Genomic DNA, 71,620 nt, shown 5'->3' with positions numbered 1-71,620 from the left:
CCTCCTCTTCGACCATGTGATGGTATTCTTTCAATGCACTGGGCCTCAGTGTCCCTGTCTGCAACGTGAAGGGCTGGACTGGGTGATCGGGACGCCCCCTCCCCATCTGAAAAGCTATGACCCCTATGTGGCTACTCAAGATATTTTAAGGTCCTTAACTTTGAGCATGATTTGCTATCTATAATGTGGAAATAATCATCTGCACATAAAAAGAGGATTTGCAGTGCTCCTTTGAAGCAGATTTAAAGTCTCACCAGATAAAACATCAGGAAAAGCAGCCCTGCTCTGAGGAAGATAACAGGCCAAAGAAAGCCACATTGAGAGGCGGGCAGGCCCAGCCGCACTTGATCTGCGAGCCCTGCCGTGCATGCCCTGTGCCAGGCCTCCAGGCGCCTCCAGGAACTTGCTGCCTGAAGCATACGCTCACCTACGTGAGGCTAACACTGCACACAGGCAGTCTAGGGACGAGATTAGGGTTATTTGGTAATCAGCTGGCTCCAGCAATGAAAGAAATGCAAATTAAAACTACACTGAGATCTCATCTCACTCCAGTTAGAATGGCAATTATCAAGAATACAAGCAACAATAAATGTTGGTGAGGAAGTGGGGAAAAGGTACATTTATACACCAATGGTGGGACTGCAAGTTGGTGCAACCACTCTGGAAAGCAGTGTGAAGATTCCTCAGAAAACTCGTAATGGAACCACCATTTGAGCCGGTTATCCCACTCCTCGTTTATACCCAAAGGACTTAAAATCAGTATACTACAGTGATGCAGCCACATCAATGTTCGTAGCAGCTCAATTAACAATGGCTAAGCTACTGAACCAACCTAAGAGCCCTTCAAGGGATGAATGGATTAAAAAATGTGGAACATATACACATTGAAATATTATTTGGCCTTAAAAGAAGAATGAAATTATGGCATTTGCCAGTAAATGGGTGAAACTGGAGACTACCATGCTAAGTGAAATAACCCAATCCCAAAATACCAAAGGCCAAATGTTCTCTCTGATTTGGGGATGCTAATTCACAATAAGTGTGTCGGGGCTGAATGGAAGTTGAGAATAGGAAAAACAGTAGGATGAAGTGGACATCACTTTCCTATGTTTGTATGTGAATACACGACCAGTGTAACTCCATGACATGCACAACCACAGAATAAAGAGAGGGTGTGAAGAACTCCTTTAGAGCAGATTCATAGTCTCGCCAGACAAAAAATCAGTTATACTCCAAGAAGGTATGATATGTCGAAACACACTATTGTTATATACATCTAAAGAAAACAAAAAAATAAAAGTGTTTATTATCTAAGCAATGACAACAATAATCATTTGGAAAGAAACACCACACTAAATCTAGAAGTCTCTGAGTGGCCGGGCTTGACAGAAATTGCAAAAGGAATCGATCCAGTTTGGCCTTCATCTGCACTGTGGATAGTGCTTAGGAGATTTCTGACCTTGCACAGATGTTTTAAAATAATTAAGGGCCTAACATGGAAATAAAACTTCAAAGAACCAGCCTGGAGTTGAAAACAGACTTGGGCCCAGGTCTGGTCCTGCCCTATGTGAAGACTGAGTCACTCACCCCATCTAAAGTGGGCCCCGGCCTACGTTTTACACATTGAGCAACAGTCACACGAACGGCTCAGGAAAGCCCTGGCGGCATCTAAATGTGTGCCGCCTTCTACCAGAGGCTCCTAGGGGTGGTGGCAGAGTTCACTCATGAAGGTGCGGAAGTGGGGAAGGAAGCTCTTTCCTCCATGCCTGATGGGTCCCACGTCCACTCCCCGCGCCAGCTCCAGGCTGGGTTGTATGTACTTAGTCCTGTGCCATCCGAGGGGCAGGAGCCATTTCCCTCAGCTCCCCATTTCGGGACAGACACCTGCAGCCACGGGAACAGAAAATCATAGTTCCCACTTTACTGTTCAAGGTTTGTGACAAAAACCTACAGAACTGGGCTTTCAAAGAGGAACTCGCTGCACACTTGAGGCCTGGACCTAAATTGGTTATTTTTGTGTTTCTCGGTGAGAGGGTATCTATAGAATTCAGTACCTGAGGTTCACAGTAAACACAAACACAGGTGCGAGCGTGTTTACCTCCTACAGCACCTCCAGGTGCTGTTTTTTGCCTGGAGAGGAGTGATACAGATACGTGAAAATAAACCGCAAAATAATCCTCACACGGCTGGAAAACAACTCTTGCGAGACTTTAAACTGGCATTGTAAATTGGTTTAATCTTTTTGAAAAGGAATGTGGTAACACATATCAAGAGCTACTAAAAGTTCATTCCCTTTAACTCAAGAATTTCAAGAAATCTAAAACTCAAGCATTAGAGGGCTGGGGATGTAGCTCGACTCGCTTGCTCTTCGCCCTGGCTCCATCTCCAGCACTGGGGGAAAGAATTCCTAAGTAACCACTAATAAGAGAAATGGCTGAGGAAATACCAGAAACTCAACTCAGTGGACACACCTGCAGCCATGTGAGAAGAAACTTCCACAGTCCATGCAACATGGAAAGCTGTAAGTCCTGAGGCACTTATCAGACGGGGCACTCCATCCACACAACCTGCTCTGTGCAACAAAGCCTGCTCAGGGATGAAGACTGGAGAGAGAACACGGACAAAAATGTGAAGAACACTGCTTATTCAAGTGTAAGATGTGCATTTTCTCCCTTCAAAACGTTTCTAGTTGGAATATCATAGTGACACCAAAGTCACATCCAGAACTAGTAAGGAGTTGGAACAACTCGCCCACATTCACAGCAGGACAAAGACATCAGCCTGTCTTATTTTCAGGTTGAAATGGAGGCCAGTCCCTCCCATGCCAGGCCCTGGGTGGGTTTTCCACAGCCTGAAGACCCTGTTCCAGAACCCAAGGCAAAGCAGGGTCCTCAGCCAGACCAAATGAACAAATGGGCTTCCCACCAGCTCCTGCTGGATGATCCGAAAGGTAAAATTCCACCACTTAACAGAAAGGACTTTTTTAGATTATGTAGAAGGAAATGAGAGGGGGCAGGGGTATGAAAAATGGTGGCATGAGACAGACATCATTGCCCTATGTGCGTGTATGATTACACGAATGGTACGACTCTACAGCGTGCACAGTCACAGAAATGAAATGATGTACCCCGTCTGTGTACGATGACTCAAAATGCAGTCTGTAAAAATAGATAAATAACTTAAAAATTTAAAAAAACACAATTAACAATTGATAATAAACCATGGTTTACTTTGTCTAGCTCCATTCTCTAAAGTACTCAAAAAGGCAAAATGTGCTAAAGAAAAAAAAATTAGAATCAAACATTTTCCTGACTTGCTTATGAAAATCTCTCCATTTAACTTTTGGAAAGGTACTACCTGCATTTGGTAAAACATTCTGGAAGTACAGAAGAACAGCTACAGGAAATAATTCTCTCTTCCAGTCCATATCCCTCAGGCTAAGAAATTTTTAATAAAGTATTTTAGTTCTGAAGTCGGGGATGGGTTTTAAAGTAGAAACCAAAAACCTGGATGGCAGAAAGGCACAATGAAAATTGAATCTCAGGGGTACAAGTTGTTCAGTTCTCCCTACAGATTAAAATGATTCTCAAACTACTTCTAAAACCAAGACTTTTGGACTGTAGAATTAGAGTTCAGAATTATTCTTACCTAATAAATTAATATTATAAAAGTGATGATTATTTTACTTACAGAAAATTATTCAAAAAAAGGTCCAGGAACATAACCTTGTCTTTGGATAAAATTCTGGATTATTACTCATTGCACTGTTCATACTGGGATATAAAGGCAGGGTTACAAGTGCTCTGGTGGGGCTCCTATGAAAAAGGAAACAGAAAATACATTTTGCCCAAGAATGGAATTTATAATTAATGAGTACTGCATGAGATTAAAATGCATGCATGAGATTAAAAATGAAATCCACAAGATTACTTAGGGAAAGAAGAGTTCCTCTTTTCCCTTCAAAACTTTTAAACACCAGAGGCTCAGGATGTGGAGACGGGAAGATTGCCGAGTTCAAAGCCAGCCTCAGCAACTTAACGAGGCCCGAAGCAGCTTAGGGAGACTCTGTCTCTAAAGGAAATATAAGAAGAGCTAGGGATGTGGCTCAGTGGCTAAGCAGCCCTGGGTTCAATCCCCACTACCAAACAGCAAAATGAAGAACATTTTAAACATAGACATAAAACTTGAAATTCACACAAATAATATGGCAATCTATTTTAGGAATAAGAATGCAGTGTCGTGAATTTTATTGTACACTAGATTATCTCAGTAAAAATAAGAATGCATTAATCAAAACCCAAGAAAATCGTTCCTGAGGGAAAGGAGCTGACCTTCAGCTATCAGCCAGGAGCACACAGCTCAGCTCTGCCAGGAACCTCAAGGAGTTCCAAGATCATCACTGAGTCTCCTCGGCCTGGGGTAACACTTACTCAAAAGCAACTTTTCACACCTAGAATACTGCACTTTGATGAGGCCATGCCTGGTTTTTTTACAGTTAAAACTGCATTCACGGCACCCTCTTTACCCTCCAAAATCATATTTTGTAGCTATCGACTGAATGTTGTGAAACTTACATTTTTGCTTTCACATTGTTTACACTTCACCAAAGCAATCTTTACCTTTATGTGGTTTTCACTCATCTTGCCAAACAGAAAAGCATAGAGTGGTACAGCATCCTATGCTTATGAAGGGGAGGGCGCATGAATAGCAGGAGACCCCCTAGGCCGGGGAGTAAGGAAGGAAGGGTATAAAGTATGAAGAGCCGCGTGCAGTGGTCCCTCTGTCTGCTGGACCCCTGGGGTTTTCAGCAATTCCCCAACACAAGAGCACACCGCCTAGTGGGACCTTAGGACTCAGGGCCTAGCCAGTTTCTGCATGGGTGACAGGTTGGTGGCGCTCACCGTGGGGGTGAGAGGCAGTCGGGGGCAGCTCCCCGAGGGACTGCAGCTGCCTTCAAGATCTAAGCTGGGACCTGTGAGCCCACCACTTGGAGTCTGACCCATATGTCCCCAGGAAAGCTCCCTTGCTCCCTAGAACAACTGCCTCCGACCTCTGAGGACAGGTATGTAAAACCATCTGCCTGGGAAGGCCACAGAGGAGTTTCAGGCAGGCCAACTGCAGCCAGCACACTCAGTCACCCGTGCCTAGGCACCAGAGAGCAAAGATAAGGGCAGGCAGCCAGCCAAGAGGCCAAGCTTTCAATACGACACGTCTTCACAGCCAAGAATGTCCTCCGGCTGCCTCCTACTGCAGCTTCCACCAAGCCTGGGGTTGCTGTTAAGTGGCCCGAGCTAGCCTCTCGAGTCAGTCAATTGGTTAAACAGCAGACACTTAAAACCACATAGCCTTGCACACAGAAATTTGAGGTTCTTCCCAGGGAAAGCCAGGTGGAGTTTCTGGGGCTTCTACTGCTCTGTGTCATCTAGGGCTGAGGGCCCCAAGTAGTGGCCACTGGCAACTCCATGCAAGTTCCTTTAGGTGTGTATGATCAGCTCAGCGAGATTCAGGGAACAATGGACACGCCAACAGGCATTCATGCCACACACATCAAAGCGGCAAGGAAGGCCCCCGAGTTCCAGTGTTCAGCCTGGCTTCCACACGAATCCTAAGAGCTTGCCAAAAACAGGATGAAGCACCAGCTCTGAGACCAAGACGGACAAATCTCCTGGGGGCGGGTGGCCAGCAGAGAGGCATCTCCTTGCGGCTCCTGTTCTGCCTTGGCTGAGCCTCACGCAGCCGGCGGGGGAGGCCTGAATGTGCGGGGCTGGAGCGCGCCCTGCTGGCTGCCCACGGGAGGACACCCGAGCACAGGGCTTTGCGGTTTCCAGGACAGCACTTCACAGCCCTGTGTAGGCCAGCGAGGGGGACGCTGCCCCACCGTCTGCTGCACCCCACCCCCCACGGCGTGCGTGGCCTCCTTTAAATTGCTGTCACACACGCACGTACTGTTTTTTATTTTAATATTATTGATTCCTTAGAGAATACAGGAAAACATAGGAAATTAAGAGTCACCTAAAAACAAAACCAAAGAGACAGCAGAAAGGACGACTTTCATGGCACTTGACATGCATTGTTTTACCTGTCCAGTCAGCTGTGGGACAGGCGCTGTCCACCCAAGGTCCACCTGCTTTCGGTTTCATTCCCGACCCGGGTCCCATTGGCCCTTCTAGATTTGACCAAGCAGAGGCACTGGCCAGACTGGAGAACGAAAAGAAGGCATGAGCCAGGGTATCTGACCCCCTCGTTGCCTCGGGAGGGAATTCTACAACGCAGCCACTGAGTGCCCAGTTTCTGAGCCATGGAACCCCCTCCAGCCCTGGGAGAGGAGGGCCAGGGTCCCTGCTGCTGCCCGGACTAGCGAGTGTCCTCTGCTCTCATCACCTGCGAAGAGGTTCCCGAGACAGACCCCCTTGTTGGAAACGCCTGGAGGGTCTCATTTTCCTGACTGGGTCGTGACATGCGTGATTTCGGGTTGGCGTATTCCTTGATGATCCATCACTCAGCATGACTCCAGAAAGGTTGTCCTGTATCATCCATTCTTTGCACACCTTTCCCAATGGCTGCACAACACATCACACCCGATGGGCTCATGCCATGCCACTTCCCAGCTGCTGAAATACAACTAGCATGAACGTCTGTGTGCAAACCTTTCTACCCATACGTCCAGGTGGCTTTCTAGGAGTGATCCACTTTAAGATTCTTGGGACGTACTGCCAAAACGTCTCCGGTAAGCAAAGCCAGACCCGTTTGCGATCCCACCAGCAGTCTTGATGGCGCCTCACCACACTCTGCAGCTCTGAGTGGTCTATTTATGTTACAGTAAAAAAAAAAGTGTGTGTGTGAGGGGCCCGTTGTTGCTGTCCAGTTCAGGGGTGTTTTGTTTCACTGCTAGTGAGGTGGCACATTTTTAGGGTGATTATTTTCCACATGCCTTTCCTCTTTGGCAAACTGTCCTGTGCTGTACTGGCTGGGGTGTTGCAGGATCCTGAGATACAAAACACAGAGGCTGGCACTCAGAAAACCAAGCAGGAGAGATTTATTTAAAGGATACTGTGCACCTGCAAAGTGAACTGGAAGGCTGGAAAACTGAGTTCAGAGAACAGGCAGAGTCACAGAAACTGGCAAGCTGGAAACACAGCCCAGTTCCCACCACCCAGTCTGAACCGGATGCCGCCGCTGCCACTGCCAGCCAGACCCGTCCCGGCATGGCCACACCTGCCGCTGCAATTCTAGGTGCCACCAGCGGAAAATCAAGAGACTCCCCTGCATCTCACTCCCTATAACAACCCGCAGGCCATACCGAGTCCCATCCTGGCTGGGCAGTGGTCTTCCTCAGAGGCCAGCGTGTGAGCACCGCAGCCAGACCTTGAGGAGGGCTTGCTGCTTCTGCAGGACACTCCCACTGGGGCCTGGAGGCATGGCCCCTGAAGGCCCAGGTGGAAGGCACGGTCGCCAGCCTGCAGCCTCTCTGGAACGGTGGAGCCTTCAGGAGGTGGGCCTGAGGGAGCAAGCTAGGGAACCAGGGGCCAGCCCTCGGAGGAGAGGTCGGGCCCCAGCCCTTCCTGTGAGGTGAGCCGCTCCTCCACCATGTGCTTCTGCCAAGACATCCTGCCTCACCACAGGCCCAAGGGCAACTGTGGACGAAAACCTCTGAAGCCTCTGTTATTACCTGAGGTACTTTGTCACAGTCCTGAAAAGCTAAATAGCATGACTCTGCAGAATCCAGCGAGGCTGGGTTATTTACTTTTATGTCATCAGCTATTACCACTCCCATTGCTAGCAGTGGAGTGTCAGGGAAGAAGCTCAGTTTCTCACAGTGGCACCTGCTGGTGATTCATCGTTGTTATTCTCTTGAAGTGCAGTCTCTTTTTAATTTTTGCACAAACTATATTCATGGCAAAAATTAACAGAAAGAATCCAGCGGCCAGCCATGCTGTGAGGAAGCCCAAGATGACCCACGGAGCGTGAGAGGCCCAGGCAGCCCCTAGGATCCAGCCTCGGTCACAGCTGCCCCATGTGAAGCCACACGCAAGGGAGGTGAGCCATCCCCAAGTCCTGTTCAACTTGCAGGATTGCGGGCAAGTGAGAGGTGCTGGTGCTCAAAGCCACCCAGGTTTGAGGTGGCTGGTTATCCACCAAGGGATGCCCTGGGCAGCAGCAGCCAACTGGCCAGTCTAGGTCTGTGCCCTGACTGCCAGGGGGCAGGGAGAACAGACAGGTCACCTTCAGTAGAGAGGCAGCCGTGGCCCACAGGAAGTTCCCACAGCAAGGAAGGAGGGAGGTAAGGCACTGGGGGAGACAAAAATAAAATAAGATACGATCCTCTACACTCAGAACCATCTTGTCCGCATGAGATCACATGCCTCCTGTACACGGAAGTCTCTACAAATATTGGTGACTATGTCTTCTTCCTAAGAATCACACTTCTTACTTCCACTAACTGCCTGTGTTTGTGGGGCTTCCTAAACAGCGATCACTTTAATGGAAACACTCCTCTTCTTTCAACATCTCCCCAGCCCCGTCAGCTGCCCAAGTTCCTCAGAGCTACCTGCACCTTCCAGGTCCTCACGAACCGGTCCTGTCCATTCATACCTTTCGTAGGACACTTCCTTCCACTCCACCACTGCCCATGTGCCTTGTGTGGCCTTAGGGAACAATTTCAGAGTTATAAAAAAACAAAATATTATTGAAAACAAGAGAAAGTAAAGGAGGAACAGAGGAATAACAAGACAAAACAATGAACATTTGGCCACTCAAACACTCGTGGTGATGTCCGCAGCAGCGCGGCTCCCAAGAGCCTCATGAAAGAGCAGAAGGGGCCATCTACACAGAGGACGGAAACTCAGGACTGCCTTGGGCTGGGGACGCTGACTACTGATGGGACTCTGGGGTAACAAAGGTGCTAGACTCAACTGTGGCCATGCTGTGAAGACACTAAAACCACAGAGCTGTACTTCAAACAGGTGGACCGTGTGGCATGTGGATTGTTATCTCAATACAGCTTAAACGTTTTAACTGAAGATTTTCAGAGATTCAGCTAAGCCCCAAAAGGCTTTCTCTGGCTTCTCTGGACACTGCAGGCACACGTGCACACATACAGCCCCTCGTAAATCCAGACAACACTTCACAGGGATGTGTGAAGTTACTGTAAAGAGTTCTCAGCAGACTCCAGAACAAAGTTGGCAAGAACTTTAATAAACTATTATGCATATACCAAAGCAGACCACAGTGGGCCTCCAAGTCCCTGTGGCTCAGCTCACGGTGCACCTTCCAAAATATTCAGCAAGTCATTCTGCACATTCCGATAGTCTTAATCCAAGGTCTGCAGAATTCAGGATGGGCAATCTAGAGGAGTATTTAACACTCATGAAGGCCTTCACAGGCAGTAACATTCTAAGCTCTGGGCACAATCTGGCTCATTTAATCCTCCAAACAAACCTGTAATTGAGAAAAGCCAATATTTCAAGGTATAAATAACTGGTGCAAAAGCTAGGCAGTACAAGAATGGGGTTTCAAACTTAGGTTGCGATCTTCATCATACTCACTACCTACCTTAGGAACGGAATCTCTCTCAACCATGGTAACCTGATCTAACAGAAGCTGAAGCAATGGTGTCCTCCTCCTTGCAGCTGGGTCTTGGATGAGGTCAAGGAGATCATCTACTTCTAGCTCAATCTAGGTCCTAACTGGGCAGCTCTCCATGTGATCGACTCTGGTCTCAAAGCGGATTAAGACCAGAGAACTGCAGGCTTGTCCAAGAAACCAGAGGCGCTTTAGAAAAGCCAGCGAGGACACCGCCAGCGTCCCGGACACTTGAGACCTGCGCTCTCCAGTACCACAGCCGCTCACCACGCGAGGACACTGAACACTCGGAATGTGGCTAATCCAAAATGAGACGTGAGGTGAGCTACACTGTGGTGGGACCTGGCGAGAACTCTCTCCTAGTGAGAATTCTCCAAGACACAGAGAAGTGGCTGAGAGAGGAAGACCCGGGAAGACAAGCCTGAAGGGCCAGTGGGGACAAGGACGTCTGCCACGGACCCGGGATCTGGGCTGACGTTTGCTTCCGAGTTCACTGCTCCCCTTGGCAGGCTTTCTGTCCGTGAACACCCTAGCTAGCTGTTGGTTCATCAGTCAGCTTGCAAGTCTCCTTCTCCGTTATTGGTCCCGTTAGCCCGGCCGGCGGAATTCAACTGCTTAAGGATAGCTTCCCCGCCAGCTTCTCTCTTGCTTTCTCTCTCCTCCTCGCTTTTCCACTCTCTAGCATGCGCCCTTTCTCTTTTCCTCTCATTTTCTCTCTGACCCTGCAGGGAGACACTTTGTTTGCTTAATAAACTCCCTTATGTGATTTCCCGTGTCCGGCGTGGTTTTCTTACAAAAACTGAACAGATTTTATTCAGATTCAAGCGATCTTCCCTTCACGTGTCCCAGAACGGGGGCAGGCTCTCGATCACAACCCTCCCCAACACCAGACTGTCGGCAGGTACCATAAATGGCGCCTTTCACCCAAAGTGCTGCCATCAGGGCTCCAGTGAATAGTTTTACTGAGGAATCTTCAGTCAGAATTTACCTCCAGAGCCATCTGCTATGCATGTGCCTAAGGCATGGCGGGTGTTGTTTTTAAAAGAAAAACCTCACGAGAACACTGGCGAGGCCTGCGGCAAGCCTCGGAAGCCCGTGGGAAGTTCATGTGTGGCGCGGAGCGTGCAGGCGTTCTTAGAAACCCATCCTGAATTAAATCCATGCCATGAAACCTTTGGATTATTTTGAAACGTTGCTCTAGCAAGTTTTCTCAGCTAAGGTGTAGAGCCCATTTTGTGCAAAAATTACCAACCAATTCAAAATAGTTTTAATGAGGAATAATGTGCTCCTATCAAACTTCTAACCAAGTGGGAAACGGCTGTTTTTAAGACTCAGATGAAGGCAGTGACGGTGTTCGGCAGGAAGCCGGGGCAGTCCTGCTCCCCGTTCACTCTGCAGCCTGACCTGGCAGGAATCAAGACGCGCACAAGTCTGACAGTCAGAGCTCCAGCCTCCAAAGAGGGTCAGCCGAGCGCAGGCTGCTCCAGCACCGTGGGGTCGCACCAGGGAGAGCAGGGCCTGGGGAGGACGACGGCAGAGCAGAGTCCCTCCAGGCCCATCAGGAATCGTCGCCACACTGGCTGCGGCCTTTTCCCACCTGCAAACTGGACTCTGGACAGTTCACTGCGATTAGGCAGCAGGGGCAATAACGGGAAAGCCAGCCTCTGTCCTGCTGCTCACGGCCTCTGGGACTGAGGAGGGTGTGACCAGCAGAACACCTGGACGTGCACAGCTGCTGGGCTGTGTTGCCTCCTGGAGAGATACGGAGTCACCCCTGCTGACGAGGCTGCGGAGGACACTTCCCTGATGCCAAGCTGGATCAGAAACAAAGGACGCATGAAACAAGTCTTTGGCTCAAGATTTCATGAGTGAATTCCACCCCTTATCTGATGAAAACTGGATGAGAAAATTCCTACTTGCTATAAATTCTACAGCCAAGACAATGAGTCAAAATGGCACCATAATGTTTTATTTCAATCTTCAAACAACAGAAGAGGCGACGACCTCTGACACCAAACCATGCAAGTAACAAGAAACATTAAAATATCAACAAAAAGAGAGTCACGAAAAACAAGAGCTTCACGTTTCACAGCAGTGTGTGGGGAGTGACTGGCAAGCGACTCTGGCCCAGGCTCCAACACCAGGGTCTCAGGCTACCCCGGCCCAGGCAAGTGCCCTCCCTCCTGGTGGACACACGTCACACTGCTCCACCGACAGACTGCTGTAGCCCTGATTAAAATGTCGCTAAGTACTGTGCGTGATCACCATGAAAACCACCTACAAACGAAACAGCAGCAGAGAGTAAACAGTTTCCCGTAAGGCATCAGGTCGCTGCTGGCTGGCCCTTCATCTCACCAGCAGAAAGGAAAGTTCGGATTTCACTTCTCAGCAAACCCAATACTCAGAAGCTGAACCAGCAGGCTCAAGTCAAAGGCTTCACAGGTAGCCCCGCCCATCTCTCTCTCTCTCTCTCTTTTTTTTTTTTGGTAAATGTTTCATATAAAACATGAAATCAAATTCAACTTTATTTTAAAAAATGAATTTTTAATAGTAAAAATATATATGTTTAAATTTCTCTTTTTAAAAAGACATATAATGACGACACTTAAGAAGACTGGATTTAACTGCCCCCACCTCCACGTGGCCAGCTGACCACCCTGGCACGGATACGTTAAGGCAAAGGCTCCAGGAGAGGCGGTCCCCTGCGCGGGCTGGAGACGGGTGAGCACACTTCCTGCAGCGTCAGCAGAAAGGCTTCTCCCTCATGCTCACCGAGCCGTCCTGCATCCCAAAGTAGACCCTCTCGGCCATGTTGATGAAGAGGCCCGTGTCCACCACGCCTGCAGGACAAAGGACAGAAAGAAGCCCGAGTACTGTGTGTGCTCACAACTCCCCAGTGCAGCACAGCCTCAGGGCCCTCAGGACGGGGAAGCAAAGGACGCCAGCAGCAGCAAAGGACGAGGACAGTCCTCCTCTCCAGGGAGGCAGTGAGGGCTCGCAGACCCCTCTTCCCCTGCACTGTGGCCTGCTTTCTGTCCCCAGATGTGCCCTGGGGCCTTTGCTCATGCTGCTCCTCTGCCTGGCTGGTCACTGCTGGAGCTTCCGGGGGCTGCTCCTCTGTCTTCAGACACATCAGCTGACAGGCCCTCCCCTAGAGACACCGTCTGGGACCACCTAAGCAGCCACCGCTCCCAGGTGTGTGATCAACTACCAGCACCGAAGCTCTCCTCAGAGGGGGAGGAGGCATCTGCAAGACACACTGTCAGAAGAACCATCTCAGGTTCCACTGGAAGAAAAAAGGCAGAGGCCACAAAGTGCTGACGGGCCAGGGACACGTACTGTCCCAACAGCTAGCCTCTCCAGGCCACCTCCTCACTCACTGTAAGTTCCAACAGAGGTCCGACCTTCTCCAGGACGCAGCTTCTACATGTTCAGGAGAGCAAAGACAGAGAAAATGTCCTCACAATGGGCACCTGCAAGTCTCACTGAGGTAAGCCACGGCCCGAGCGGGACAAGAGAGCCCCCTAGTGGGCACCATGAGCTCTTTCACCCGACCCCTGGTGAGTCTGCATCATCCTTGGGAATGGATTCTCCTGGTTAAGCAGTACCTCGACATCACCCCCTTCTCCTGCCTTCTTGGCTCTCAGCTCTTCCATTAAAGAGATAACACTAAGCAGAGTGAGTATAATTCAACTCATGTTTCTGACTTAAAAAATCCAGCCAAGAGAAGATGAAGACAGAGCCGAGGGGAAGCGAAGAATCCGCTTCTCTTATCACTCACATACGTTCACCCCACTACTGTTTCCGAGTGGCATGGATAACTCAGACTCTGGTGTATCATTACAGTGAAGCTGGCATTCTTTCTCCCCAAGAACTTGTCCCCCCAACAAACACCTCCTTGGGTCTCCGCCCAGCGACCCCACAGGTAGCTACTGGCATCAGTCCTTCTTACAGAGGAAGGAACTGAGCACAGGTTTTGCCAGCAGTGCCAGGTTCACCCTGCTGAAGCACAGCGGGTGTGGACCCTCGCCCACGCCCTGCTCCAGAACCCACTCTCAGCCACTACACTGCGCTAAGCTGCCCCTTACTGCCGCGTGCACCATGACGCGGAATATTCCAGTTCTTCTTGGTCTCTCAATCTCTCTCCAATCTGCCTCCTCTTTTAATCTCTCACGCACACCTCCTCTTCCTGAACTAGGGCTCCAGTCTGATAACTCATCTCTACACGGCCCACGGGCTGTCACCCAGGGCCCCACCTGGCTCCTGTCCCGGCCTGCCACAAAGCCTGGCAGCCTGGCACTCAAGCAAGTGAGGCTCAAAGGTCAGGGTCGAGAGCAGGTGATCCAGGGCTCCTATCTTGGTGCTGCAGCTCTGGGTGAACCGCTCAACTCTGGCCCCTGTCCTCTCTGTAGCTACCTCGCCAAGTGGGGACTGAGGAGACTTCTCCCACCTGGCAAGTGTTGAGGTCAACCTGGACATCAGGTGAGGCACACGAAGAACTTCCCACTCTTCCAGGAGAAGCACCTTGTGCACACTGGGCCTGCTCTTCCTCTAGCAGAACCAGCACAAGCCACCCTGGCGTGCTTCCACGGAGCTCTGCCAGGTTTACCACAGCTCCCCTGGAGGACCCCATGTCCAACAGCATCCCCCAAAGAGCCACAGCATGCTGTCTGTGAGATGCAGCTGATGAATGCAGGTAAACTGAGTCATCGCCCTGACCACATAAGAGACCATAAAGCCAGAGGCTGCAGGCAAGCTCCTGGATGGACAGGCTCCACAGAAACGAGGGTCTTGTTTCCAGGCAGCCACTGCCACCAGCTGCAAGGCTCCCCCAACCCAAGCAGCCTGCAGAATGCACACAGAGCTGCTGCACAAGCAGCCACGACTCCTGGGCGGCAGAGGTGCTCCCGCTGAAACCCACAGGGCCTGGGGAAGCCTTCCTGCCAACAGGTCTCACAGAGCCCCCACCAGCAAGCCTCCTGCAGCCAGGGGAGAGGGCAGGCAGAGGGGCGCAGGAGGCCACCGAGGGGACAGAAGGGAGGGCAGGTGGAGGGGACAGTAGGGAAGGCACAGGTGGCCACGGAGGGGACAGTAGAGAGGGCACAGGTGGTCATGGAGGGGACAGGTATGGAGGGCACAGTAGGGAGGGCACAGGTGGTCATGGAGGGGACAGGTAGGGCAGAGTGGCCTCTGTCCACATACCTGGGGTCATTTTGATAGCTGTGTTCACTTCACTCCATTTGTGCACCTGGTCAAACTTCCAGTCCAGGATAAAATTGCCGTTATCCGTCACCACAGGACCCTAGAAAGTAAGTGCCACGCTGACCACATGTGAGGACAGAAGGAATGAAGGAGAGCAAGAGAGGTGACGGCCTAAGACAAGGTGCCGTGGGCTCCAACAGGCCTGGCCCCGTGCTCTCCAGAGGCAGCGCCGGAGAGTGGGCAGCAGGAGCTCTGCCGGCGGCACTGGGTGGCATCGCAATGCCACGTGGGCGCAGGACACAGGGAGCAGCCAGGCCTAGAGCATCCTTGGTGCAAGCAGAACGCCTGGCACCTCCCAGGCACAAGCTGGCAGGCCTCAGCTGTGGTGACGGTGAGCACCAGGAGTGGCCTGAAGCAGGACCCGGCCCCAAGAACCCCAGTGAAGACGCCAGCAGAGACGGGGCCAGAGGCCAAGCCGCAGGGGTAGTCTCAGTGCATTCACCAGGAAGGCAGGAGCACGCTAGGACACATGCTGAGAGCAGGGTCACGGAGGGCAGGCGGCGGGGCTGAGGGCAGCTGTGTGCTCCTCCCAGTCTCCACTCTGACACAGCGAGAGGGCCTGGACAACCACGGCGACGAGGACAGCGGAAGACAAAATAAAAACCACTGGGGGACGGCCCCAGAGCGTCTGGGCCGCCCAGACTCGCTACGTGCTGGCCTCCCTGTCAAGAGGGAAGAAGCTCTCCACAACCACTCCAGCAGACGGGGAAGCCGCTCAACTGGAGTGCACTCCTCAGGGGCCGGGTGTCCCGAACCCAAGAAAGTCTACCTCTTGTCACACCTGTCATACAGAGAGAGGAACTCTACACCACGGAGCCTGGAAAGCAGGCTGCACCTGGGGAGGAGGTCTTCCCATAGGCCACATGCCACACGGGTCGGAGCACCTGAGGGACGTCAGACCCACGGGGCAGAGAACCACTGCCTTCCTGCAGGGGATGTGCACCGCGTGAGTTTCGTCCTCATCTGCATGAGGCAATGTAGAGACTGTTGGGGCCGACGCCCCCAAAACAAGTTGAGTGAAACTAAAGCTCCACGCCAGGCACGGAGGTGCTCGGAGGCTGGGCCAGGAGGACCTCGAGTCCAAAGCCAGCCTCAGCTCCAGTGAGGAGTTCAGCAGCTCAGTGAGACCCTGTCTCTAAATAAAACACAGAACAGAGCTGGGGATGTAGCTCCGTGGTTGAGTGCCCCTGAATTCAATCCCTGGTACCAAAAAAATAAAATAAAATAAATAAAATAAAATGAAATGAAATAAATAAAATAAAGGATGACTAAATAAATTTAAAAAGCAGGCAAGTAGGCAAGCTCCAGGCCCAAATGGAGGAGAAAAAGACCACCCGAGAGCTATAAGTGCCTCCGGAAACCTCCGGGCCACTTACCGCCTTGTTGACAGCCATCCGAAGTTCAACCTCCCCACCAAACTTCCGGGTCACAGCCCGGCTCACTGGGACGTAGGCCATTGGGATGACCTCGATAGGAATTCCCTTGTGCCACTGTTCCCCAAGGGTCTTTGAATCTTTCCTGGAAGGAAAAGCCAAAAAAAAAAAAAGCACAATAAAATAAGTAAGCTCAATGCTACAAACCCAAAATTCAGGACTAGGTGAGGGAAGGACAAAAAGCAACTGGGGACAACACACGAGGGCCCCAAAGGCATTAGTTATTCCACTGTTTTAGGAGGCATTTGAATTAAGGTGACTAGAGGCCAACGAGATATGGCTGGCGTGTCCACTCCCAGTGCAGGTGCTCACCACACAAGCTCTTCCCAGAGCTGCAGGACTTCCTGAGTGTAACACAATTCCTCTCACCAACATGCTGTACCAGGGCCTCCTGCAGACCCGCAGATGCGGCGTCTGAGAGCCTGGTCAAAGACCGCACTGCGTGACTCACGCCTGTCAACCCTGACCCAGAGGAAGAGGGGTGCTGACTCATGGCACGGGCAGGGCTCTCCCTGCTCCCTGAGGCTCCCCTGAGGATAAGCTCTGCTGCAACAGGGTGACACAGGCCTCCCTCGCCTACCAGGCACACAGGAAATGGTGCAGGAGGCCGGGCTCAGGAGTGCGTGGCAGGTCAGCAGCACCCACCTTTGCACACAGGCAGGACACATGCTCCCAGAGACAGTGCCCTACGTCCTAGAGCAGCTCAGAGGCCAGGAAGGCCCCCTTCTCCATGAACCTCCTCCTTCACAGAGGGCAGAGGCTCGCCTGGCCTCCCTCCTCAGAGGGCTCAGAACGCTGGGTGCTGTACCTGAAGTCGGCGACCACGATGAAACGACTGGCATAGCCGGCCACGATCTTCTCCTGTGTCAGGCAGCCCCTGTGGTGGCAAGGGACACACGAGTGGGGCCAGGTAGAGCACCCCGGGAAGTAAGGTCAGCACGGGAATCCCAGGTCCCCAGTCCTGGCACGTCAAGAGCAGTTCCACTTCTGACTCAGAGCCACCCTCCACCCCATCAGGCTGCTGCTAGCAACCGGACTACAGAGAGGTCAGCCTGTGCCTGGGAGAACCCAGAGTGGGCACCGCTTCCATTCAGGCCAGGCGCAACCTAGAGAACCCAGAGCAGGCACTGCTTCCATTCAGGCCAGGTGCAACCTGGAGTACCCAGAGTGGACAACGCTTCCATTCAGGCCAGGTGCAACCTGGAGAACCCAGAGTGGACAACGCTTCCATTCAGGCCAGGCGCAACCTGGAGAACCCAGAGCGGGCACTGCTTCCATTCAGGCCAGGTGCAACCTGGAGAACCCAGAGCGGGCACTGCTTCCATTCAGGCCAGGTGCAACCTGGAGAACCCAGAGCGGGCACTGCTTCCCGTGCAGGACAGGCACAACCCCACCCAGAGGCACCTGGGAGGAGGCACCGCTGCCGGGGAGATGTCCTCTGTACCTTGCTAAGAAAGGCACCTTGAACAACCTGCCCTGTGACTAGGAAACAGTCAGGAGGGCGGAGTGGAGCCCTGGACACCGACCGCACCTCCACTGCTCACCAGCTGAATTACCTCACACTGACACGCAGGGAGGTAACACAACACATGGAGAGCCGAGACAGTGAAGCATGATTCAGAACAAACACAGAGACTACAACCATCTGCCTAACTGTTAAGAACCAGCAGAACAGGTCTTTACCTGTCCCACTCACATCCCCACCCCACAAACCAGCACTTCAGAAAAACCCAACAACTGTTTTCCAAATAAAGCAAAGGCTTTCCTAGCAGCTCACAAAGTCCGCACACTGTCTGCAGACCTAACAATCTAGACCAATAATATGCTAGTTTCGCCTGACAATTTAATTAAAGTCTGAATCAGAGGAGAAGACAGATACACAGAGAACCCACTAAGATGGGGTCATGTCCCTGAAGAGGCCCAGGTTCCAGACACCAGATGGACACTGATGACCAGAAATGCCAGGCTGGCTAGAAGGTCCCATGGCAACCACGTCCTGGTAGAAAGACAGGCTTGCACACATCACAGTGACAGCTTACTCTGCACTCCATCGCGCCTTGCCAAGGATTAACTGGCAGGCAGTCTTTAGCAAAGAAGTCCCCACGACACTCACCCACCGCCCTTGATGAGGTTGAGATCGGCATCTACTTCATCAGCTCCATCGATGGCGAGGTCGATCTGTGTTGCAGGAGGGAGACACAAAAACCGCTAAGAGCTCGAGCAGAGGTGCTGCACCAAGGCCAACCTGCAACAGCAGCCCATCAGCCAGAACTGGGACCCCACGCAGCCTCTCAAGAAGCTGAGGCTCCAAGACGTCAACAAGCCACTTCACGGGCCTGGGACGCACACCTTGGTTCAGCTCTCACCCAGGACACCACACTCGCTTTCTCAAGAACAGCCTCTGTGGACAACATGGACTCACGCAGAGCATGCATTCCAGTGTGGGTAACATCACTCCCTCCAAAGAAAAATGGCTGGGCGAGGGGGCGGGTGTTAAATTTGGGCCCTTCCAAAGGCCCCAAGTGCATCAGTACATCTGCAGTACTACATTCCATGGGGGAGTCAATAATGAAAACAAGAGCTGGGAAAAGCTGGCCGGAAGTTTTACCAAGGTGGGCAAAACCAGAAACTCCCAGTGGGTGGGATCACGCGAAGGGAGCTGCGGAAGCTGAGTGACGTTCACCACGCTCCTGGACCAGAAACACCGCGGCATCCCAACAGGCACCAAGCCCAGGCCTGGCCAGCCCCCTACCCACCCACGCCTCCTGGGCCAATGGAGTCACCCTCTGCCATCACTAAAGTCAAGGAGGCAGGACTCCTGGCCTCTCCCGGCGCTCTGCATGCACACGAGGCTTCAGAGAGCGGCGTGCAAGGACAGGTTTTGTTTGTGCTGCAGCTGCTGCCGTGGTTGGCGAGGCCAGGCGCGACACCACAGTGTCCTGCGGGGCACGGTGCTCCCATCCTTGCACACCCGTCTGCAGTGGCCACCGACAGTGCCCCCACCACGCCCCAGGGCTGGGCCAGGCTGCGCTGTGGCAACTCTTCTGCCCGGGCTCTGGACCCACCTTTGAGCAAGCCCGCTCCTCACAGCTGCTCAACAGCTGGCCCTGCCTGGGCCCCGCTCTGCCTGCAGACACTCCCAGCGAGCGCTCCCCCTTCTTACCAACCGAGGCCTTGCAGACGGGACTGCCAGGCCACATCCCGAGCCCGCTCACTTCTCCTGCTATGCACCCAGGAGCTTCATTTGCTCTGTCCAAACCAACCCAGAGAGCCTGGGCATTGTCCACCTGTGCGCACACACCCGGGGCTCCTACCCACCCCTCAGGGAGGGCTGCTCTGCCCCAGCAGCACAGCATTGCAGCTCAGCTCAACCTCTCCACCCCAGAACTCTTCCAACACTGTCAACCAAGAGGCACACGCCTGTTATCCCAGAGCCTCGGGAGGCTGAGGCAGGAGGACTGTTCAAATCCAGCCTCAGCAACTAGGGAGGCCCTACGTAACTTAGTAAGACCCAGTCTTAAAATAATAAATAAAAAGGGCTGGGGATATGGCTCATTAGTTAAGCACCCCTGGGTGGTTCAATCCCTGGTAAAAAAAAAAAAATCCTGCCCCCACCACCCGCCACCAAATAAAAGCAACTCTTCTAAGTTTAACACTGTTCTAAAGCCTGAGCTTTGGCTTTGCCACTTTCTACATACCTTAAGCATACTTTAACTTCCCCTCTCTGCCTTTTCACATCCATAAAGTGGGATAATCAAGCACCCTAGCGATCTTAACATAGAAACAGCCCTTAGCACAACACCTGGCACATGTTCAGAAAATGCCAGCCAGGAAGGCGTTCGAACTGCCTACTCTCATCAACTTCGGTCTCCTTCCTACCGTCTGTGTTAGTCTTCACCACAGTCCTTCACTTAGCGAGTTTTCAAATGTCCCTGGCTGCCACAGATGATGACATCCTCACTTAAGAGTCACGGGGCACAGGCTGCTCACTCCTGCACCTCTGTGCGAGAAAGGACTTTCAGGAAGCCCTGATCCAGCCCTGGGCTCGTCCTACTGCCCTCCACTGCGTTCGTGCTGAGCCCCCAGGGTAATTACAGGGAAACTAGCCTGCACTACCCCAGTACTAGACACCAACCACCTTCTCTACTATGACCCCAGCCAGGATTGACATTCAGATCCCAGGAAAAGTCGGCATGACTGACAACCTGGAGCCCATGAACAAGCAGCCACAAAGGAAACAGACACACTCTCTTACCTCTGGGTGTCGGTCCAGGTCACTGAGGGTTAGGCCATACTGCAGGATGAGCTGCCGGGCCTGGGGAGGACAGGACAAAGCACCCAAATCATTTACTTAGAACACACAGCAGATTCTCAGAACTCTTTTGGTTTAAGTGTCAAAAAGTGAGGCCTGACCCAGGCTCCCTCTCAAACCCTGACCTCCTACCAAAAGGCAGGAGAGCTAACCCTTCGAATGGCAAGACTAAGTGCTAATGCATCCTGGAGCTGGAAAAGGGCAGAGGACACTAAAGGCTTGACTCCAGCGCAGAGCTAAGGGCTCCTTCTCACTGACGGGCTGCATGAAATTAAACCAGTCTCCTGAAACTGCTGGCAGAGCAGATCACAAACAAACCCCTACAATAAGATCCAAATCCACAAAATACTAGGAAAGTTTTCAGAACAATCCAATTTATGAAAAAAGAAGATTACGATGAGTTGACAGAGTGATCTCCAAGTCATACAAGAGCATGTCAAGTAAACCCAGGCAAAAGAGCACGCGCACTCAGAAGAGCGTGTGGGTGAGACTTCAGGAATGGCCAGCAAGGATCTCGGCAACAGCAGAGGAGCAGAGGAGGACAGCTTTGAGATGCTGTGAAGAAAGCACCATTTGCTTCAAAGGCTTACCTTCAGGTGACCTTTCAAAAGGCCAAGAAAAGGGGAGAGCAGTGGTCACTGCCACCACACAGCCTACTAAGATAAAAGTGCTGTGAAGCTTCCAACAGGCCACCAGAACCAGGTATGAGGGCTTGTGTTCACATGACTGCTGACCACACAGGGAAACCAGGGACGGACACGTTGCTCAAAGGCATCCCTTCAACGTGTTCTCTGGTAAAAGTGAAGAGCACCTACCATTCAGATGCAGAGAAGGGACCCATGCACTCTTGGGAGGAGTGAACGTTAGCACAGCGCTATCGACAGCAGTGTGCAGGCTCCTCCAGAGACCAAGAACAGGACGACGGCCCAGCCACCAGCCAGGCCTGTGCCCAGGAGGGAGCCACACACACAGCCCAGCCAGGTCTGTGCCCAGGACGGAGCCACACACACAGCCCAGCCAGGTCTGTGCCCAGGAGGGAGCCACACACACAGCCCAGCCAGGTCTGTGCCCAGGAGGGAGCCACACACACAGCCCAGCCAGGTCTGTGCCCAGGAGGGAGCCACACACACAGCCCAGCCAGGTCTGTCCCCAGGAGGGAGCCACACACACAGCCCAGCCAGGTCTGTCCCCAGGAGGGAGCCACACACGCAGCCCAGCCAGGTCTGTGCCCAGGAGGGAGCCACACAGCCCAGCCAGGTCTGTGCCCAGGAGGGAGCCACACAGCCCAGCCAGGTCTGTGCCCAGGAGGGAGCCACACACACAGCCCAGCCAGGTCTGTGCCCAGGACAGAGCCACACACACAGCCCAGCCAGGTCTGTGCCCAGGAGGGAGCCACACAGCCCAGCCAGGTCTGAGCCCAGGAGGGAGCCACACACACAACCCAGCCAGGTCTGTGCCCAGGAGGGAGCCACACAGCCCTGCAGTCCACACCCACCACAGCACTCTCACCAGAATCACGACACAGACTCCACCTGTGCGTCCGACAAGCAGGAACCGGGAAGAGAACATGGCACAGAACATCAACTGGCCATGAAGAAGGAAGGAAATTCTTCTTGCTATGGCAACACGGATGGACTGCTGGGCGCCATGTTAAGTGAAATCACCAGGCACAGAGGGACAGGGGTCTCAAGTTCTCATCAGGGGAAAGCTACAAAGCTGGCTTCAGATGGACTTAGCTAAACCTTGAAAGAACTAATGCCAACACTTCTCAAATTATTCCACGAAATAGAAAGGGATGGAAGACTTCTAAATTTGTTCTATAAGCCATATTACAGTCATACCAACCCAATAAAACACATCAAGAAAATTACAGACAAATGTCCCTGAAGAACCCAGATGCAAAAACGCTTGATATTAGCAAACTGCATTTAAACACATATTAAGATTACTACATTACAACCACGATGTTTTTATTCCAGAGAAGTAAGGATGGTTTAACACATGAAAAACAATAAATACAATTAATCAAATAAACAGGATTAAGGACAAAAATCACTTGGTCATCTCAACAAATGCAGAGAAGGCCTTGGACAAAATACAGCACCCATTGATGACCCAAAAAAATAAATAAATAAACACATAAACACACAGACACACACACACACACACACACACACACACACACACACACAGGAAGAAACCAGGGATAGAGAGACCCTATTTCAATATAATGAAGGCAACATATGAAAAGCCCAAAGTCAACCTCACAATAAAGGGGAAAACGTAAAGTTCTTTGACTTAGTGGGCGATGGTTCTAGTGAACGGTAGGAGCTCCTCCAAGTGGCCTTAAGATCCTCGTCAGGGAATCCTGACATCTGTCACATCACAACCTCGTCTGCTAACTGCCTCATGGAAGTGGAGAATTTCCTAGTTCTGGATGTGATGAGAGATTCCCAGTTGACATCTGGACACCTGGAGCCTCAGGAGAACCTGGACTTATCTAACCTTGTCAGTGTGCTTCCTCCTGCCAGGCTCTGCTCAGAGAAGTCAGGGTACCACCCTGTGCCACCAGGTAGGGACAGGAGTCCGGGTGCACAGGAGGCTGCTCTGTACTGCTGGGCAGAGGTGAACATCCAACTCCCAAGAGGCCTCTGCTGGCCACTCCTCAGTGCAGAAGGCAGGGGTGCACTGCTACTTCCTGCGGGGCTTCACTGGCACCAAGGTGGGCTGGCCTCCTGGCCAGTGGGCAGGGTCCTGACCCTCCTCCCGGCCTCCTCCACCACCACCCCTGCAGAAGGGGGCACCCTGTCAGCACAGGATGGTGGAGGTCCTGGCCGCCCACATGGTCCCTGACTCTGCAGGGCACAGGGACAGGACACAGGCCTCCTCACAGCCCAGGATACTACCCGCCGCCCCTCTGCCAGCCCACAGAGAGATTGGCTCTCTGCCACAGCCTGGGGTTCCCACCATGGGTATCCATGGGGTTGGACTGACACAGTCCCCGTCTAAAAGCTTCCCATTTTCCCAATTGCCATTCCATGTCTCTGGGCAGAGAACCACTCGTGCTGGGCTTCTGGTCTGTGCCCAGGGTGTTCCTGGGTGGCCACCTCCCCAGCACTGAGATGCCTTCGGCCCCATGGTTCCCTGTGTCCTCACTGGTCTGACCTCCCACTTCCTGGAGCCCCCGTGTTTGCTGCCTGCCTGATGCTCCACTATGGGAGGAGTGGGCAGCTACAGAAGACCAGCAAGGAGCATGGCCAGCAGGCAGAAAGTCAGTGGTCCAAGGACGCACTTCTAAGTGTGGCTAACCAGTGAGGACACCAGAGCAGCGAGGGGCTTCACACGTTCAAGTTTCTCTATTTCCATAGCAAAAGCTGATGGCACCCTATATTTACTGAGCACCCATGGGTGTCTGAGCAGAAAGCAGGACTCCCTTCCCAGGAGCTCAGCCCCCGGCCACTCGGGGGCAGAGTCCAGAAGCAGCAGCCCGGCCTGGGCCTCCTGGTGGACAGGATCCTCCTGAGGAGCCCTGGGTGGCATTGGATGACCCCAAACTGCTGTTCTTCATGCAGCATCAACTTCTTAATAATTAAATATTCTGCTGCAAGCACTGCTGTGATCCCAAAGGCTTGGTCCCTGTCTCCGCTGCCACTCCCACAGCAAGGACAAGGTTTTGAGAAAAAGACACAGGTTTTATTATTTGATAGCAAAGGAGAAACAGGTTGAGAACATGGAAGATTTGGTCACTACACCCCAGGTCCTCAGCTCAAGACTTAGAAAGCAGGAAGACTGCCCCTCAGAAAGGTGGCGACTCAGGGAAATCACTGGAACTCAAACCCGGACAGCAAACTAATCCTGAAAACACAGAAAGCCAGACACGTTGATCATAATATTAGGAATAACAGGATCCATGCCACCAGCACACTGCTGAGGGGAAGGGAACACAGGCAGACAGGGAAGCAGGTGACTAAAACTGGCTTGCAGCCAGGCATAGTGGTGCACACCTATAATCCCAGCAGCTCAGGAGGCTGAGACAGGAGGATCACAAGTTCAAGGCCAGCCTCAGCAACTTAGCAAGGCCCTAAGCAACTCAGAGAGATCCTGTCTCAAAATAAAACAAGGGCTGGGGTGTGGCTCAGTGGTTGAGTGCCCTGGGTTCAACCCCTGGTACAAAATAAATAAAGAAGTAAAACCTGGCTTGGAGGAACCTGTGGAATAGGGAGGGACCCAGAGATGGTGGTGGGAGTGGCTGAGTGAAAAGCAGTGAGAATCGCTGGCCTGGGGCAGAGTTTGCCTGGAGTCACAGTCCCGGGGTGGGGACAGCAGGGAGCAGAGGCTGGAGGCTGGGGACTCAGGAAGGAAGCTGCCACCTGGCATGGGGTCCAGAGCGTGCCTGGACCAGGGTGACTGCAAAGGAGCAGGGAGGACCGTGCCCAGGTGGTACAGGCTGGGGACGCGAGGAGAGAGCCCCTTTGGTGCTGCTGTCCCATTCGGGCTCTGGGAAGGCGCCAGGAACCCATCAGACGACTGGCCCCCACTCCAGGTCTGGTCCTGGGTGACAGGATGAGGTGGGCGATGGGAAGCCTGTCAGGTTTAGACCCCTCAGTCTAGCAGGGGTAGCTGCAGGAGGCCCTGAGGCTGGAGCGTCCAGCAAAGACTGGCCCCAGCCCCAGCCACAGGGGGTATGGGTCAGACCTCGCCCACCAACCGAGTCCCGAGCATCGGCCAGGACGGACCCCGCATGGGAACTTACAGCAGACTTGAGCACCAGTCACCTAGGGAGCTCAGCCCCAGACCAGGCTTCACCAGCCGGCGTGTGCACACCACCCAGCTGCCAGCCTCCCCATCCTGCGCTGGGAGACGGAGGCCCAGTGACCACAGCCAGCACAAATCCTGGCCACAGTGGCTGGCAGCTTGGGGAGGCACCGAAGATGCTGGACTTGGCAGCCCCAGCCCTCAACCAAGGGTCACAGGGCCCTAAGCCAAATGCACAGAATGAAATCCATCCTTGCCACTTCTGACCACCTCTGTGGAATCCAGCCCAGTTTGTGTCTCTTTGAGAACTCTTCCCCAATTCTCCTTCCTTCTGTTTTATTATGATATTTTATTTTATACTGCTTTTTAGTGCTTATATTTTTAAATTTTTATTATTTTGTTTTACTTTTGTCCATTCTGCATGATTATATATGTGTGCACATAGGTCTTTGTGTGCACATGCTCTGTGTGCATGGATTATAATATACAAATATAAATATGCACACACACACAAATATGGAATTTTTCATTTTAATTGCTCTCTTCTTCGCTCATTTATTATCTAGCCTTAGTTTGACTTTGATGGGGTGAAAATTCAGCAAAGTAGTAGGATACAAGATCAATACCAAGAAATCACTAGCCTCCTATACTCCAAGAGCGATTCTGCTGAGGAAGAAATCAGGAAAACCATCCATTTACAACAATCTCAAAAAAATAAAATACTCTGGGAATAATCTAACCAAGGAGGTGAAAAACCTATACAGTGAAAGGTACGGACTACTGAAGAAAAGAAAAAAATTGAAGAGGACTTTAGAAGATGCAAAGAACCACCCATGTTCTTGGATAGGCAGAATTAATATGGTCAAAATGGCCATATGACCAAAATGAATGTACAGATTCAATGCGATCGCATCAAAATACCAATGACATTCTTCATAAAATTAGAAAAAATGTCTCTCGAATTCTAAAACGAAGTCTCAAAAGTAAAAATAAAATACCAAGACCCTGCATTCACAAGAAATGGGCCTCATCTGGTATTTGGAGCTAAACAAACTATAAAAAATATTTTAAAGGATAAGAAAGATAATAGGAGAAATTTGAACCTTAGATTTTTATTTGATGCTATTGAAGAGTAACTGATGTTCTTAGTAGTGTTGTGATGTTTAAAAGATCCCTTTTTAGAGATACATAATGAAGAATATAAAATGAAATGATATTATACCTGAAATTTATTTCAAAGTAATTGGGTATAGAGATATGGGGTACAGGTGAAACCCGGAAGTTCATTTATTTTTCTTCATCATTTTTCAAGTCTGAAATTTTCCAAAATAAAAAGATAAAATAGAATGATGGCTATAGAAACCTTGTTTTGCTTTGTTCAATGTATAATTAAAGAGGAAGATAACAAGAATGAAGGCTACTACTGGATTATTTTTCAGTTCCTCCATGTGTCCCAAAGCCAGCCTAATGCCAGACCCCAAGCTAGTATTCGTGCCTTCGGGTAGTCCCACAGCATCTGTGTGACCAACGGCAGAAGATTGTCACTTCTAAGATTCATTTATGAACAACGCGGCAGGGCAGGGTAGCAATGGAGGTGGCACGCACACATACATTGTATTTTAAACCTGATCATTAACACACGCATCACATTATATATACATTTATGTACAAATACCATGTGTCAATCATAAAAACTGAAACAGTAAAAGCCACAACAAATTTAAAAGTCTTAAATAGCTTCATTTGCGATTCTAGAAATCAAGCAACACTTCATTCCATCAAATATGAGTGTTTCAATGAGTTGAGCAGAGGAGGTTGGTTTCTGCAGATGGGTAAAGACTAAAGAAAGCAGAAACGAAGAACAAAAGGCAGACTGGTCACTTCAAGGTTCCTTTCCTTGTGAGTTAGCAGAAGAGAAAATGACAGGAGGAAGAGCTGCTTGGCTTCAAGCTAGGGGTTTGTCTAAGCAAAACAAGCTTCGTCTCACACCTCATCTTCACACCTGCTGAGGAACCTGGCTGTTACCTGTCCTGCTCACTTCTTGGAAGCTCAGCTAACTCAGCTTCAGTTTGGGGATGTGGAATATCAGTGTTAGTGACTTCATTCTGATTCTCGGCCTGATCTACTGGGGCACTGTGAGGAGTTTGTTAGGGTCTCCTGTAATTTTTATCTAACAACTGAAACCTGGCCCTGTACTGTGGCTTCAAGATCCCACTGGGCCAGGACACTTCAGTCCTGCTCTCAGCCGCAGGTCCCTCTACCCTCTACTCTACCTTCTCCCAACCTTTGACAGCTGAGCTGCCAAGACCACGAGTGACACAGCCTCACTTTTCCCGAGGATGACAGCTGAACTGTGTTCCCTCCAAAAAAGATTGGCTGGACCCTAACCCCTGGGCCCTTAGAAGGTGACCTTTCACAGGGAAGGATCTCACAGAGGCTATCGAGCTAAAACAAGGTCAGGAGAGGGAGCCCTCGTCCCGAAAGGGGAGACTGACAGAAACAGACACGCAGGGAGACCGGCACATGGGCACAAAGGCAGAGATCAACGTGAGGCACCTACAGGCCCAGGAACACAAACCACAGCCAGCGAACCTCCACAACGCTGAGAAAAGGCACAGGAACCCTCTCCTTCATGGCCTCAGAAGGGAACCCTGCCAACAACACCTTGACCGTGGACTTCAGGCCTCCAGGACCACAAGAAATCTCTGATTTTTAAGCCACTCAGTTTGCAGCAGCTGGTAACAGCAACCTCAGCAAACATCACCAAGTTCAACGTGACACACCAGCTCTGGGAGTACTGACCCATCACTGGCTCAGCTGGCATGCACAGCCTTGGGTACCCAACTGACAGCAGCACCTGCTGGTCACTGGACACTCCAGCTGGCAAGCCGAGGGTCTCCTGAAGGTGAGCAGAACATGCCCTGCCTCCTCCAGCTGGAGCTCAGAAGGCATGGAGCAGGAAGGCTAAGGATCAGCTGATGCTTCTGCAGAGAAGAGGAAGCGACGACGACTTTCACTGCAATCCCACAGCCACTGCCCCAAATACCTGTCGTCAGGGGCAGTGACACGAGCAGGCTAGTGCTTCTCTATTTTTTCATAAATTTCACAATAAAACCTGAAAACACTACATTTCCCTTTCTGCGACCTGAGGCAGGACTGAAGGCAGAGTGAATAATGAATGCTGGTCTGGGCTTGGGTCAGCTCTGGGTTGCAAAACCTTTATTTTCCTCTTCCAAAAGCCCTTAACTTTAAGAGAAAAACCTAACAAAATCATTTAAATCCCTTCACTTGTTTAAAAAAACATGGCATGAATGTCATGCTTTCCTTTCAACCATTTTGGGAGATTACTTTTGACTAAACACAATATAAGTTTGGGCTGGATGGGAGAAAGTAACTGAACAAGTGAATTTTTAACAGCCCTGTGAATGGTGAAAGACTCCTGTGCCACTATGTTCCAGCCTGGATAGACTGTTACCAATTATAACCACAGAACAGGTGAGTTAGGAAGACGTTATGCTAAAAAGAGGTACAAACTTTTAAAGACGGCAATCTGCATGTCTCTAGTTAGTTCAGCATCTTTCCAAAATTTCTTTGTAACTGCAAAAAAGAAATTTTTCTTAAATGCTTATATCTCACAGAAGAGGAAAAAACAATCTTTCAAAAGTTAGGTCACTGTGATGGTTGATTTTGACTGTCAACCTGACTTGTTCGAGGACAACCAAGAAATCTGGTAAATCACAGATGGGTGTGTCTGTGAGGGTGTTTCCAGAGATGGCTGGCATGTAGGTTTGTGAGCCGCGTGGGGAAGAGCTGCCTGGACAAGCCGATAGGCTGGGGGCCAGAAAGTGGCGGAACGGAAAGCTCAGGCTCACGTGCACTATCGACCCCTCTGGAGGTGTGTTTTCAGGCTACTGGTGTCACCTGTTGACAGCTCCTGGAATGTGGACTCGCACCTGTGGCTCACCAGGAGACTTCAGGCCTTTGTCCTGGGCCTGGGCCTGCACCACTGGCCTCTCTCCTTCAGAGGCTCCAGCTGACTGGACGGACCAGCTACTGCACTCCCTGGTTCTCCAGGCTACAGACAGCGGTGGTGGGAATATTCAGCCTCTGCCTGTGTAAGTAATCTAATAAATCCCTCTTAAAATTACATACTGTCTGTAGTTCTGTTCCTCAGAGAACCCTAATGCAGCCACTGATGGACAATGGCAAATGACAGAGGTAAAAAGAAATCCTAGGTCAGTACTGGAGAAGGCGCCAAGGCAATAAATCAAGATGGACGACCTCCACAGACTCAGAAAGCACTGTAACCAGGAACAAGAAGGTGGATGCAATGGCTGGGTGAAAAGGGAAGGCTGGCCAAAAGCTGGTCAAGAGCCTGCTGCAGCATAACCTCGCCCTACTCCCAAGCAGCATGCCAATTCTCAGGAGGAGGAAAATGGCTGGTCTGAGGACTGGGCACAGCCAAGGACAAGGGTGCTTCGTCAGCAAGCCTGCTGTAAACTCAACTCGTCACCCCTCTGGGGTCTGACTGGGTTGGCCCCTATGAGCCACCCTCCCTGTGACCTCGCATCCCCAGGAGCCTAGTCTTGGCTATTTCATGTGGTGGCTGAATGTTTCCAACAGAAAGAGGGGCCAAGCCCCAGTCCAAAGACTTTGGAACCTGCCGCTCACGAATCATGTACCATTAGCAAGCAAGTCACATGATCACTCCGGGTTCCAGGAGATACTGCACGATGTTACGGACACTTTGTCCCACCTACCACAGGTGCTACACCAAAAACAAGACGATCAAAAACATGGTTACATCCAGAATATTGCCAGGTATCTTCTAGTCTGCATCGCCTACCTGGCTGCCAGGACACCGGCAGACAAGCACATCCCTCCCAAAACGGCACTGGGTCACCTTCTCGGGGAAATCAGTCAGCCAGAGGAAAGATGGACAATCTTCCTGGTGGCTGGATAGGCCTAGAGCAAAGACCACCCTCACCCCAAGGGCCTAATCAGCTTCTGAGTCTACTGCTCTTTAAGATGAGCAGAAAACTAAGAAACACCAGGATAATTTTAAAAGACCAGAATAATCCAACAATATTTTGGTTGTGTTCATTGTTAAAAGACTATGTGTCAAACTCAGAACTATTACACACTATAAAGGGTGAATTTTACTGTACATAAATTTTACCTTCCACAAACTGGGAAAAATAACTAAGGAAAATATTCCTTACAAGAAGGAATATTTTAAAAATATATATCATTAACATCTTCAGAGAAATTGGGAAAAAAAAGACAACTTAAAGAAAACAAGAGTCCTCGGAAATTAAATATGAGAACTTCCTGAAAGACTAATAAAGGGTTTGGAAAAGACAAGGCTAAAAGTAGAGTTCCAGAAGGAAACCGGAAGCCAGTCCACAAACCCTGAGGCACAGAAAGGGCCCAGAAGCAGAGGCTAGAAAAACAGGAAAGAGAAACTAAGAACAGGGAGGAACCCCGAACCTGAAGTGCGCATCTGCAGAGGCCTGCTCCCCCGAGTGCTGCGCAGCAGGACCTCGGGGTCCTCAGAGCTCTAGGGAGAGGAAACATCCACGCGGCTCATGGATCTGAGAGGACGAAAAGGGCGTTTCAGACGAAGGTTCACACATTCAAATGGCGGGGAGCTTCTCAAACCAAACTAAAAAATGAAAGAAATGCTTCAAGATCCTAAGGAATCACGGAACAGACTTCTCTGTGGAGCTTCAAGATCCTAAGGAATCACGGAACAGACTTCTCTGTGGAGCTTCAAGATCCTAAGGAATCACGGAACAGACTTCTCTGTGGAGCTTCAAGATCCTAAGGAATCACGGAACAGACTTCTGTGGAGCTGGCTGTGCGGCTGTGAGGTGCCCCTCTCCCCGCCACCGTCCCAAGTCTGCTCTGCCCTTATCTTTCCGTGTATGCAACCTGCTGCACTGCCTTCCTCCTCCAGCTCCCACTGTTTGATGAAGAAAGCACCTTCAATGTGGAATCAAAATACTGTACTTGCATTACTAACACCCTGCTTGATTCCTTTCAGACTGTTTTTCTCATGCATAAATGGGCGTAAGACTCTTTGAAAACAGAGCTCTCCAGATACCTCATGGTGCCTGACGCAAGGCACACTGAAACATGTTTAGGGCAAATGAATGCATCCAAAACCACCCCGCCAGAGAGCAACCCTGGCTCAACCAACTCCTCTCCTGCCCCTGCAGAGCCACCCTAATGGGCGACAGAGCCACAGGTCCCCATCTCAGGGAATCAGAAGATGGAGCAGCAGCTGCCCAGATGGCAAGAGAAAAGCAGGACATACCTGGAATGAAGTAGGAATACAGACGAGGCTCAAATTCTCCTGTTTCACTCTTTCAGCTGTGGAGACAAAAGCTATATTGGGGTTTTCCACTCTCCTCCCCTTTATTTTTCTGGCTACACGTGCATTTGCTCAAATCCCACAGAAAGCAAAAGGCCTCTCTGCCACTGAGAACTGCCCTCTATTCTGTGTCCCTGGCCCTGGTTAGGATGCTGGTGGCTCTCACCTCATGCATCAGAAGACAGGGAGGTGAGTGCTAAGCACAGGAGTGATGTCTCGCTTGCTGTTCTTATGAACCTAGCAATACACTAAGAACTCTGCATAACAAGCTCTACAATTCCTACAGCCCAAAAGGTGAGTTACAATTGTTATCCTACTTTACAGATGAGGAAAGTGAGGCATGCAGAGGCAAAGCAACTTGATAGCTACACCACTCCCCAGTAGATGGGTCACAACCCCAGGCAGGCTAGTTCCAATCTTAACAACTGCCTTTTCCAGGGAAAAGTCAGAACTTCACTTTGCATTTAATAAAAAATAGAATTAACTGAAGGCCCCATTTATTTTATTCATGTTTATTTATTCATTTTAAATTTTCAGGAAGTTTTTATAAAAGTCTTAAGAAAAACTGTCTTAATATCACAAGCATATTTAATCAAGTCCCTGATTCTTATGCCCTAAAATTCTCACAGGCTTGGCTAAGGTAGAAGGGCACACAGCACTCCACTTCCTGCTTGACAGGTAAGAAGGCCCTAAGAAGACACCACACTAATACCACAGCCACTTCTTAATGACAAAGTGAACTGGATTTTGCCTCCCCGGCCCTGCCCCTTGGCATCTAAGAGTCAGCCTTCAGGCACCTCCTGGGTTTTGTTCTCCAAACAGAGAGCAGAGCCACAGAACCTGCTGAGCAATCAGAGGCTTATCATTCCTGAGCCTTTCCTAAGTATGGACACAACCCCTCAGAGTGAAGTCAGCACTCACAGAAATTCCCTACCATCTGTAGGAGCCTCAGGTCCACTCCTGGGTCATGGACAGGGCAAAAGCACTCTGACCGCCACATGTTTGCCTGAGGGACTCCCGGGCTTCCGAGGAAGGCTCTACAGGGCTCCTGATGACAGTGCACCATCAAGCTGACTAAACCTTGGTTGGAACCTCTCCTAAGTCAGTTCCTCCCCTCCAGCTGAGCACAGTAAGTACGGCTAAGAGACCCCCAAAGATGCTGCAGAGGTCCTACAATCCCTCTCTCCAGAATAGACCAGAAACACTCAGGTGACCTCAAGCAAGCAGTGCCCTCTCCCCAGTTCTGCACTGCTAGAGTCAAGATGGGCAAGAGCCCAACCTGTCCAACCTGCCCAGCTCCCTTCCCTCCTCCAGCTCCCATCCATCACCACACACAGAGCATCAACAGAGAGTGTGAGCACATACCTATTCGCTGCACAGCATGGACAATTGTAGAGCCACTTCCAATTCCCAGCACTTGGTTATTCTGTCAAGAACAGGAAGATAAAACAAAATACATTAATACCATACTTTACTTCCTCTTCAGTCCACTTCCTATAGGTACAAAATTATAATGACCAATGATTTACCAACACAGGTGGCAAGGCAGGTACTCCACTGAACCGCAAAGTTACACTTGAGCCCAGAACCCGGTGTCCAGGGGCAATTATCAACAGAAGCCTCCTTTCATTGCTGACCCTACCAACATCACCACTCCTTCCCTACATTCTTTCCAGACAAAACAACTGCTCCTTATGCCGTACAGCAACTTTAGAGCAACTGAGGTTGGCCTCACTGAAATGGCCAACAGATAAACAGAAAGATTCTTGGCCAACCCCAGGGAGATAATCAGAAAGAAAAGGCCTGAGGCAGGGACAGGGGGTGCATAGCTGGCTTTTGTGGCTTCTCCCACAAGCTTAACGTCTGGAAGGAAAGGGACTAACCCCAGGCATTTTCAAGGTGGCAGCAGGAAACCTCAAAGACAACAGGCCCACCATTCAGCATGCTCTCAAAGAGAGCAAACAGTAAATCCAGGGGCCCCCATTCTGCATGAGTCTGCCTCAGAAAAATGGGAAGAGAACATGAGAAACTTCTCCATCTGCAACAGGAAGGAGGCGTAACAGATAGAGTACTTCCAAGAGCAAAAAATGACAAGGAACAGGCCTCCCGATACTGAGCCTGCCACCTTCAGAAAGGGCAAAGGTGAGCAGACCAGTCAGACCACAAAGAACAAAACAAGGCCAGGAACTAGAACAGTCAGGAACTCATATGCAGGTCGGTTCTTAAGCAACTTCCTGGGATCAACCTCCTGCCAGGTTACAGAAAAACAACCAACACCAAAGTGGGCTACCACTTAGGAGGTATCTACCAAGAAGACACAGCTGTTAACAGAGGTCGAACCCCAGCCATCCTATGACCACCTCAGAGAATATTTCAACACTGTAAGGAAAACACTGAAGACTCTGAAGTCAGCAATAGCTTACTACATAGCCTTTCAATGGAATGCTGGAATCCGCAATTATCTGACTAGGTGTGTGCCACGTGACAGTTCTGTGCAAACACTGTTAAGGAAAGTTAATAATCCTTGTCCACAGAAATGTGAATTAACTGCTCTGTGAGATGCAACCGTTTACATCCTACAGCTGCAATTCAATCAATTCTTTGCAATTTCATGTTACCATTTCTTGACTGCACATGTTTGCTCCAAGTTGGGCCTGCCTTATCCACAGAAGACTTCATCCCTCAAATTCTATGTAGTGATAGAAACCACCTTTATGCTCACAGACCAGAAGTCACCAAATGCTCTAAGGGGCTTGGGCCATCAGAGTTGGCTTGCAGACCCACCTGTGATGGTGCCTCAAGAAGACAATGCAGCCAATAAATCACTCAGCACCTGGGCAAAACCCAAAGGCAAGACAAGTAAATGAACATCACAGCAGTCCCGCAAGACGTCATACATAAAAACATTCAAAATGGCTAAAGATCCAACCTAGATGTCCTTCAATTGATGAATGGATAAAGAAACTGTGGTATATATATACAATGGAATATTACTCGGCCATAAAGAATAATAAAATTATGGCATTTGCAGGCAAATGGATGAAATTTGAGAATATCATGCTAAGTGAGATAAGCCAATCTCAAAAATCCAAAGGACGAATGATCTCGCTGATAAGCGGATGATGACATATAATGGGGGGGTGGGAGGGGGCAAGAATGGAGGAAGGAAGGACTGTGTAGAGGGAAAAGAGGGGTGGGGGGGAGGGAAAAATAATAGAATGAATCAGACATCATTACCCTATGTAAATGTATGACTACAAAAAAGGTATGCTGTTACTCCATGTACAAACAGAAACAACATGTATCCCATTTGTTTATATAAAAATAAATTAAAATTTAAAAAAAAATGGCTAAAGATCAACACATAGAAATCTTCAGTAATAAGAAAATGTCCTGACTTCCCAGCATCTAGGCAGGTCTAACCAGACCTTCACACTTGACCTATAGGCACAAACTCCAACTACACAGTAATTCAACTGCTAGATTCCTCATCACCAAGCTCAGTCCTACACTCACAGGTTTCCAACAGGCAGAGGCCCTAGGAGGAACTTGGGTCTATCAGACAAGCTCTGTACACGGCATTAGGAAGAGGACAGGAATTGCATGGCTCTGCCAAACTCAAAAGCTCTTAAACCACGTGTTCCTGCTACCTTGGACTCAAATAACTGGACCAGGAACCAGAGCCCTAGCCAAAGTCAGCCAGAGGCAGCACAACAGCAGAAGGTCCTTCTAATGATCAACACTACACCACAGGTCACATGAACAACTTCAGAACTCCACTCACCGCATCCAACGGGATGAGCCCAGAAATGCTGCTTTTGACCAACAGGAACCACACTGCCCATCAGCGTCTTCAAGCTAAACTAATCAAAAAACAAAGCCCAGGCTGCACAGAAAAGAAAGGGATGATGCTACAGACCTCTAGGAGAGCACAGTCCCATCCTGGGTTCTCCCAGAGACAGGCTTCAGCTAAGAATTCTCCGTGTTCTCCATCTACCCAGAAGTGAACAGTTACCACACTGGAATACTAATAGGCTAAGGGGACTAAAAGCCACCAATAACCCCACAACCTACATATTTGTGTGCACACTCAACCCAATTCACTAACATTTGCTGGCAGGCCTCACGGTGGCCAAGGCTGAATACTGATAAGATAACTCTTCTCTAGGAGCTTCCCCTTTAGGGGGTTGGGAGGGACAATCACAGAGATGACTAGAACATAAGCTGCCACCAACTTAAAGCACCTACGAGATAAAAAGAACACAGCAGAGAATGCTTCCTCTCCTTAGAAAGCTAACACAACATGATTCTAACAGGTGCTTCCAAAAGGCCCAGGGAGAGCTCCCCAGGCCTGCCCATTAACTTTATTAAATGATGTGGCTGGAATCCATGGCTTGGGGGCTCTAACCTAATAATGAGGGCTTGCAGATTTTTATTAGCCAAATAATGTAACCATAAAACAAAAGTCAGGGAGACATGTGTAACCAAATATTAATGTAAATACATTAACAGATAACAAGACAATAGGGCTTGTCCAACTGTACGGGTTTCATTTCCCCATTGACAATTCACTTTATGTGGGTATTTTGAAATTTCAGCATAATATCCCAATTTTACAGCTGTGGCATTGTATCCTTTGAGCCAAATTACAGAGTTCACATTCTCTCACTCCCTGTAGAAATGCTACTGCTAACCGGACTTGCAATAAGCTACAGCAAGACAGGGCAGCCTGGGACCCGCTGAAGGGCCCGGGAACAGGAGTGACTTGGTTTGGCCATTTGTTCTACAGAACAGGCCAAACCACGGGCTGTCATACTGCCCCTCCCACCTAACCAGGCTGTAGTGAAGCTCAAAAGACTTTGCACAGAAAAGCATCCAAAAGCATAAAGAAGGCCCACCTGCGGAGCAAAGGAATCTGAGCGCCCTTCCTAAGAAGTGGGAAGCAGACGGCGAGCCAACAAGCCAGGAAGACTGCACCTGGCTCCAGCACAGCACCTAATTAAGGTAACTACCTTGACTGGGGACAGCAAGCCTGCGGAAATCGAGAGGCTGCACGGGCAGCTGCACACCTGTCACGAACGAACAGGGGTCACGACCTCGCCGAGGCGCCCGGCCGAACTCCGCGCAGCCCGCCCTGAGAGCAGCGTCCCGCAGAGCTCCGCGGCCGCCCGCCGGCTCGCCGTCCTCCCGCGAGCGCGCGCCGCTCCGGACGCCCGAGTCGGCGAGGGCGGAAGCCCCCGCGCCAGCCCGCGGCTCACCGTCGCCCCGCTGTAGATAAGCCGCAGCCTCCAACCTCCACCCCTCTATCAGGCGCCACCAGGCGCCACTCTGCAACCTGTTCCCGCGGGGCGAGTCTGGAGAGACCGACGGTCCGCACTCGCCCGCCGCCCGCGTCCGCGCGGCCCTCGGGAGCCGGGAGGGGTCCGGACGCGCCCTCGCCCGGTCCGCGCCACCAGCCCTCCCGCCGGAGCCGCTCACCCTCACGTGGTTCTCCACCGCCGCTCGGCCCGCCAGCCTCTTGGCCTCCTCGGCCTTGGACATGGTGGAGGCGGCGAGGCAGACGCCGTCGGAGTCCCGGCCGTTGGCGCCGCGGGCCCCGGGCAGTGCGCGCCCCGGCGGCCGCACGTGGGAGCCCGGGAGGGCCCAGCTGCTCCCGCCCCCGCCGGAGGCCGCGCCCCCGGCCCGCCCGGGCAGCGGGGCCAGGACCCGCCCGTAGAGGGTGCTGAAGGGCCCGGGGCGCTGCATCCCGACCGCGCTCCAGCCTCTGCCGCGGCCCCGCCCCCGGCTCCCCCGGAAGTCCGGTCGCTGCTGCGCACGGCCCGCGAGGCTGCGCGGGGCCTGCTGGGAAATGTGGTTCTGCGGCTTCCGGCCGCTGGCGCCCCGCCAGGTCCGCGGCCCACAACGCCCCGCGACTCGGGCGCGGTCGCGGGCGACGACTTCCTGCCGGGGCGGTGCCGTCACGCCGCCGCCGGAGGAACCCCGGGGCCTTCGGGAGCAGGAGCGCGGTGGCGGGCGCGCGCGCAGCGAGGGGGCGCAGCGAGGGGGCGCAGCCCTCCCGACCCGCGGTCCTCCGGCGCTGGCTCTGCCCCCGCGTCTGCCGCCGAACTGGGGCGCCCCGGGCGCGCGGGCCCTGGCCTGCTGCCCGCGCCGCGCGTCGCCTCGTCGTGCTCGTTGTTCGACGACTGTCCCCTGGGGCTGTCCCGGCCTCCTCCCGCCTGGAGAAGGACGTGTTTGAGGTCACACTTGAATCCTCGTGTTAGACCCAGTTCAGGTTCTGGCCAAGGTGCAGGACAGACTGACTACCTGGACTCTTGGTGATAGTGGCCTACAGAGTCGGAGGCCACCCGAAGTGAATTTGTGACCTTTTCTGTGTTTCCTTGGGCAGGGCTTTCCTTGTTCAGGCTTCTGAGCGTCCACTGGACGACGGTCATGGAGCCTGTGTTGGCCAATCTCTGCTTTACACTCACGGGAACACGCCTGAGGGCCTTTGAACCCCCTTAGCTGCTCCGCCAGCTGCATCTTATCAGCTGGGTGCCGCTCCTGAGGAGTCTGACGGTCCTACCTAAACTGGTTTTCCCACCCGTCTTTTATCACTTTACCCATGGTTTGTTTCCATCACAGAACTTTCCTTAGTCGTTTGTTTACTTGGTTTTGTGATTATGGTGTATTCTGTTGGAAATATTTCTGAGGACTTCGGGTTTTTTCCCTACGAAATTCATCATTCTTAAAATAGTACCTGACGTATAGATGGTCTCTAATAAAACATAACTGAGCCTCAACCCCACAATCTGATACCCCCGTTTCCCGGTGACAAGTTCTGTTCCCTCTAATGTTGAAGTCTGAACACTAGAGAAGCACGCGAAGGCAAGCATATTATGCAGGTTTTATTTAAAGGTAATAATGCAGACTTCTCCCAGGAGGAAGAAGGAAGCCATGGCTGATGTTCTAAAGCCCCCAGAAGTGAGCTCACCCTACATCTTTTATAGGTTAAGGTCTCTTTTGTTCTCCAGTTCTCCCCCCCCACCCCCAACCTTATCTCTCCTTCCAGCCTACCTGACTAGGCCTGGTTTTGCATAAAGTGAGAAGTGATGGGCAGGGAGAGGGCCAAGGTGATTCAGGCAGGTAATTAATTCAGGGGGCATTAATTAGCATCTCCTTGCTTGCATTCTTGATAAAGACAGGTAAATTTGGTAATCAATGGACTCCGGAGATCAACATTCCATTCTCCCTGGGGCAATCTCCAACTTCCAGAGGCAGATGTCTTTCATGGCCTTCGTTTCCTTGATTTTACCCAATCCCCTATTTCTACACTAACTGCCTGTCCTTAATTCTGGCTTCAACTCCACCATCAGCCATACAGAATTTAGGTCCCATCACACACTTTTAGCTCTGTGGTTTTGCATACATTGTGTCCTTGGAACTCTTCAGATGTTCTTGTTGCTTTGCAACCTGAGCCCTGCTCCTGGCTGGTTGGCTGCTCCTCTGTGCTCCCAGTCACCTGTACCTCTGTGTTGTAGTCCACACCCAAAAGACTAAAAGCCCCTTGGTGGCAGAGACTACCCTAGAATGCAAAATACCTGGCTCAGTATTTGGGAGTGAAAAGTATTCCATAAAGGTCCACCTCTCTGTGGTTCTTTTTTTCTCTCCATCTTGTGTTCATTTCTCCAATCCTACCCCACATTTAGTCCTTCATCTTCCTTCTGCCAGCGATGCCCAGTGATTCTAAGGATGGTTCTGAAATCCCACAAGTGGGTTTTGGGGCTAAAAACTTTGCTAATCCTTGGAAAAGTTTGCAAATTATGTTCCTGTTGCCAGTAGCTCAGTCCTTGTCCCCGATACCAATCCAATGAGGACATGGTTTTGAGAAAAAAGAAAAAGCAGATTTATTGCTTTACTAGCAAAGGAGAAACATGGGACTCCTGTCCTAAAGACTGTGAATCTCTGCCCATCAGCAGAAACGGGGGGCTTTTAAAGAGATGCTTCAAAGACTAGATTTGTAATTCACTTGTTAATTTGGGAGATAGTCATTTCTGAAATCTTCTGGTACCATCTCCAAAGTCTGGATTACTCCATTCCTATGGTGGGTGTGTACTCAGACATAGATAACTCTGCCCAGGATGGGGAAGAAAGGTAATCCTATTTCCCCTGAGATTAGGAAGGAGCAGGGAGAGGGGAAGAAAAACATGCCCATTTTTAAAAGTTTGCAGTGGCAGAGCAGCAAGGGCTACATTCAAAGCATAAAGTGGACACTGTTATTCCATTCCATCATGTCAAGTCCACGAAGTGGGTATTGTTATCCTCACTGTACAGATGGGACACAAAGGGACTCCTCACCCAAGATGACACTGTGAGCAAACCTTTAATTACTCTAGAACGAAACCTTGATGAATAGAATCATTCAATGGGGATTTATTGTTCAACCCCACCCCAACAATAGCCCTGACCTTTGTATAAGCCACTTAAGATCATGCCTTTTCTCTGTGTCACAAGCAATAGCAATGAGTCTGAAGACAACACGGTTAAGGGAAATAAAGAGAAAACCTCAAAGGAGGGAGTGTCTGCAGGAAAGGAGGGGCACAGGTCTGGATGCTGGACCACTTTCAGGGCCTCTCAATGGTGAAGTCAAACCTATTTCATGATCTTAGTATCCTCTGAAAGGACCCCCCTCCACCAACCTAAGGAAGAACCATACGGGCTCATTCTTCCTAATGAGAAAGTCTTCAGGACCAGAATGCAGGCTCCTGGGAACCAGGCCCACTGTCCTGCACTGCCACTGCCCGTGAAGGGGCCCTAGACCTGCAAGGGCTTTCAGCATCCGGCCCCGAGAGCTCCACTGTGGACAGTGGGAGAAACAAAGGCAACGGAGTGCCCTGGCACTTCCCTTAAAGCTGGGATGCAGGCTCTCTAAGGAAACAGCCACCATTGTGCACCCCTCAGCTTTAGTGAGGCAGGAAAAACTCTCCCGCCCCACTTTCCCACTTTTGCCCCTTCTTCCCTCTGTGTTTTATTTTCTCCAAAGTGTGATCAGTTTGAAGATGATTCCCAGGAAAGACTGTACAGAGCTACAGACCGGATCCTGCCACAGAGGGGAGGGATGGGGGCTGGGATATGCCTCAGGTCTGGGTTTGGATCATCCATTTTGTTGTGCATTAGCCCCGTGTGGAAACAGCTACTCAACCTCCTCCACTCTCACACCCTGAGGATGGTCCTATGGAGCTTCAACTGCAGCCTTTTCACAAAGGCGAATGCTCTGTCACCCAGTAGTGGGTGCCAGAGATGCCACTAAACATCCTACAGAGCACAGCCAGTCATACACACAGAATTTCCCATCCCATTGTCAATAGTGCTAAGAATGAGAAGCTTTGCCTTAAAGAATCCTCAGGTGGGAACTGCTGGACAGTCCTGCCCCCCGCAACTTGTTTCTCCTGGTTCACCCACACCCAGGGCATCATGCTCTCCAGATCTGTGCTCCTGCCAGGGAGCTCCCCACCTCCCAGTGCCACCACCTGCACTGGTTGTTCCTCATTGCTGCTGCGCCTGTAGTAACCTGTTTCTATCAGGTTGTCCTCCAGTTCCAGCTATGGTTCCCCCTCTGGATGGACTTGGAAGAAGCTTCTGATCCATGTACACAGAGGAGGAGGGAAATGAAGCCTTCTCAATCTGGAAGGGGTAGAAGAAGGTCAGTCCCTTCCACATTATCAGAAGGATCAACTCTTGCCACAACACCTGCACTTTTACCCAGGGAACCTGTCTGTTCAGCCTTGAGCAACATCAACCTGAGTTGCCAGGTTATCCTGAAAAGGGAGGGATGTATGTCCCATCTCGAGAAGGAATTGAGAGGAAGTAAATAACCTGTTCTGCCATTTTGGTAGGTAAGTGAATTTCCCCAAGAAATCAAGAAATTTTCTAAAACTGGATCGCACATTTTAACCATGGACCTTCCCAAGACTGGCTGCATGCCTCATTCTGGTCTCTACCTGCCAGAGGTCACTGCTGATTTATTAATAATGTGCCCCTAATATCCCCAATCCTCAGGTCTAACCTCCCCGTCACTCTCCCCTCCCATTAGACCATCCTATTGCACTATCATCTTTTTCTCTCTTGCCTATACTTTCTCTTCTAAAGTATGAGCAGAAAACTCAGCATTCCTGGTCATTTCTGGATCCCTGAGATTGCAGAACATATCCAGGGCACCAGCCATTAGCTCCTCCTTTCTCTCATCCTTTACCTCCCACATTCACCCTCACTGTACCTTGATCAAGGTAAGAGTGTCCTTCCTCTAATGAGAGCTCACATACAGCTTAAGCATTTAATAATTTTACCAAGAAACTGATTTTTTAAAACAATGAATCCAGATAACTTCGTTCCAAATGTTTCTCTTGCAGCTCTGGAGTGGTTTGCTGTGTATGAAGCGCACACGTCATAGACTCTATTGGATGCTCTGTACATGTTCCTTGTGTCTTCCAGTAGCTAGTGTCTTGCTGTCTCCCTGACAGCAGACACTGCCAGAGCTTAGAGGGATGGGGCTCAGGTACCGGAGGCCACAGAGTCACCCATGGGTGCAGTTTGAGCAGGAGAGGAACAGATCTGAGGTCAGCCACCTTGTCCTCTCCACTAGAAAAGCACACTGCTTACGTACGGCCTGACATAAAGGACTGTTAATGAAAAGCATGCTTCAGGAAATGAGCCTTGTTTTTATTATTACAGGAGGATAAAGGCAAAGCAAATTGCTGGCTTTTCAGGATGCTCTTACGTCATTTAGGAAATGCAGGCCCTCACAGGCCAGTTTTGATGTCCACCCCTTCTGCATGTCACTGACTCCCAGACTCACACATTACTGCTCCCTCATCCTCCCTTTCAAAAGCCCACATCACTTCTGCACAAGTGGAGCTCAGGTCTTTACCATGAGTAGTTACTGAATAAAATCTCTTCTTACCAGTTTGATGCCTGGCTATTTATCTTTGACACCACTGTAGAGAAAAATGGAGTCTTGTTTAAGAGTGCTTTCAAAAAGTGAAATCAGGGCAAGGAGTAAACAACTTGCATGAGAGGCTCAGTGGTCTGGCAGTGCCCCTGTTCAAGGACAGATAAGCTCTCTGTCTGAGAACATTAAAGACTTTAAGACATCTGGTTTCTGCTCTCAAGGCCTGGCTCCTGGCCAGATCCAGGTCTGGAGATCAAACGTACTGATGGCACTGAGCCCAGTGGCTCCAGACAATAACTTTACACGTTTACTCCAGTGTATTTAAGAGAGATGGGAAGAACTCAAAGGTGACAAGACTGCTTTCTTTGCTTATGTATGCTGCAAAATGCCGGTGATGTCTCTCCGATGCTGAGTTGGTATGCTACCTGGGATGGTTTTCCTTTTGTATACACTTTATATGTCTTAATAAATACTATCTTTTCCTATATGGCTTGTGGTGGTACATTCAGCATATCAACCCATATAAATTATAAGTCTTGCACAGTCACGGGAAATACATTCCTGGACAATCACTCAAAGCGGAAATCAGAAGAGGAGAAAAGGAGTGAATTCAGGAGAGGACAAAAAGTGAGTTGGGGTCCTACTCAAGGCCCCTGCCCTGCACTTGAACATGCCAAGCACTGCTGTAGTCCGGGGACCAGGAGCAGCAGAGGCACAAAGTGCCAGGTCCTGGCTGGCCACTTGCGGCTGCGCAGACACTTGACGGGGCTCCCATGTGCCCTTGGGCCAAAGGCCCAGAACAGAAGCCACCCAGAAGCCTCTGGGCAGTATAGTCTTTAGACAGAATGACAGCCAGGGACTGGCCCAGGTTCAAGACTAGAGTTTTTAAGAAAAGTTGAATGCCGGACTATGGTGGCCAGTCAAGGTGTGGGGGAACCTGCAGCTCAGAAGCAAATCCTCCAACAACCTCTGGGAGCTGCAGAGGCCCACCCCCACTTTCACCCTAAGAGACTGCAGATAATTCAGTCTGTCCTGCCTGACCAGCTCTCACCACAGAGGCCTCTGGGAGTTCCAGACCCTTGAGGATCTTGGGTAGTACAACCCATCCTTCCTGTGCAGACCTCACCCAGGGGCTTGTGGGAGCTGCAGGCCACACGCTCAACAGGCACCCTGAGGACTCGGGGTGGCCCAGCTCTTCACTGCCCATGCAGCCATCACCACCGTGGCCGCTGGGCCTTGCCAGATGACCCACCCCACTGAGTGAAGACTCACCCAGCAAACCCCCTCCACAGCTGGTTTTGAAGCCAGAATTAAGGACAGGTAGTTAGTGTAGAAATAGGGAATCGGGTCAATTCAAGGAAATAAAGCCATGAAGTCATCTGCCTCTGGAAGTTGGAGACAGCCCCTGGGAGAATGGAATGTCAAGGATCTCCGGAGCCCATTGATGACCAAATTTACCTGCCTTTATCAAGGACTGCAAGCAAGAAGCTGCTAATTAATGCCCCTGGGCCCTTGCCTGCCTGAATCACCTTGGCCCTCCCCCTGCCCATGGCTTCTCACTTAATGCAAAACTAGGCCTAGTCACGTAGGCAGGAAAGAGAGAGAGATAAGGGGGGAGAAAACTGGAGAACAAAAGAGACTTTAACCTATAAAAGATGTAGGGTGCACTCACTTCTGGGGACTTTAGAACATCAGCCATGGCCCCCTTCTTCCTCCTGGGAGAAGTCTGTATTATTACCTTTAAATAAAACCTGCTTAATATGCTTGCCTTGGCGTGCTTCTCCAGTGTTCAGACTTCAACATTAGAAGGAGCAGAACTCGTCACCGGTAAACGTCACCGGTAAAAAGGAATTCTTCCTTTAAAAAATTCTAGTCACATAAGGGGAAGAACTTTTGAATATGACCACAATGTCATCACACTGAAAATGGGCAAGAATAATTCCTTAATGTCAAAGATCCAAGCATCATGCAGACTTCTCCAGTCAGTTCAAGTCAGGCTCCAGCTGGGAGCACACCCCGTGCATCTGGAGGTACAGCTGAAGTCCTCCTCCCTCTTCTTGTTGCCTACTTACTGACAAAAGTAGGTGATTCATACTGTGACTTTCCCAGTCTGTTTTAGTTTTATTTGTTCTGTTTCTTCTTGCTGTGCCTGGGATCAAACCCAGGTCCTCACATGCTGGACACCACTCTACCACCAAGCTGTACCCCCGGACTTCCTCTTCTGCCAGACAGAAATGCCATATCTATACCTGAGTCATCAAGTTCTCAATACTCCTCAAGCACTTTAACACCGAAAGAAATTGAGCCATTAAAACATAAATAAAAGCAATGATGAGGTGGCATTCACCCAACCCCTGGGGTCCTGCGTAGCCCCAGGACCCCCAGGCTTCCCAGCACCATCCTCACATCCTGGGGGTGTGTCTCAGTTTCTCCTGTGCCCTGGATTTCTACCTGGACACACACCTAATCTGCAAAAAGTGCCTCAGCATGCGGTGGTGATAGGCGGCAGAGCCTCAACAGTAATCCCTGTGAAAACAGTACCTGAGTCAGTCAAAAAAGTGACCAGCTTCTCATCAGCCATGGGCAGTTTAGAGACCTTTCTCCTCCATCTTCCTTCCTTTTGCTTCAGGTTGGCCTCAGTCCTAAGCCACCGCAGCATCCACAGAGATGGAGCCAAGTAAAAGTTCTCTCTCGGAACCTTCGGAGTGGGGTTATTGTTCTGATGCAGACCGGGTTTCCCCGCACATCATAACTGTACACATAAGCTTCTCCAGGGGACTCCCAAGGGCCACCACCACCACAATGAGGCTTAGTATCAGCAAGATTTTACTCACAGTACCAACAGGATTTCACAGAAGTTCTGCAGAGAGCTGAATGGGGTTTGAAGCTTCCTCTTTCTTGTAAATGCCAGATTTGCATACAAAAGGGGTGATAGATTGTCTCAAGCTTGTTGCTTGCAAAAAGTTACTAACCCTGCCTTTCTTGGTGAAAACTTGTGAATCCTCTGTCTAACCTAAGAATATGAGACGATGAGTAACTGTTTTGTACCCACCCACTGAGTATAAATCTAAAAGAATTTCCAGACCCAGGGTCCAGAGATTTTTGTCCATTAGACTCTCTGAACCGCTACAGCTTAAATCAACCTGCTTTGTGAAAATGCCTTGGGTGTCCAGCTTCATCTATCCTACACCAGCTCAGTGGTGTGGTGGTGCATAGTGTCATCCGCCCCAACCCTAGACCCTAGCCCTAATCCTAACACTGCCCCTGCCCACTCCCATAGCCCAACCACCCCAACACCGACAGTAAACTAACCCAGCTGGCAAACCCTGCAACCCTAACCCTAACCCTACCCCAATCCCTCCCTGTGGGTCCCTTGCACTGGGGTGGAGATCCTTGGACTCCAGGCTCCCCTCAAGCCTCTGCCGGTTCTGGTCATAATGTCCAGGGAGGGGACAGCAGGCCACAGGCCCTTATGTCATGGGTCCTCCACACCCAGGCTGAGATCCCCCTCTGGATGGCGCTGCCTGCCAAGTGCCAGGCCCCTCTGCTGGGCGGCGGGGTCCCACCTTGCCTGCAGCTGTCTGCCAGGTCCCTGAGTTCCAGGCCCCCTGGGCTCCTGCTGCATCTGGGTGAAGGGCAGCCCTGTCCCCTGGTAAGCCCTGCCCTGTCTGCCCTGTTCTCCCTGTGACCTTGCCTCAGGTGCTCTACCACCTCCAACTGTGGCAGGGCAGGGCACTGCACCACCTGGCCCCCAGGCCTGCAGACGGGGTTGTTTAAATCAATCCACTGTCACTCACCTGGTTGCTCTCTTAGGAGATAATAGAGGAGCTGCTTCTACAACCTTTCTGTCCATCTGTGCTTTCGGGACATTAATTCAGGAGAAATATATGAAACCAACCCTGTAGCTATATGTTCCGTGATCCTGGAAGAAACAAACCCACCTAATGTGGCTCTCGGATGGGAGTTCCAGGGAGACTGAGTGGGAGGCGCAGGGCAGGACTGGTTGAAAGGGCCTGGTAAAGGCCCTCACCCTGGACCTGCCAAGTCCGGCTGCGCGGTGAGGCCCGGGCTGAGCACAGCACCCACTTGCCTCGTTTTCCAGGAGGACAGAAGGGAATAGTCACACGCTTTTCTGCAACTCTTTACCACAGCACACCAGGCACCAAGGCTCCCCCAGCCTCGAACCTCAGAGTGCAGATTCTGCCCAGCCAATAAGCTCACCCAAAGAAGCTCAGCACTGCATGCAGAGAACTGAGCAATGTTTTATAGGTTTCAAATATTATCAACTTAGATATCAACCTTATAACAAGCACATTTAATAACATTTCATTTTTACTGTTAGTAGAAAAATTGGAAAACACTTCTGGTTCTCTTTGGCACTATATGATATCACACAAGCAATGACCATATACACCCACTTCTAACCTATTTTACTATGTTAACATGGCTGCTACTGTTACAGAAAATGTGGAAAAATATGGGAAACTATGGCAATGGAGACAAATGGCACTTGGAGATGCAGAAGAGAAGGCTTATTCACCACGCGTGCAGGCTCAGCAGAGGTTTCTCAAAAGGTTGAGCTGTTCTCAGTGTCTTTTATACAGTGCAGACTTCCAGGTTTCAAGACTTTCCCATGAAAGTAGCCTGGATGTCTCCCCTTTATCCAGGCGGCCCTGGTTCCTGCTACAGCTGCTGATTACAGAAGCAGAAACTAGCAGGCTGCAGCGATTAGGAGACAAAAAGAAACATCTTAGGGAGGGGTCGCAGCTTCACTACCAGGATTGTGAAGTTTTCAGCTGGGCAGTTCCAGTCTTGGCCACCAGTCGTGACGCTGACTCCGTGAGCTGGAACTTTGCAACTGGTTCCAGAAAACATGAGCAAAAACTGTGGACGTGGAGAGACTCCCAGGTCCCCCTTATCTTTCTTTCCTTTGCCATCTATTTGGATGTGACAATCTGAGCTGAACTATTGAACTTTTTACATCTTTCCCCTTTGTTTAGAAATTGGGTAATCTAACGCCAAGCGGTTTTGATAGATAGCTGCTTGCATCTGAATCTGTTGTGCAGCTAGGAGGTCAAGCCTGTGGCAGTCTGATTAGTAATAACTTCTAGTACAGCTCGTAAGTGAATAATCCTGTTAAGCAGGTAAATAGGAGTTTTTTAGCCCCAAATGCCATCTTGGGCCCAGGTAGCAGGTCCATAAATGGCAATAATCCTCTGAGGTGGCCAGTCATCTTCCCCCCAAGTTTGTTGGCCTCTAGGTTGTCCCGACCCGCGGGGCATCAACGCGGACGGCAAACCTAAGAGAGAAGGAATGAAGGGACAAGAGACACAGGGAGAGACAGCAAGACAGGAATTCTGATCAAGCTGCAAATTTTTATTGTTCACACAGGGGTATTTATATGCTCAGGGAATGAGGGGTATGACGAGGTGCAGCCTGGTTGGCTGTGTTCTTCTATTGGGCTCCTGATAGGCTGCAAGTTCGCACCGGCGGGAAGGTGAGGTTCGCAACGGCGGGAAGGTGAAGTCCCGGAAGAGAAGCAGGGACGGCACCATAGGCGCCATACTGTCAGAATTATCAGCCAGGAGGGGGGAGGGGCGCTGCTGCTTATTGTAAAGGTCAGAATGTTCTCAGAATGAGAACTTCTTGGTCCCTGACACTAGGTCAAGTCCTTTCCCAAGGGACCTCTTTTTCCTCAGTCCTAGATCCTCATACTAGGGGATCCCTAGGTCTTTTCCAGTTGCATTGGGAAGTAGGAAAAATTCAGGTTTAATAGTACCATTAGTACAGGTTCCCCTCCAACTTGTTGGCAGGTGGGTATAGTCGTTCTTCCACAAATCCAAATAGTCCATTAGGTGCTTTCCAGTTAGATGGGGCTGTATTGCTATAAAACTGGATGCCCCGAAAAGAACTGATTTGATAAGTGTCTGAACTGGTACAGTTAAAAAGAACTATTTTCTTACGGGGCATTTTGCATGTTAGACCATTAATCCCCAGTCAGCATGGGTTATGTGCCCAAAACTAAATAGGTTTCTTTGGCCACCAGGTGGCATTACAAAACAATATCCTATTACATGGGATTTCATGGATCTATTGGGTGTGGTGGGGTCCAAATCCACCAACACATCCTTTACCAAATACTTCTGAAGTGAGGACCCAGCCTTGGGGCCTTTCAATTTTTAGTTCCACATGGGTCTTATACCACAGTAGTAGGAAATAAGCATCTCGACTTATTCTTGCCAGGATAAGAATACTGCTCCTCCATAGACCCAACAGTTTTTAACCACAAGGTTTTTAGCTATTCTTTCCACTAGGTCCAGGAAGAGATTTTTTTTCCCCAAAAAGTAAGGTTGAGATTTTGGCTTAACCTCTCATATAGTTTAGCAGCAGGGCTAGGGCTTATGGTAGGTCATGGGACAATCGATCTTAAATCACTTTGTGTAAAATTTTCCCATGTCAGTGGCTGTGAGTACAGTAGCCAGCAATACCAAATTCCACTGATAGGGAAGCAATTCCCTGGGCAAGTTATATCCCCCTTATATTAGGATTCAATTCAAGTCATGTAGACTGGTTTTCCTTTTCAGAGACAAGTCATGTAGACTTGTTTTCCTTTTTCTTTTCCACCTGTACCATCTCTCTGGTGGGACAGCCCTAAATATATGATTTCTGTCACATCTTGATTATAATATATTGACTTGACACATGGTTCACATGATGTCCACTGATGGGGCAGGAATACAGCAGAGGCCCCTAAGATTTTCAAAGGGAACCAAACTAAGTGATAGACCAACGTTTCGTTTAGCATAGGTTAAGCAGTGTAAGTTAACAAAGCCAAACTAATAACACCCTAGAAAACCTCTATAAGCAAGGTAAAAAAGTATAAGTGAAATTTTGTTACAAGAGCCCAGTCAGTAGGAGTTACTGTTATCTGACCTGCAGCAAAAACCAAACAGAGAACCACATACGTGGCCAGGAGGAAGGGTGGCAGTGCGTCACGGAATCAGGACTATCTCACAGGCTGAGAGAGTCCGTTTGTCCTTGGGGTGAGTTTCTCTTCTGCTGGGTGTTGATCGCCAGCCCCCGAGTGGCTGTGGTCCTTTTCATTCTCAAGCTCCTCTGGTGCTTCCTTCCTCTGCGTGGTCAGCTTAGGGGTGCAGCAGGGTCCGGAGCGCACTCCCAGTCCACAGCTGCAGGCTTGCGCCCGGGACTCAGTGAATCCAGGGATCTAACCTGCGACTTTCACTGCAGTTGGGGTGGATAAAATAACAGTGAAAGGACCCTTCCAAAGATGTTTCGGGGGTGGAATATTCCATTCTCTGAATCAGACTGAATCTTCACGCTGAAGGAGTATGCATCTGTGGTCAAAAGTACAAACCTACTGGCAACTTTTCCTTGTCCACAGTTGAGAGTCTGTATGATTTTCCCTAAAGCCCGAAGCCTATGCCTCGATGTTCATTTTCCTATTTCTCTTAAATCTCCCTGTGCTCCCCTGAGTAGTGCAGAGGCCTCCACACGCTAGCTCATCGGGAGAGAATCCTGTCCTCTCAGTGGCAGTGCAATAAGGGAGGAGTTTATCCCTATGCAGGTAAATTTCCTGACACAGTTTACCCACTTGAGTCTTGAAAGTCCTATTTACCCTTTCTGCTTTACCAGGACCCTGTGGACTGCAGGCAGTATGTAATTTTCATCTACTATTTAAACTCTTGGCCAATAATTGTATCACCTTTGGCATAAGAGTTGGCCTGTGGTCTAGCCAATGATTATTGGGATGACAAATCTGGGAATAATTTCCAGGAGGAGCATCCTGACTGCCTCTTGAGCCTCGTCAGTGTGTGTTGGAAAGGCTTCCAACCAGCCGAACTAAGAGCACAAAAAACCCAAAAGGTATTCATAGCTCCATGAGCAGGGTAGCTCAGTAAGGTCCACTTCCAAGTCCCCAAAGGTGCTCCTGCTGCAGTTCCGGTTCCCCCTGGAAACCCGGCCCCCTGGCAGGGGTTGTTGTAGGCACAAGCTGTACACTGTTCACAGATCGCCCGGGAAATGCTCACGAGCCGGGGATGTAGGAAGACTGACTCAGAACAGTCTCAAGTGCCATTTGGCCTGCGTGTGCTCCCCAGCAGCTGTCTGAGGAGGGCAGGGCTGGAGTCTCAGGGACGGCTACGCGGCCACCAGAAAATCTCTGTCACCTACCTGGGAGATACCTTTCTCTCTTTTAATATTTCTTTAGTTGTAGATGGACACAATACCTTTATTTTATTTATTTATTTGTATGTGGTGCTGAGAGTCAAACCCAGTGCCTCACAGGTGCTAGGCAAGTGCTCTACCACTGAGCCCCAGCCCCGGCCTCAGGGAGATGCCTTTCTTTTTCAGTCTTAAACCAGTTACTTTCATGTTGGGACGATTTTGGCTCCCATTCTGTTAGAGGGTCCAGCAGGAGGACAGCATTTAAGCCTGGGAGTGAATTTCCTCCTGTTTCTTGCAGGCTGCTAATTTTGCTTCTCTGTCTTTTCTCTGGTTGCCCTGAGCAACCACAATGTTCCCCTTTTTGGTGGCCCTGGCAATGTATAACCACAACTTTTTTTTGAGTGCCCATAACACATTTAGAATAGTAAGAATTTTTTTGTCTATATTTTATGCCCTTTTTTCTGAGTTAATTAGCCCTTTTTTTAAAATATAAGACTCCATGAACATGAAGGGTGGTGAAAGCATACTCTGAGTCTGTGTAGATATTTGCATAGATTTTTGCTGCCAATTGGAATTGAGGTCAGAGCAGTAAGTTCTTCTGTGCTGAAGTTCCCTGAGGCAGAGTCTTTGCCTCAACCGTGCAGTTGGTTACACTGCATACCCAGGAGGACGTACCCCGTCCTTTATGAAGCCGCTTCCCTCGGTGAGATGCTCTGGATCAGGCTCCTTGAGGACTGGCCGTGGTGAATGGCTTGCTGGAGAACGTCTTGAGACCTCAGTGCAGTTGTGACCGGGTTGCCCTGTCCCACGGGCAGCAGACTTGCTGGGTCTGGAGTCCGACAACTTCCATGTGGACACGTGGCCTTGCGCATCCCACGTCCTGGTGTCTGACCAGTCTCACGTTAGTCAGCCAGTGTTGTTTTTGCACTTCACCTGTGCTAGTACAGAGTGTCCGTTCCTGTCCCACAGTCAACTCGTCAGCCTCCGACACCAGAAGGGCCATGGCGGCAAAGGCCCCCAAACAAGGTGGCCAGCACTGGGCTACAGAGTCCAGCTGTGTATTCAGGCAGGCCACTGGGTGGTACCATGGCCCAGCATTTGAGCCAGGACTCCCACGGCCGTTCCAGACCATGCCTGGGCGTACGGAGCGAAGGCTCTGGGTGGTCAGGAGTCCTAGTCCAGGCGTGCGGGCGGGAGCTTGTTTAGTGTCCTCAGAGGCCTTTTTCTATGCCGGCCTCCACATCAGAGGATCCTGCTCTCCCCCTCCCCACAGAGGGTTTGGCCATAACTGGAAAGTTTGGGATCCCTGTACTGCCAAACCCAGCAGCCCCAAGACCCTCTGATCTGATGGCAGTTGAAGGGACCAGGATTGAGCAGACTGCCTGCTTCCTCTCATAAGTGATTTGGACTTTCTTTCTTTTTCTTTTTTTCTTTCTTTTTTGACCTTGCAGACAGTCGCACATAGCAGAGCAAGAAGCCGCTGTGCCCCTGTCATACAGTCTTCTTCGGGTTGCTCCGCCATCAACAAATCATCTACATATTGGAGCAACGTGCATCTATGTCAGAGGCCAGCATCCACGCAGGTTTGCAGGAAAGGCTCTCAAATCAGAAGCCAGCACCGTCCTTAAGAGGGTCGGTGAGTTTTTGAAGCCTTGTGGTTCAGGTCGGCTGGCCTTCTGTGGGGAGCAATCCTTCTTCCAGTGCCCCTCTAGATGGTAGTAGGCACACTGACTTAGGCTCAGCTTAGTCCCTGGGTGAGGGGGTCCCCTCCATCCGGATCTTCCTTCAGCCCTGCATTTGGCCCCGATTTTATATTCGTTTTGGCTTTGTCCTGGAGGGACCCCACTTTGGGTGACCTCTGGGTTTGTGGTGAGGGCAGCTACAAGACCCATCCTCTTTTTCATCTTCAGGTCTGCCTCTCCTTGAGCCCCTGGGTCTCGGTTGATGAAAACTGTCGAGGCCTCTTCAATCAGCTCTCTGGCATTTTTCTTCCAGCAAAGCCCAGCAAAGTGTCAGTGAATGTCTCTCGGGGCTGGTTTCACCCACTGGTTTTCTGGTGTCTCAGAATCGAAGGGAGGGAAGGGTTGGAAGGTCTCACGTAGTCATCCACAGAACTGGCTTTTGGAGTACTTCTGATACCGTGTTCATGTTTAGGGCTCTCCTTCCCCTTCTTCCAGGGTGCCTAGAGGGCCTCGGAGGTCTTCCGCTTTGTTGGGGTCCCATCCTGGTCTGTGTTGGGGCCTTGGCTGGACACAGGTTTGGGCGTTGCCTGGTGTGTCTGGAGCACGCTCCTCTGGCTACTTTAAAGTTGCTCAGGTCACCTGTCTGCACTACCCGTCTGTCCAGGTTGGCTGGTGGGTCTGGATGATGGACTGCATCCGTTCAGTCATGGCCCAGGGCTTCTCTGTGTGGGAGGGAGTGCGTTTTTTTCCAGTTTGAGATCAATGGTGGTGAAAGTCTGGCATGCAGAACTCCATTGTTCGCCCCAGACGTTTCCCTCCTGGTTAACACAGGCAGGTCCTCTAGTTCCCTGTAGGGACATCTGGAGAGCTCTCAACTGGGTTGTGGCTCTGGTCTTGGAACAAGTTTCCCCCCTTGGTCTTGAGGGATGGGGAGTCTTGGGCTCTGGGGAATACTTTGGCACTGAGGGCATCGAGCAGGAAAGAGTAGCCAGAGTCAAGAGGCTACCATTTGCTGCCTCTGGGGCTGAGGGGGCTGCGGGGGCAGCCTGTTGTCTCAGGGGTCTTGGCAAAGTTGGGTGCAGTAGCATGCAAGCTGGTGGGGCTCTTTTCTGACTCATGGGAGAAAAAACTGGCTTTCTTTCTGTCTTTTCTTTGCCAGGTTTTCTCTGTGTAGTTCCCTTTAGTTGAGGCTCAGAGGCCATTATAACCTGAGCTAATATCAACTTGGACTGTCCTTCCAGACAGACTCTCAACAAGGGGACTGTTTCTGTGCTGTCTCTTGTCAGCAATCAATATAAGGGAATAGGTCTGTGTGTCCAGGGGTTCCGACAACTATTAAAAGGACCTCACCAATGACACTTTTGTCTAAAGATCCTTCTGGTGACCATCCCACCTCAAAGGCTGTTCACTTTAATTCACAACGTATATAACATTTGTGGAGTGACCGTCACTCCACAGTGACCATTGAAACCTTCCTTAGACTCTGCGGAGTGAACTTCACTCCTCAGTGACCATTGAAACCTTCCTTAGACTCTGCGGAGCGAGCTTCACTCCACAGTGATCATTGAAACCTTCCTTAGCTTCTGCAGAGTGACCGTCACTCCACAGTGACCATTGAAACCTTCCTTAGCTTCTGCAGAGTGAGCTTCACTCCACAGTGACCATTAGAACCTTCCAGTGACCATTGAAACCTTCCTTAGCCTCTGCAGAGCAAGCTTCACTCCTCAGTGACCATTGAAACCTTCCAGTGACCATTGAAACCTTCCTTAGCCTCTGCAGAGCAAGCTTCACTCCACAGTGACCATTGAAACCTTCCTTAGCTTCTGCAGAGTGAGCTTCACTCCACAGTGACCATTAGAACCTTCCAGTGACCATTGAAACCTTCCTTAGCCTCTGCAGAGCAAGCTTCACTCCACAGTGACCATTGAAACCTTCCTTAGCCTCTGCAGAGTGAGCTTCACTCCACGGTCACCACTGAAACCTTCCTTAGCCTCACTCACTCCGCAGTGACCATTAACACCTTCCATTTCAGAAGACTCAGCTCCCTCTGTGTGCCTCCCATATTCCGCCCGGTATTGATGTCACACCCTTAGGACAAGACTCGCTTCATCTTTCTCCTCCATTCCTCTCACAGGGACTTAGGGTCCTCCTAGCCTTGCAGGTGGTATCAACCCCGACCTGGAGCGTCCACCTAGATGTCGACAGGTAGAAATCCGCCACAGACTGTGAGGTGGCGTGGAGCAGCCGGTCAGGACTCCACACTGGCTTTGGCCCTTGGGTTAGGTCGGAACCCTGCCCTTGTCCGACTCATTCACACACTTTTACACAGAGCAAAATTTTTATACCACCCAAATCCCCAAATGTCCCAAATTTCAAATCAAAAGGGGAGTCACAGTTTCCCCTCGGCTCACTGACCCCAGACAGACTACTCGGGTGACTCCCTGGGGCCTTTTCAGCTCCAACTCCTTTTGGAGGTTCCTCGGGACCCTCAGAGGCTGACCAAGCCTCTCTCCCACCTGCTTAGGCCTCTATGGGGACGTCGGGTGGGCCACCACCAATGGTCCCAGGTCCCACCTGTTCCCTAGGGCAGTGCTCCAAATCCCCTAGTCCTGGTTCCTGTTCCTGGGGTTCTGTTGTGCTCCAGGGCAGCAGTTCTGGGGTCACCAGCTGAGTCACTTTGCCTACAGGCAAAAGTAGCCTGTGGTGCACCAAGAAGTGTCCTCTGACGTGCCAGGGAAGCCAGATGGAGACAAGGGAGGCAGGAAAGCCACTTCACCTCCACTGTCCCACCCGGGTGCCAAATGAAGTGGGACAGAAGAGGCTGAACACTTGAGGAATTTTCAGGAAGCAGTTTATAGACTGCAGGGCCCAGGGGGCCCCTTGGGGCTATTCCAGGGTGGCAAGAGGCGGGTGACCAGGGTCCTGCCCTGCTTGCAGGGAGGGTGGAGAGGGAGAAAGGATGTGAGAAGGGGAAGCTCTGGCATCACCTCCAGGCTTGATGCCTGTCCTTCCTCGGATGACCCACACAGGACGCGGCCACTTTCCCCCCGTCCTTCCTTTTCATCCACAGACTCCCTGGGAAACCGTTCCTCAGTCAGCCAGGAGCCCCGACTTAGCCGAGCAGAGCACCTCCAAGAACAAGGACGCTCCACCCTGCCACCTGCACCAGCTCGCTCTGCGCCCATGCAACCCCTCTGCGGAGGAGGAGGCACAGCCTACCTGGTCCCCTCCGGGCACCTCGGCAGCACTTCCTCCTGTACCACACTTGGACCAGGGCATGAGCCAGAGAGCAGAGAGTACAAGGTGACACGGAGCATGACGCAGTGACCACAGCAGGCCAGGGGATCCTGTGTCCCTTCCTTAGAGCTGTAAGATGGGACAAAATTGGTCCCATGACCAGGCCTGGGGCATCTGTGTCCCTGCTTTACAGCTGTAAAGGCAGGAGTGAAGGCCTCTTCAGGTAAGCACATAACAGCAGGTGATCTCATGTTACCGTCACAGTTCCTCGGTACCAGCAAGCCGTGATTGGATTCCAGACAAAGTACCCGTCGTCAAGAATCAGAAAGGCGTCAGAGCCAACAGTATCGGAACTTAGGACCAACCCAGCTGACTGGCTGGCCTAAACTGTGGAACTGCTCCAGGGCTGTGCTGTTCCTTTGGTGGCTATTAAATTGAGGGGGTTAAAATTGAACCAAGGCAAACTGGAAACTTGTAATCCCAGCAACTAAAATAAAATAAAATATTCATGCACATGTATGTGTGGACATTCATATTCCTATTCATGTACTTTTTAAGGTACATGTACATATGCATATTCATACACATTCAATTTCATGTACTTGTACACATTCTTGTACATGTCCACATACATATTTATATTCATGCACATATGCATATTAATGCACATGTACCTTTTCATATTCATGTACATGTACATGTGCATGCATAAGAATATGTGTATGAATATGTAAACACATAAGGATACGGGTATGATGTAAACATGTATATGTCCATGAATATGAAGGTGTACATCTACATAAATATGAATATGCACATGAACATGTACATGTCACACATATGAACATACATGAATATGAACATGTCTATGTACATGAAAAGGTATATGTACATGTGCATGAGTATGCATATGTGAATGAATGTGAATATGTACATAGACATGAATAGGAATGTACATGTACATATTCCTATTTGTGCACACATTCATATTCCTATATTTGTATATGTACATGTTTAAATATATGTACGTGTAGTATTTATACACATGTAATGTGTAAAAATGTTAATGTACATACTCACTCATGAACATGCACACATATTTATGTACCTGTACATGTACAGTCATATGTACATAGTATCTGCACACTGTATTCATATTGATATTAATAAACATTCATGTTAACATACATATTCATATGTACACCTGCCTGTATATTCATATTCATATCCCTGTACATATTCATGCCCCATTCATGTTCATATGCCCCTTGAGATTCATATTCCTATTCATGTACATGTATATTTTTATATTCATGCTAATGGAGAGGTGTCATCTCTAGAGATTTCTCCTCCAGAGGTCTTATCTCAACAGGTTTCATCTCTATAGGACCAGACCTGGGAACAAATCCCCGAGCAGGCCCAGTCCTCTGCCTGAGGTTGGCGCAGCTTGACTCTGAGCCTCGATCCTGCCCCATGAGTGCCAGCTGGCTGTCATGAGCAGAGAGAGGTTCATGATGGCACCCGGCAGCCTCACATCTGGAAGGTGCCAGCCCCCGTCCAGGGTCTGTGGAAACTCACACTTTCATGCCATGAGGAATTCTCTCTGCCCTTCCAGGTTAAATGGCAGCAGAGCCTTGTCAGGTGAGGGACTTCCCTCCTGAGTGGTCTTGAGTCTGAGCATGGAGCACACACAGGGCCAGGCCCATTTCCTCTCAGAAACGCCTGCCCTTCCACCCTCACATGGTCCGGGTCAAAGGGTGTGCCCACAGGGCTCAAGAAGCTTGAAAGTACTGTGACCTCTGCTGGGTACCCTTGCTAGCATCTGCAACTGCCTTCGACTCACTTGTTATGGCAAGGGTAAGGGGACAACAGTGCCACCTGCTTCAGACAGAAAGGGTATGAGATTGACAGCACCAAAGATAACATTTATAGGCCCTTAGTTCTATTAGGAAATTTAGATGGGCTGGGTGCGGTGGCACAAGCTGGTCATCCCAGTGATTTGGGAGGCTGAAACAGGAGGATCTCAAGTTTGAGGTTAGCCGCAGCAACTTAGGGACACCCTATCTCTAAATAAAAAACAAAAAGGCTGGGGATGTGGCTCAATGGTTAAGTGCCCCTGGGTTCAATCCCTAGTACCTCCCCTCAACAAAAAGGAATTTAGAAGGATTATTCTATCTCATTTCAATTCACCTGGCATCATCTTGTCTTTGAAAGACTGCAGCTGAGGCCCAGGAGGACACGGATCCTGTCCCAGGTCACGGATTGCTGTCTGAGGTGACCAGGGCTGGGTTTCCCACCAGAATGAGGTCTTTACAGTTTGGGGGCAAACAGGGATGAAGTTCAGGAAGTGGCCACGTGGGGGCAGTGGACTCCCACGAAAGGAAAGGCGACTCCTCGCCCAGCCCAGCCTTGGAAGGTCCCTGGGGTCTGTTTTACTACTTTGCGGATTTCCCAGGCCGTCCTGGGAGCTGGGTAAACGCTGCTGTCTGGGACCAGAGCCTGGATCTGGCGCCACCTCTCACTCATTGGCTGTGAGGCCTGAGGGAAGTGGACACCGCTCCTGTTCCCTCCCTGACCTCTGCCCGCCTCTGAGAAGGGACTCAGGTGGGGGTGGGTCAGGCCCTCAGCGGCCAAGGCTGTGACAGCACCTGACTGCAGCGTCAGGGGAGCAGTGACACCCGTGAGCAGGAATGAAGAGCAGCTCGCAGGCCAGGTGGCGAGAGTGGTGGGATGGCGGGTGGAACCGGCCCGCGAGGGGCGGAACAGGGAACTGAACAGCCAGGGCCTCCTGGACCTGAACCAAAGGGCCCAGGCGGCCGTGACCACGCCCCTCCAGGCCACGCCCCCGCTGGACCACGCCCCTCCAGGCCACGTCACGCCCACTTTGCCCTGCGGGTCTTGAGGTGCTGGGATGGAACCCAGGGCGGGCACAGGCTGGGCAAGGGGCCACCCACGCCCCAGCCCGGCGGCGCCCAGTCCTACAGACTCAGTTCCAGCCCAGAGCCTGATTGAAGAGGCCCAACTCCAGAAGGAGCCATCCTGACGGCGACCCCAGGCCTGCAACAGCCCAGTGCACTGTGGACCCGGAGGACTGGACGCAGAGTCTCTGGACGTCCTGATCCCGCGTTCCTCGGCCAGCGGAGGGACAGGGTGGAGGCCCAGGGCACCTGCAAGCGGCACTCAGAACGGGCGTGAGCCCGCTGCACAGGGCAGCCCCCAGCTGTTGGAGGACGGCCTTCGCTGCACCACCCAGGGCGCTCCCTCAACCCCGCCCAGGCTGGAGACCAGGGGTGGCCAGCTCCCTCCTCCTGGCCTCCTGGCCCTGTCCTTTGAGGTCCTCCTCATCTCACCCCAGGAGCAGCGGCTCTCCAGGGCCCACGTTACCCCACACCAACGCACGCCATGTCCCTCCCGGCCTCTCCCGGGAAGCTCTGCTCACTGCGTGGGTAACTGGGCTCTGAGGAAATGAAACACCCAACTACCTTGAGCATGGTGGACACCGGCTCCTACCTGACGCTGACCACCTGAGACCAGAGCGCATCATGGCCCCTGCTTCTCTAGAGCACCTAGGGCCGCAGAGACAGAGACGGGGTTCTGGCCGGAGCAGGTCCGCTGGGCCTGGTGCCTGCTCAGCGCCCAGCGCCGGGTCCCAGATGCGTGTTCAGAGCGGAGCCCCTCGGTAGTGGCCCAATGTCTACAATGACTGTGACGGCATTGGAATCGGGGTGTGGAATCTCAAGGTGCTTTCAGTTTGCTCCTCCAAGTCGACCAGTGTGTGGATCATCCTCATGTGCTGAATAGGCACTCACACGGCCTCTGCTGAAATGTCTGTTTGTCCATATAAGTGGGTCATTCTGTTTTTCTTTTCCTTTTTGGTCACATTTTCGCTGAGATGTAATTCACATGTCATACAATTCACTCATTTACAGCCTGTCCCTCAGTATTGTTCAGCATCTTCATAGGGCTGTGCACCCGTCACCATGATCACCTTCATAAACAAACCCCACACCCATGAGCAGTCACTCCGCGCTGCGGGGTAAGCCTCCCAGCCAAGCCTCCTGGCCCTATTTACCCACAACATTACTCTCCTTCTCTATAGATTTACCTGGTGTCGATGAGGTTTCACATAAGTGGAATCACAGGGTGCATGGTCTCTCGTGACAGGCTTATTTCTTGACATGGTGTTTTCGGAGGGCATCACTTTATAGCATGATATATCTGTATACACGTCTTTCATTTTTACTGGCAAATACTGGTGTGTTATGTGGACACACCACGTTTTATTAATGCACTCATCAGTTAATGCACATTTGACTTCTTTCCACTTTGTGAGCTCTTACATGCAGTGCAGCTGTGAACATTTGCACATGACTGTGTGGACAGCTGTTTTCATTTCTCTTGGGTGTTTACCTGACAGAACTTTTAATTCTTTACATTTATTGTAGACAGAGTCAGTGGCACACACCTGTAATCCCAGATTGGGAGGCTGAGGCAGGAGGATCACAAGTTCAAAGCCAGAATCAGCAACTTAAGCAAGGCCCTAAGCAACTTAGTGAGACCCTATCTCCAAATAAAATATTTTTTAAAAGGCTGGGGACATGGCTCAGTGGTTAAGCACCCCTGGGTTCAATCCCCAGTACTAAAAACCAAACAAAAACAAAAAGTTTATTGTAAATCTACATTTATGAGGCACTGTGCTGAAAGCATATAAAGCATATAAAGGAAGCCCAGAGTGTATTCTCAAGGAACTTGAAATCTAATGGGTGACATAATACTTACACTAATCTTTAATGGTAATTGAATTTCATCTGGAGAGTGGGTCATTCTTGATTCTCTAAAAATTTTTTTAATTTTTTTTATTGGTTCTAATTAGTTACACATGGCAGTAGAATGCATTTGACAAATCAGGTATAGTCTCTCATGGTTGTACATGATGTAGATTTACACCAGTCATGTAGTCATATATGCACATGGGGTAATAATGTTTGATTCATTCTACTATCATTCCTACCCCCATAGTCCCTCCCCTCCCTTCACTCCCCTCTGCCTAATAAAAAGTACCTCTCTTCTTCCCTTGTTCCCCCCCCAACATTGTGAATTAGCCAGTCACATATCAGAGAAAACATTCGGTCTTTGGTTCTTTGGGATTGGCTTATTTCACTTAGCATGATATTCTCCAAATCTGTCCATTTACCAGCAAATGCCATAAATTCGTTCTTCTTTAAGACTGAGTAATATTCCATTGTGTATATATACCACAGTTTCTTTATTCATTCACAGGTTGAAGGGCATCTAAGTTGGTTCCATAGTTTAGCTATTGTGAATTGAGCTGCTATAAACATTGATGTGGCTGTGACACTGTAGTATGCTGATTTTAAGTCCTTTGGGTATAAACTGAAGAGTGGGATAGCTGGATCAAATGGTGGTTCCATTCTAAGTTTTCTGAGGAATCTCACACACTGTTTTTCATAGTGGCTGCATCAATTTGCAGTTCCATCAGTAATGAATGAGTGTACCTTTTCCCCACATCCTCGTCCACATTTACTGTCTCCTGTATTCTTGATGATTACCATTCTGACTGGAGTGAGATGGAATCTTAGAGCAGTTTTAATTTGCATTTCTCTAATTGCTGAATTTAATTTGCATTTTTTCATATATTTGTTGATCGATTGTATTTCCTCTTCTGTGAAGTGTCTGTTCAGTTCCTTAACCCATTTGTTGATTAGGTTATTTGTCTTTTTGGTATAAAGTTTTTGGAGTTCTTTATAAATCCTGGAGATTCGTGCTCTATCTGAAGTGCGTGTGTAAAAGATTTTCTCCCACTCTGTAGGTTCTCTCTTCACGTTATTGGTTGTTTCCTTTGCTAAGAAGAAACTTTTTAGTTTGAATCATCCCATTTATTGATTCTTGATTTCACTTTCTGTGCTTTAGGAGTCTTTTTAAGGAAGTCAGTTTCTAAGCTGACGTGATGAACATTTGCCTACTTTTTCTTGTATTAGGCACAGGGTTTCCGTTCCAGTGTCTAAGTCTTGACCCACTTTGAGTTGATTTTTGTGCAGGGTGAGAGATAGAGGTTTAATTTCATTTTGCTACCTATGGATTTTTAGTTTTCCCAGCACCATTTATTGAAGAGACTATCTTTTCTCCAACATATGTTTTTGGAGTCCTTGTCTAGTATGAGAGAACTGTATTTATGTGGGTTTGTCTCTGTGTCTTCTATTCTGTACCATTTGTCTACATATCTATTTTGGTGCCATCACCTTGCTTTTTTTGAAGTATCTAAACAAACTCCTCCGCTCCTGCCCTTCTGAGTTCCTGGCCAGATACTTCTCTCTCAGCCAGTCCTGCAAGCAGCTGAATTGGAGGGGAAGGGGCAGAGCCAGGTGGGTTTCCATGACCGGTTGTCCCCTGGGTAAACCTCTCTCCGTGTTTGATTGTCTCCTGGTGACTTAAGCACTCTCTATGTCTTGACGTGTGTGTTTACCAGGCCTGTATTTTGGGTCACGCTTGGGTTTTTCTGGGATCAACTGCTGCCTGCACACATTGGCAGCAGAATTCTTCCTTCCTTGTCCTCTGCATGCTGCCTGGACAGGTGGAGTCTTCTCTCCCCACGCACAAATAGGACGCAGCACCTCTTTCAGGTTTTTGGGCAATGTCCTTGATCTCTACTTGCTCTATACCCAGACACACTTTGAGACTCCCGAAAATGCAGGTTCCTTTAATTCCCTGGGCCCTCCAATATGCTCACAGAGGGACTACTGGCTGGTGCTTCTGGTCTGACCACAGCAATGGCTGAGCCACTGGGGATCTTTTCTTTATTTTATTATATCCAACCTCCTGTTTCCCCAGTCTTCTTTGAATGTCTGGTTTAAAATTCCAATAAAGTCCCCCCTTTCATACTTTCTTTTTCTTTTTCTTTTCTTTCTTCTTCTTCTTTTTTTTTTTTTCGTTCACGCACCTTCCAGAGAAGCCGCCTGTGTGCTTTCTTGGTTCCACCCCATGGAGTAGCCAGGGAAGCAACTTCCTCTGTTCTACCATCTTCCCTTCGGTCTCTGCCATCTTCCTTCCAGCCCCAAAGCAGCGTTTAAACCTTTGCTTCTTGTCTTTTGACCGAGTTGAACTTTTTTGTACTGGAGATTGAACAACCGCATTGTACTTAGAGATGCTCTTCCACTGGGCCACATCCCCAGCCCTTTTTATTTTTTATTTTGGGACAGGGTCTCAAAAGTGGCAGAGTCTGGCTTTAAACTTGTGATCCTCTTGCCTCAGCCTCCTGAGTCCCTGAGACTACAGGCATGCCCGATGCACCTGGCTTGAATTTTTTATATATTCTAGATATGAGTCCTTATCACATGTGATGCCCAAACCATTTGTCCCCTTCTGTGACTTGTCCCCTCATTTTCTTTTTCTTTAAGTATGCCTTTATTAATATGAGACAAATGGACTCTAAGGCAAAAAAAATTATAAAGATGAAGTGAATCATTGTGTAATGACAGAATGTTAATTGCACTGAATAACATTGCTGCAAAAATATAAAACAAGAATTTATAGGACCAAAAATAAATTGACAAAACCATAATCATAGTGGAATATTTATCATAATTAATGTAGTTATCAATAAGCAGAATTATAGGGAAATATTTAATATAATTTTTTTAGCTGTTGATAGTTGAAGCAATTTTTAAAATAAATAACAACACAACCATCAAGCTTGATTTAACAGAAACAGGAAGATTACTATATCCAATAGGGAGAGAATACATAGTTTTTTTTTAATTTTAAAATTTGTTCTAATTAGTTATACATGACAGTAGAAAGCATGTATGTACTTTGATATATCACACATAAATGGGGTACAAGTTCTCCTTTTTCTGATTGTACATGTTGTGGAATCATATCAGTCAGGCAGTCAGGTATGTATGTAAGGTAATAATGTCGGTTTCATTCTACTATCCTTCCTATTCCCATATCCCAACATTCTCCTCAGCCTAATCTAAAGTAACTCTATTCTTCCCTAGCACTCCCCCTTTATTGTGAATTAGCATCCACATATCAGAGAAAGCATTCCACCTTTGGTTCTTCGGTTCTTTGGGATTGGCTTATTTTGTTTAGCATGATATTCTCCAACTCTGTCCATTTAGCAGCAAATGCCATAATTTTATTCTTCTTTAAGACTGAGTAATATTCCATTGTGTATATGTACCACAGTTTCTTTATCCATTCATCTGTTGAAGGGCACCTAGTTTGGTTCCATAGTTTAGCTATTGTGAATTGAGCTGCTATAAACATTGACATGACTGCATCACTGTAGTATGCTGATTTTAAGTCTTTTGGGTATAAACTGAGGAGTGGGATAGCTGGATCAAATGGTGGTTCCATTCTAAGTTTTCTGAGGAATCTCCATACTGGTTTTCATAGTGCACCAATTTGCAGTTCCACTAGAAATGAATAAGTGTACTTTTTCCCCCACATCCTCGTCAACATTTATTGCTGCCTGTATTCTTGATGATTGCCATTCTGACTGGAGATAGAATCTTAGAGTAGTTTTGATATGCATTTCTCTAATTGCTAGAGATGTTGAACATTTTTTCATATATTTGTTGATCGATTGTATTTCCTCTTCTCTGAATTGTCTGTTCAGTTCCTTAGCCCATTTATTGATTGGGTTATTTGGGGTTTTTTGGTGTTGTTTTTGGAGTTCTTTATAAATCCTAGAGATTCGTGCTCTATCTGAGGTACATGTGTAAAGATTTTTTACCATTCTGTAGGCTCTCTCTTCATGTTATTGGTTCCTTTGTTGAGACAAAGCTTTTCAGTTTGAAACCTTCCCATTTATTGATTATTGATTTTATTTTTGTGCTTTAGGGATCTTATTAAGAAAATCAGATCCTCAGCTGATAAGGTAAAAATTTGGGCCTACTTTTTCTTCTATTAGGTGCAAGGTCTCTATTCTAGTGCCTAAGTCTTTGATCCACTTTGAGTTTATTTTTGTGCAGAGTGAGAGATAGAGGTTTAATTTCATTTTGTTACACGAGGCTTTCCATTTTTCCCAGCACCTTTTGTTGAACAGGATATCCTTTCTCCAGTGAATGTTTTTCGGATCTTTGTCTAGTATGAGATAACTGTATTTAGGTGGACTTGTGTCTGTGTCTTCAATTCTGTACCATTAGTCTTCGTGTCTATTTTGGTGCCGGTACCATGCTGTTTCTGTTACTATAGCTCTGTAGTACAGTTTAAGGTCTGGTATTGTGATGCCTCCTGCTTCACTTTTCTCTTCGTTTTCTTAATTCATGTCTTTCACAGAAAACAGGTTTTTAATCTTGATGGAACTCATTTTTTTGTTAGTTCATTCTTTTGGTATCCCATCTAAGAATTCTTGCCTAATCCCAGGTCACGAAAAGATCTTCTCCTATGTTTTCTTCTAAAAGTTTTCTAATTTGACTTTATACATTTATAACTACAATTGAATTTGTTTTAACCCTAATTTCTATTCCATCACGCAGAACTGTGCAATTGTATTTTTTATTGCATTTAAATTCACTCAACAGCTGGATACAGTGACCATGCCTATAATCCCAGTGGCGCAGGAGACTGAGGCAGGAGGATTGGAAGTTCAAAGCCAGCCTCAGCAACCTAGCGAGGCCCTAAGCAGCTTAGTGAGGTCCTGTCTATAAATAAAAAATTAAAAGGGCTGGGGATGTGGTTCAGTGGTTAAGAGCACCTGGGTTCAATCCCTGGAATAAGAAAAAAAAAATCCCACAACCTACACTTAGCTATTAGAAGTGAACAATTCCATGTTGTCTGGTGTGCTTACGCTGTTGCACCATCACCTGTATCCAGATGTCCCTGTGACCTTGAACCAGTCACACCGTGCAGTCCTTCCCGAGTCCCGGCAGCCAGCAGCTTGTATGTGTCTTTGACTTACCTTGCCAGATGCTGTGCTGCCATGGAATCATGATTCATCCCGTGTCCCTCACTGCGCCTGTCCCAGGCTCCTCCACTTCATAGGCTGCATCCAGGCTTGGTTCCTCTTTAGGACCGAGTGTCCCGTCATACGTAGCACGCACGGTTTGAGATTCCATTCGCTTTGAGGGCCATTCAGATTGTGTTCATCTTTAGCCTGTTGTGAATAATGCTGCTACAAACAAGAGCAGACAAGTATTTGTTTGAGAGCCTATTTTTACCTCTTGTATAAACACCTGAAATTACAATTGCTGGGTCCTGTGGTAATTCTATGCCTGACTTTTTGAGGAACAGTTAAGCTGAGTTTTTGTGGAAAACAGCTAAGTTTTCCACAGCGGATGCACTTTTTACATTCATACTAGTATATTCCAGGTTCCAGGTGCATGCACGAAATCCCAGAGACTTGGGAGGCTGGGGCAGGAGGATCGCAACTGTGAAGCCAGCCTCAGCAAGACCCTGATTCAAATTAAAATATTAGAAAAAGGGCTCAGGATGTGGCCCATTAGAAAGCATCCCTGGGTTCAACCCCCAGCACCAAAAAAGAAAAAAGAAATAGTTTTTAATTTGAAATTAGTAGATTACTAATTCAACTTTTTATCTCTATATATTTTTTAAAGTTTTTATAAATCTATTCAGAATTTCCATTTTTTCCCCAGTACTGGTGACTGAACCCAGGGACTCTTTTCCCCTGATCTACGTCCCCAGCCCTATTTTTAGTTTATCTTGAGACAAGATCTCAATCAGTTACCCAGGCTGGCCTTGAACCTGCAATTCTCCAGCCCCAGGATCCTGAGTCACAGGTGTCGCCACCAGGCCTGGGAATTTTAGCCATTTCCAAGTGCACAGTTCAGTAGCACTGAGCACATTCGTGATGTGCAACCACCATCGTTATCCATTTCCAGAACTTTCTCCTCACCCCAAGCAGAAACTGTATCCATTTAAAAATACCTCCTAGACCAGCAGTGTGGCCCGGCGGCAGGGCACTTGGTCAGCACATGCAGGCCCTGGGTTCAAGCCCTCCTGGTCCTCCCCTGGGCCCCTGGAAGCCTCTGCTGTACTTCATGCCTATGAATTTGCTTTTAGTGGTAGCCAGGCCTTGCCCTGGGCCCCCCTGGGGAGGGGGACAGGCTGGGCCACACAGGGGCAGCCTCCGTCCAGGTGCTGCTGTGAGCACCTGGTAGGCCAGGCTCACAGAGGCTGCTGACTCTGGTCTCCCTCAGCCTTGGAGGGACAGGAGTCTGGGGAGAGAAGGTCCTGGGAATCAACGCTGGAGAAGAGAACTTCACCTTCACCACACCCACCTCCACCTCCACCTCCTGTCCCTCTGGGGCTTCTCTGCTCAGCCGGTTTCTTACCTGAGGCCCCACCTCCTAGGACAAGCTTGTCCACCCCATCAGAAGCGTTTGGGGCTGGGGTGCAGCTCAGTGGTAGCGCTTGCCCAGCACGTGTGGGCCTGGGTTCAACCCCAGCACTGGAAACCAGCCTGTGCCGTTCATCTGTGAGCACCTACCATGCCAGGCACCTGCTGAGCACTGTGGCCACCACGCCGTCTCCTGGGACCTCCGACAGGTCTTGGAGGAAGGTGCTAGGCAGCCATTCGACAGACGAGGAGACTAGAGCTCAGGGAGGCTGGTCACTGGGGACACTTGCCAAACAGAAGCTGCTTGTGGACTCCACCTCTGGACCATCCCTGTGCTCAGGCACCGACACCGTGAGGAAGGACCCACCCCTTCTTCTCTCTGCTCCTGTCCTGGTCCCAGCCCCGCCTCACGTAGCCCCTGCCCTCCCTCTTCTTCCATTAGAAATACCCCTCCCCACTCCACGTCTCCGTGCTCTCCCGCTGCCCACAGTCCCGTCCCTGGTCACCACAAACCAGTCTCAGCCTGAGCCCACGTGGGCCTCCTCTAGTGATGACCAATCCTCCAGGACTCTCAGGTTTGTCTCTGACCCAAGAGAAGTGGAGCAGGGCTGAGAGGAAGCAGGGACTGGGCCTCGGGAGGGACCCTCGAGCTTAAATGCCCAGGTAGATTTAAGAGACTGGCCTTCCTCCTGGTGAGGGTTCAGCACAGCTGGTCAGGCTGGAGGCCTGGGACGGAGCCACTGGAGGACCAGAGCCTGCGGTCAGGGCCGGGAACTGGGCAGTCCTGGGTCCCACGTCGGCTCAGTGTGGAGGCCTCTCTGCCACATCCTGCCTGGAGGAGAGAAGGGCTAAGACTGCAATGGAGATTGACCTGCAAGGAAGAGGCGAATGCTGCCCAATACACTTGTACGACACCTTGATTCTTACAGTTAATAAGTAAATTAGATTTGACATATATGGGATTAATCTTCACAAATGTGTTGGTTGGAAACATCTGATTAATTTACAAAGTTAATATGCTAACAAATATAACCAAGTACTCTCAACTTCTTGAATTTCTTGTGGTGATAAACTTGAATGTTGTTTGTGCTTTCACAAATTGGTCAACAAACAGGTGTCATTTTATGTACAGAGGAATCCAAAAGTTTCAACTGTCTCAATTTGAGTACTGTAAATAAAATAAAGTATTTATTCTTTTTTAAAATTTATTTTTATTGTAAACAAATGGGATACATGTTGTTTTGTGTGTATGTGGAGTAACAGCATACCATTTGCGTAATCATACATTTACATAGGGTAATGATGTTTGATTCATTCTGGTATTTCCCCCCCACCCCTCCCACCCCTCTTTTCCCTCTATACAGTCCCTCCTTCCTCCATTCTTGCCCCCCTCCATCCCCCATTATGTGTCGTCATCCGCTTATCAGCGAGATCATCCATCCTTTGGTTTTTTGAGATTGGCTTATCTCACAGCATGATATTCTCCAATTTCATCCATTTGCCTGCAAATGCCATCATTTTATTATTCTTTATAGCTGAGTGATATTCCATTGTATATATATATACCACAGTTTATTTATCCATTCACCAATTGAAGGGCATCTAGGTTGGTTCCACAATCTGGCTATTGTGAATTGAGCAGCTATGAATATTGATGTGGCTGTATCTCTGTAGTATGCTGATTTTAAGTCCTTTGGGTATAGGCTGAGGAGTGGAATAGCTGGGTCAAATGGTGGGTCCATTCCAAGTTTTCTAAGGAATCTCCACACTGCTTTCCAGAGTGGCTGCACTAATTTGCAGCCCCACCAGCAATGTATGAGTGTACCTTTTTCCCCACATCCTCTCCAACACCTATTGTTGCTTGTATTCTTGATAATCGCCATTCTAATTGGGGTGAGATAGAATCTTAGAGTAGTTTTGATTTGCATTTCTCTTATTACTAAAGATGGTGAACATTTTTTCATATGTTTGTTGATTGCTTGTAGATCTTCATCTGTGAAGTGTCTGTTCATTTCCTTAGCCCATTTGTCAATTGGGTTATTTGTATTCTTCGTGTAGAGTTTTTTGAGTTCTTTATAGATTCTGGAAATTAGTGCTCTATCTGAAGTATGGGTGGCAAAGATTTTCTCCCACTCTGTAGGCTCTCTCTTCGCATTGCTGATAGTTTCCTTTGCTGAGAGAAAGCTATTTTGTTTGAATCTGTCCCAGTTATTGATTCTTGCTTTTATTTCTTGTGCTATGGGAGTCCTGTTAAGGAAGTCTGATCCTAAGCCAATAAGTTGAAGATTTGGACCTACTTTTTCTTCTATAAGATGCAGGGTCTCTGGTCTGATTTCAAGATCCTTGATCCATTTTGAGTTGAGTTTTGTGCAGGGTGAGAGATAGGGGTTTAATTTCATTCTGTTGCATATGGATTTCCAGTTTTCCCAGCACCATTTGTTGAAGAGCCTATCTTTTCTCCATTGCATCTTTTTGGCACCTTTGTCTAGTATGAGAAAATTGTATTTATTTGGGTTTGAGTTCGTGTCCTCTATTCTGTACCATTGATCTACCTGTCTATTTTGGTGCCAATACCAAGCCGTTTTTGTTACTATGGCTTCATAGTATAGTTGAAGTTCTGGTATTGTGATACCCCCTACTTCATTCTTCCTGCTAAGGATTGCTTCAGCTATTCTGGGTTTCTTATTCTTCCAGATGAATTTCATGATTGCTTGCTCTATTTCTGTAAGGTATGTCATTGGGATTTTAATTGGAATTGCATTGAATCTGTATAGCACTTTTGGTAGTATGACCATTTTGACAATATTAATTCTGCCTATCCAAGAACATGGGAGATCTTTCCATCTTCTAAGGTCTTCCTCAATTTCTTTCTTCAATGTTTTGTAGTTTTCATTGTAGAGATCTTTTACCTCTTTGGTTAGATTGATTCCCAAGTTTTTTTGTTTTTTTTTTTTTTTTTTTGAAGCTATTGCAAATGGAGTTGTTTTCCTCATTTCCCTTCCATATGTTTCATCACTTGCATATAAAAATGCTTTAGATTTATGAGTGCTGATTTTATAGCCTGCTATTTTGCTGAATTCATTGATGAGGTCTAGGAGTTTTCTGGAGGAGTTTTTTTGATCCTCTAAATATAGAATCATGTCATCAACAAATAGTGACAGCTTGAGTTCTTTTTTTCTGTTCATATCCCTTTAATTTCTTTAGTTTGTCTAATTGCTCTGGCTAGAGTTTCGAGGACAATGTTGAATAGAAGTGGTGAAAGAGGACACCCCTGTCTTGTTCCCATTTTTAAAGGGAATGGTTTCAGCTTTTCTCCATTAAGAATGATGTTGGCCATGGGCTTAGCATAAATAGCCTTTACAATGTTGAGATATGTTCCTCCTATCCCTATTTTTTCCAGTGTTTTGAGCATGAAGGGGTGTTGTATTTTGTCAAATGCTTTTTCTGCATCAATTGAAATAACCATATGATTCTTATCCGTACATCTATTGACATGATGGATTACGTTTATTGATTTATGGATGTTAAACCATACTTGCATTCCAGGGATGAACCCCATTTGATCGCAGTGCATGATTTTCTTAATATGTTTTTGGATACGGTTTGCCAATATTTTGTTAAGGATCTTTGCATCTATATTCATCAAGGATATTGGTCTAAATTTTTCTTTCCTTGATGTGTCTTTGCCTGGTTTGGGTATGAGGGTAATATTAGCTTCATAGAATGAGTTTGGTAGGGTACCCTCCTTTTTATTTCCTGGAATACTTTGAGAAGTATTTGGAATGAGTTCTTCTTTGAAGGTCTTGTAGAACTCGGCTGAGAATCCGTCTGGTCCTGGGCTTTTCTTGGATGGTATGTTTTTGATGGCTTCTTCTATTTCATTACTTGATATTGATCTGTTTAAATTGTGTATGTCCTCCTGGTTCAGTTTGGGAGGAGCATATGTCTCTAGAAATTTGTCAATGTCTTCAGTAGATTCTATTTTGTTGGAATACAGATTTTCAAAGTAGCTTCTCATTATGTTATGTATCTCAGTGGTGTCTGTCGTGATATTCCCTTTTTTCATGAATTTTAGTAATTTGAGTTTTCTCTCTCCTTCTCTTTGTTAGTGTGGCTAAGGGTTTGTCTATTTTGTTTACTTTTTCAAAGAACCAATTTTTTGTTTTGTCATTTTTTTGAATTGTTTCTTTTGTTTCAATTTCATTGTTTTCAGCTCTAATTTTAATTATTTCCTGTCTTTTACTACTTTTGCTGTTATACTGTGTCATTGGCCAGGTAGGGGTCCTGGAGGTGGGGTGTGTTTGGTGTGGTTGTGGGATCCTGGAGGCTGGGTGCAATCAGTTGGTCTGGGGTCCTGGTGATAGGGCGCAGTCAGTTGGTCTGGGGGTCCTGGCGGCAGGGAGCAGTCAGTCTATGTGAGGGCCCCGGAGGCAGGGAGTGATCGGTCGGGCTGAGGGATCCTGGAGATGGGACTCAGTCAATCCAGCCAGGGATCCTACAGGGCCTGGCTGTTGTCTCAAAATGGCAGCAGCCACTTGCAACCAAACCTG

General features: G+C 49.2%; 1 protein-coding gene across 1 annotated transcript; it reads right to left on the bottom strand.

Moving 5' to 3' along the window:
• Window positions 1–11,541: 11,541 nt before the first annotated feature.
• Window positions 11,542–37,497, bottom strand: Rpia (ribose 5-phosphate isomerase A). The gene is made up of 9 exons (XM_047523566.1): window positions 37,199–37,497; window positions 33,086–33,146; window positions 31,664–31,719; window positions 20,533–20,592; window positions 18,391–18,455; window positions 17,086–17,154; window positions 16,221–16,362; window positions 14,785–14,884; window positions 11,542–12,422 (listed from the first exon to the last, which is right to left on the bottom strand). The coding sequence occupies exons 1-9, from the start codon at window positions 37,463–37,465 to the stop codon at window positions 12,325–12,327; spliced, it is 918 nt and encodes a 305-aa protein (XP_047379522.1). The 5' UTR covers window positions 37,466–37,497; the 3' UTR covers window positions 11,542–12,324.
• Window positions 37,498–71,620: the final 34,123 nt, after the last annotated feature.

This window comes from Sciurus carolinensis, chromosome 13 (assembly GCF_902686445.1).
Source record: "Sciurus carolinensis chromosome 13, mSciCar1.2, whole genome shotgun sequence".
Taxonomy (NCBI): Eukaryota; Metazoa; Chordata; class Mammalia; order Rodentia; family Sciuridae; genus Sciurus; species Sciurus carolinensis.
Note: the sequence above shows the minus strand (reverse complement) of the source record. Positions and strands in the feature narration are given on the sequence as shown.

What these genes read in the sequence shown, in the direction of transcription:
- Rpia (XM_047523566.1), bottom strand. Translation starts at nt 37,465, where the DNA reads ATGCAGCGCCCCGGGCCCTTCAGCACCCTCTACGGGCGGGTCCTGGCC. An exon ending in CGGTGGAGAACCACGTGAGG is followed by an intron (nt 33,147 to 37,198) that starts GTGAGCGGCTCC and finishes TGTTCTTGACAG; the next exon opens with AATAACCAAGTGCTGGGAAT. An exon ending in CCATGCTGTGCAGCGAATAG is followed by an intron (nt 31,720 to 33,085) that starts GTATGTGCTCAC and finishes TTGTCTCCACAG; the next exon opens with CTGAAAGAGTGAAACAGGAG.